At 53.1% G+C, this 67,706-nt stretch overlaps 6 protein-coding genes across 6 annotated transcripts in view; all 6 read right to left on the reverse strand.

The window, feature by feature from the left end:
• Positions 1-462: 462 nt before the first annotated feature.
• On the reverse strand, positions 463-4,539 carry HOXC4 (homeobox C4). The gene is made up of 2 exons (XM_064284123.1): positions 2,876-4,539; positions 463-2,400 (listed from the first exon to the last, which is right to left on the reverse strand). The coding sequence occupies exons 1-2, from the start codon at positions 3,312-3,314 to the stop codon at positions 2,045-2,047; spliced, it is 795 nt and encodes a 264-aa protein (XP_064140193.1). The 5' UTR covers positions 3,315-4,539; the 3' UTR covers positions 463-2,044.
• A 17,773-nt stretch (positions 4,540-22,312) lies between these two features.
• Positions 22,313-23,777, reverse strand: HOXC5 (homeobox C5). Its single transcript, XM_003405064.3, has 2 exons — positions 23,324-23,777; positions 22,313-22,612 (listed from the first exon to the last, which is right to left on the reverse strand). Exons 1-2 carry the CDS (start codon positions 23,775-23,777, stop codon positions 22,398-22,400), a joined length of 669 nt encoding a protein of 222 aa, XP_003405112.1. The 3' UTR covers positions 22,313-22,397.
• A 2,843-nt stretch (positions 23,778-26,620) lies between these two features.
• HOXC6 (homeobox C6) lies at positions 26,621-38,318 on the reverse strand. The gene is made up of 2 exons (XM_003405063.4): positions 28,005-38,318; positions 26,621-27,271 (listed from the first exon to the last, which is right to left on the reverse strand). Exons 1-2 carry the CDS (start codon positions 28,402-28,404, stop codon positions 26,964-26,966), a joined length of 708 nt encoding a protein of 235 aa, XP_003405111.1. The 5' UTR covers positions 28,405-38,318; the 3' UTR covers positions 26,621-26,963.
• Positions 38,319-42,082: 3,764 nt separating this feature from the next.
• On the reverse strand, positions 42,083-47,276 carry HOXC8 (homeobox C8). Its single transcript, XM_003405062.3, has 2 exons — positions 46,841-47,276; positions 42,083-45,490 (listed from the first exon to the last, which is right to left on the reverse strand). Exons 1-2 carry the CDS (start codon positions 47,274-47,276, stop codon positions 45,198-45,200), a joined length of 729 nt encoding a protein of 242 aa, XP_003405110.1. The 3' UTR covers positions 42,083-45,197.
• A 6,257-nt stretch (positions 47,277-53,533) lies between these two features.
• HOXC9 (homeobox C9) lies at positions 53,534-56,480 on the reverse strand. The gene is made up of 2 exons (XM_003405061.4): positions 55,823-56,480; positions 53,534-54,094 (listed from the first exon to the last, which is right to left on the reverse strand). The coding sequence occupies exons 1-2, from the start codon at positions 56,358-56,360 to the stop codon at positions 53,850-53,852; spliced, it is 783 nt and encodes a 260-aa protein (XP_003405109.1). The 5' UTR covers positions 56,361-56,480; the 3' UTR covers positions 53,534-53,849.
• Positions 56,481-66,454: 9,974 nt separating this feature from the next.
• The window catches only part of HOXC10 (homeobox C10), a 4,960-nt gene continuing 3,708 nt past the window's right edge, over positions 66,455-67,706 (reverse strand). The window contains exon 2 of the mRNA XM_003405060.4: positions 66,455-67,348. Coding sequence (XP_003405108.1) covers positions 67,071-67,348 — 278 coding nt within the window. The 3' untranslated portion in view covers positions 66,455-67,070. The remainder of the gene's footprint in view (positions 67,349-67,706) is intronic.

A 67,706-nucleotide genomic window follows, 5' to 3' on the forward strand; every position in this document is an offset into this window, starting at 1 on the left:
CTCTCTCTCTCTCTCTCTCTCCACTCCAAGTATCAGCCAGCAAGTGGTTTCAAGAGGAAACAAACACAAAGCACACTAAAGAGATTTTCACAACTTGGTCTTGCTCTTTGTTGCCTTAGCTTCCAGAATTTGGGGATGAGCAAAGGGGTATTCCTGGCTCCCCTACACATCTCAGATCTCCTCTCCCTCTCTCTTCTATTTCTGATATTCCTCTATCCTGAAATTTGATAAATTGCCTGAAAGGAAGTTCACTGGACTTCCCTCCCTTTTCCCCACAAGCAAAATTTTGGGCAGGCCTTCCTTCGGGCCTGGTCTTCAGGACCAGAATGATTTGGGAGTATTTGGCTTGAATTAATTATTTAGGTACTCCAGGTCAGTTTTTTTTAGCCCCAAGGAAACAATATATATATATATTTTTACAGCCAAAGGGCCTTGTTCAGGCTATCTGCAAACCCCGTTGGGACCTGTGAGGTCAGGGGACGAAGGGATAGTCCCAGGCTCTCTTCTAGTTTCTTCTCAACACCTGGCAGATTACGATAAAAGTTAGGGGTGAAAATAAAAGTGCTACATTATCTCCCAGCACCAGGCTTTGAGGCCTTCCCATGCAAGGGGGCCTCCCAGGCCTCTGGCCTCCACTTCACCCTTCTCTCCAAGTCTAAACAAACAGAGAAGCCATCCTGACAGGTCACTTTGCTGCCTCAGAATCACCAGCTCAAAACCTTTTTCTTCTTTTAAGGAGAACTTGCATGTTGAGGGGCCATCTCCCTTCATTCTTCACCCCCAAAGACCCCCCAAAAGGTGAAAGCTTTTCTCCCTCCCACTCTCTAAACTTGCCTTCTTGTCTGGAAATTAGGCAGGCCTGCTCAGCAGAAGGAAGGGAGATGGAAGGGGAGGGAAATAGACAAAAAGAAGGGATTGTGCCTAACTACAGAAAATATGACACCCCCTCACCCCAGCTTTACTATAAGTACCCCAGGAGGGTCTTTGCAGACCCAGAAGGAAGAGGACAGGAGAAATCAGTCCTAATCTTCCATGTCCCTCTTCTGAGGGTCCCCTACGCTAACCCCCTTGCTGGTTCTTCTAAAGACATTGGCAAACCGGAGTTGCGAGCTAAGATTTGTGTGTTTGCTTGGAGTAAACTTAGGCAACTAGAGAGAAGGTGGGATGTTAAGCCAGGCCAGAAGGAGGAGGGGGATAAAAAGAAACCATCAGACATTGACGTAAAACTAATTCACATCCACTGGTTTATTATTGATCACGGGGCATTTCACATTGACACTAAAATTCTTTATTGCAAGTTTTACAATAATCAAGTAAATTCAGTCCAAAAACACAATAACCACGATGGTGGGGGGGGGGGCAGGGGAACTCTACCTATAGACTGCCTCTCTGAACTGAAAGTTCATTTTGATTTTCTTTTGGCTCCTCAAACTGAACAGCTCTGAGAGGCTCTCCAGATGCATTTAGCTTTGTCTGTTGTCTTTCCCCCCTCTCCTCCCACCCCCCCCCAACAATGATACAAAAGAACTTCATAGCTTTGTTCTCCTTAAAATGACTTCCCCCTCACTAACCTCCTCTGGTGCATTTTCAATGCAAAAGGCCTAAGGAAAGAGGGGGAAAGGAGGAGGAGGAGGAGAAGAAGAAGGATGAGAATTGGCTTAAAAATCTCTCTCTTTCCTTTTTTCTTTTCCTCTCTTCCCCTGAAATTCACCCAAACCAGACCATCGCACCTTGCAATATATAATTTTTGCAGTTTTTCTTAAAAAATAAATAACCCCCCAAACGGCCTTGAAAAAAAAAAAAAACCAGTAAGTACCATGCTAAGACAACATCACATGCTTAAAAGGGCCCTTAACAGTGGAAGGGAGAGAAGGGCAGGGGGCTTGTTTGTTTATCTGTTTGGAATTGACAAGGGACAAGGTGGGAGGAAGAGAGAAAAGAACCAAAATATATATATATATATTAAATTCTATAAATAAGAGTCAATTTGTGTGCGAGGGAAGGGTTGGGGCGCGGGGTGGGGGCAGGGGGTGTGAGTTATGTTTTATAACCTGGTAATGTCCTCTGCCCGGTGCTGCTCCGGCGGCGTGGCGCTCTGGGAGTGGTCTTCAGAAGTGCCCGCGGTGGCTGCCGAGAGGGTGCTGGGCGCAGCGCCGGCCGGGGGCGCTGACCTGACTTTGGTGTTGGGGAGTCGGTGGTCCTTCTTCCATTTCATGCGACGGTTTTGGAACCAGATTTTGATCTGCCTCTCAGAGAGGCACAGCGAGTGGGCGATCTCGATCCTTCTCCTCCGGGTCAGGTAGCGGTTGTAATGAAACTCTTTCTCTAATTCCAGGACTTGCTGGCGAGTGTAGGCTGTCCTCGAACGCTTGGGTTCCCCTCCGTTATAATTGGGGTTCACTGGGGAGGAGGGGGAGGGGAAAAGCAAATAGTGGGGTTCAGAGGCAGCAGCCCCCCGTCCTCAGCTCTGAGGAGCAGGAGGAGGGGGTGGTGGAAATAAAGTCATCAAGCTAAATGGGTTATAAAGAAGTTGAAGGAAGCTAGAGACTTTGTAGTGTAATAAGAGGGGAATCCTCATTGTAACGACACTGAATTATTTATGCGCCCTTAGAAAGCGAGCATAGTTTTCACACATACATAACAGATCGTAGCACATGGCTTGGACTGCCCAGAGTAGCTAAGCCATAAAATTTATGGGGGATGTAATTACCCATTCTCGCTCGTAAATCCAGTTCAATTGTGCTAACCCAGAGTCGCTCCTGGATAAAGAGGGGGAAGGAGAGAAAGGAGGACAGGGGCCAGAGGGGGCCGGGAAGGGTGGGGAGCGCTGGGGAACAGGAAAGGGAGGGGGAGAGCAAAAAGCAAAGTTGCCTACCCGTGCTAACGTGGATTTTTTTCATCCATGGGTAGACTATGGGTTGCTTGCTGGCGGCGCTGGAGGGATGGTCGGGGGCTGGCTGGCTGCAGGCTGGCGGGGCTGGGGACGGGGAGGCGGAGGCGCCTGAGAGAGGCGCCGGCTCGCAGAGCGGCTGCGATTTCTCGGGGTGGTGGTGGCCCGCTTGGGCCGGCCCGTGGCCTCGCGAATTGCCTGGCCCCTGGAGACTGGTGCAGCTATACTGGCGCTCAGGGTAGCTAGGGCGCGGAGGCGGTGGTGGGTACAGCTCCTGGTGGTGATGCTGGAATCCCGATTCCCTGGTCCGGCCGTAATATTCCGGACTGTGTTCAGGGATGTAGCTATTTTGCGAATATTCTTCGCATGGAGGAAATTTCGGATCGATGTAGTTAGAGTCCATCAAATACGAGCTCATGATCATTAATTTCTGGAGTGGAAAATAATTTTTCTCGCTTTGTCGTTTTTCTGCTCCATAAAGCCCTCCTACTAGCTAGCGACCCTGTAAAGTTACTTTCACCATGTGACTCCGCCGGCCAATCACACGGAGCAACCCAGTCCCCGGATAAGGAACCGAATCGCTTTATTCAAAATGTATCCAATTTTTTTGTGTGTGTGGTGGTGGTGGTGTTGGGTGGGGGGTGATGTGGGGTTAGCTGGCAGGGGCTGGGGTGTCCCCAGTACACACCTTGCCAGACTGACAACCCTTCCCTGCAGACGGGGTGGGAAGTCCCCAGATCCCCTTCAAAGCCTAGGCACTGGGAGGCTGTCGGGAGGCCGTGATTCAGCCCCCGCCCAGGGTCTCCCTTCGGGGCTCCAGTGGGCCCCGTGGGCCTCGGCTTCTGAGCTTTTCCAGAGGTCTCCATTCATGGCGATCTTGTCTCAGTCTGTGTAGGTCACCGGGCAGCGCCCCTCTTTTGCAGGAAGAGGAAGTTGTGTGAGGACTGGAGTGGAGGTTGGATGGGGAGGGGCCCAGGCTGAGCCAAGAGGCTGGAGAGCCTGGGGTGCCACCCATCCAAGGATACCAGAGTCCAGCCCTCCTCTCCCATACACACTCACCCAACCCTCTGGCCTTGGGGATGGTGAGGCAGGGTCCCAGCTGGACCGAACAGGTAGAGGCAGCCGATGCAAATGATTCTGACGTCATGTCTGGAGGTCTGGGGCTTGAGCCCCCGCTGAAGAGAGACAGGAAGTGGTTGGCAAAAGCAGAGCTCAGAAGCCTTGCCCTCCCGTATTACCCACTGACCCTCCCTGCCCCAGCCCAGAGCAGAGGATCTCTTCTGACCTGGCTCAGGTCTCCTCTCTCCAATCCCACCCTCCTGCTGCTTTCTGACAACTACCTCCAAGGCTGGCTCCTTAGGAGCTGAGAGGAGGAGAGTTCCCTGCCAGGAGTCAGTGCCCTTTGATAGTGTCCAGCCAAGGCCCTGAGAGCTCTTCTCTTTCCATCCCTACAGAGTGCAGATCTGGCTAGGAGGGAGGCCTGAGTGTGCAGAGGCTGCTTCCAGCCAGGAAGTGTATCCATGTAACACGTGTGTTTACATGTAAACAGGCATCCCCAAGGGCCAGCTCCAGGCTGCCTTCCAAAAGCTGAGGGGTGAGCTGAGCAAGATGGGGAGGACAGCAGGACTTGTGGGTGTCCAGTTCATTCTCACCCCCCCCCCACATCCACAGGAATACCTGATTGGGGGTGGGGGTGGCAGGGTGGTGGGGGTGGCAGGGCGGTAGAGGTGGGTGGGGGCAAAGGAAGGGCTGCTCCCCAAACTCTCTCTGGCTAGGGGTGGCCAGTCACGCCGCCAATTCCAATTAACTGGTCGTCCATAACTCAGAGTTGGGGGGGGAGAGGAGGGGAAAGCCCAGGGAGGGAGCCGAGTCCCCTTGTTGTACTTGATAACAATTATAGTTTAAAATCATAGCTTGCCGGGGCTCAGCTATATTTTACTTGATAACAATAAAAGTGACACATAAAGTTAACTGTTTATGTTTTATTTATTAGACTAAATCTGCCAGCGGTGGTAGGAGCGCTTGCCTCGTCGCTACAGCTTTTATAGGGCTGTAAAACGTCATAAATCAGTCTCGCGGAATCGCCGGCACTCTTTGTGTCGGCGGCGGCGCAGGACTGGCGGCCGCTGGCTGCCTGCTCCCTCCTTTCCACGAAAAGTCGTAATGTGATTTTTTTCCCCTCTGATTTTATTATTATGATCGCAGCCGTGATTAGTCAATCTACCTTTAATTCGCCGCCCTACGCTGCCTCCTCCCAGCCTAGCCTGGTTGACACTTGAATAAGTACCTTTTAAAACAGCATAACAACTATTTGAGGGTTTAATTAGAACATCTGCAATTAAGGGAATGAGGAGGGGAAAGGGAAAAAATAATAATAAAGCCCTTGTGAGCGGAAAAGACTGAAGGCGAGAGACTCCCAGCCCTTCTCTCACCAGCTTTGGCATGTGGGAAAGGGTCCTCACTTCCAAATTAGGGTTCGCCCTGTGGACTGAATGGGAGGGAAGCTGGAAGCTGGGCCACAGGCAACGCCGAAAGGGGTCGATTCTTCGCGTGGGCCCCTCGCCACCTTCCCGCCTCCTAAGCTTCAGACCCCCACCACCACTGCAGGCTCACCGGCGGGTGCTCAGTTTGGGAGGAGTCGGTGCTTGGGGGGTCACTGGATACCCTCTTCCCGAGAGGACAGCGCCCCGCCCCCACTGCCACAGGCTGGGTGAGGGAAGTGGAGTTCACTGGAGACCTCTTTTAGGGGAGACTCGTAAATTTCCCAAGTTAGTTGAGACCCCCGTCCGCTCCTGTCAGGCCCCTCTGCGTGTGAGGACCGGCTGGGTTTTGGATGGAAGAGGAAATTGAGACTGTGAGTGAATAGGGGGAGGCTGCTGGTTTGGTAGTGGGCTGGAGTTGTGTGAGGATTGTTTCTGTTTGTTTTATATTTTTTAGTAAATGTTGGTCGGAGGGTGGGTTAATTATAGCTTTCTGGAAGAGGGCAAAGGAAAACCAATGCTGAGTCCTGAACTGAACTACATAGAAAGTCTGATTAGCAGCTCCATGGAGAGGGCCGAAACTCCAGTAGAGCTCAGGTAGGGTAGGGGGAGGGTTGAGGAAGGGGGAGAAGCCTCCCCACCCCACCCCACCCTCAATCTCCCTTCTGGGGCCTGCACCCGGATGCTGGCTGCCCCGCCCGATCCCAGCTGGGAACATTCTTTTTCCCATCTGGACAGGTGAGCTTTCAGCCCGACTTCCCTCCTCCCAGCCCTCATGCCTACCTCTGCCGGCCCTGCCACTGCCTCAACCCCATTTTCTTCAATTTCCTCACCCTCTCCGGCTTGTTAGGGAGTCTATCCCAAGGCATTGCCCATTGTATACTCCCTCCCCTAGGCTTCTGAGCTCCTGCAGGTGGGTTGAAGGCTCCGGAGCAGAAAACCTACTTCCTACCAGTATATGTGAGCAGACACAGAGGGAGACTCCAACTGAACGTCAAGTCTGTCTCTGGTTATTATGGTTAACACACATATATATGCATATATACTATTAATATTTATTAATATATTAAATGCCTCCTTATGCAGCCATAAACATGTGGAGTTCTCATTCCAGGTTTGCACAGCTGATTCAACACGCATATCTAGAAAGTGAGATCTAGGAGATTACCCCAAATGTGCCCTGATTTATTTACAACATTACAAAAGACTCTTTGGGGATCCTATACAGCTTAATAGCAAAGAGGTCACCCATCACAAGGATAAAATAGCAAGCAATACCCTGCCATGCACATATATGTAAACATTTTTACCTGAACATTATTACAAGCACAGAAACAAAACCTTTTCAGAGGGCATCTGCACTTCATGTTAGCTTAACTGGGATGGGGGTTTCCAAAGCAACCCTTGCCTGTGATGAATCCTCATATCTGGTCCTGTCTTCTTTTGTGCTTTGCTCTCTTGCCTCCCGCCTTGCCAGCCCATGGACCTCCACCACCTCTGCTCTGCCTCTACCTAGCTCTGCCCCAATTTTATTTTTATTTTTTCTGACCACCTTTTGCCAGCATCCAAACATTCTCCACACTGGCCTCCCCCTCCCCAGCCCCCACTGCCCCACTCAATCTCCTTTCTGAATCTCTATCTAGTTTCTCTTTCGCAAACATGTTTCAGTACAAAGCGCTTCCCTTCTGACACCGCTGAAGAAAAATATGTGTCCATTGTGTGCAAGGCCTTATTGTGCCTGGATTACCATACTGACCGTTGGATAACCCATATTCCTCCCCTCCCCAGTAACAAGCTGCCGGCTGAGAGATCTCAGCAACTCCACAGATTCTGAGCCCTGCTAAAACCTCACCTCTTAGACTCCCTGGATTTTCCTAGGGAGAAAAAGGAATGGGAGAACCAATTTAGGACTCGTAGGGCAAGGAGAAGGAAAATGAGGGTCATTCTTTTCCCCGTCTCCGAAGCGCAGGGGTTTTTATAGTTGTTGTTGTTGGTTTTTTTGTTTTGTTTGCTTTTTTAGGAATTAAAAATTGCAACATTTCTCTTCCCTCTTCCTCAAGTAATTCACTTTTACATGGTATGCTACCAAGCAATTAATTTCATTTTTATCTTTTTCTGTTACCAACTTGAAAATCTCAACTAAAACAAGACTTTTAACCATTTTTTTTCTGTGCATTTGTGTGTGTGTGTGTGTGTTATTTGTCCCTTTCTAATGCCAGCAGGCAGGGCTAATGTATGCAAAAGAATATGCAAATGCTTAATTGATTTTTTCTTAAATCTCTTGTCAGTAAAAGTAATGAATTGGTCTAAAATGATTTTAATAACCCAGACTGTCACCAGAAAATACTCAACCTTTTTTTCTCCTGGAATTGCTTATAGTCTCAAAAAAAGCAATCATAGAATGTTAATTTGCCCCCCTTAAAATATTAAAGATGAATTTCTCTTGTTTGTTCAGAGACCATAGGCAAGGTCCTCTTGTGAATTTCCCCCGCCTTGCCTTGCCTTCTTTGGAATTCAATTTTTCTCAAATCTCGTTTAAAGTGGCTTTTAAAAAAGTGGCCACATTTTAATATTGGTTAGACAGAGTGACCTGCATTTCACCTCGGGTGTTTGACTTGTTCCAATAGGTCACTGCCATGGGGTTATTGATGGGGAAACTCCATTGAAATTTGTCTCTTCGCAAATGGCCTTTAGATCTTCCAGAGAGTTCAATAACTAGTTATAATGTGGAAGGGGAAAAATGAAGGCCCTGGGCTAACAAATTTGATGTTTCATTTTTATGCTGGAGAAATTGTTAGTTAGAGGTTGGGTTCCTCCATCCCCTTTCTTGCTCATCCCGGCCTCACTTAACCCCACCCCTATCCAAGGCTGCTGGATTATACCCCCTTTAAAACTTGGGCTGAGTTGTCCCTTTCTCCCTTTGATGCAAGCTTTAATTCTTATTAGGAATATTGTTGTTGAAAAATGTGACTTTTGGATGTAGGAGCTTGCGTCACTGGAGGTTTGCAAAATGATCTTTCCTGTTAGAGGGCAAAGGACTTTTACTTTTAAGGGAGACTAAATGGTTTTGGAAGATCTAGGAATTAGGCTGACCTTAGGGCAGTTTATGGAGGGCTCCGTGGGCTGGTGCCCCAGAGTTAAGGAGACGGATGAGGTGATAGGAAGCTGGCAACCCTTTCCAGTTTGATGAGGGCATCTCAAAGTGCCCTAACCTCTTCCCAGCCTCTGGGTGTCCAGGACCAAGGAAGGCAGAGGGGAAAGGCAGAGGATAGATGGAGAATTCCACAGAGCAGGTAAGGAAGTCTTGAGTCCCTTCCAGGGTCTGAGATAGACTTCATAGGGATTTGAAGGGTGACGGCTTGTGGAACTTTGCTCCTTTATAAGAAGTGCTCTCTGGGAAAGCCGAATGCCCCCAGAAAAGTGTATTTTAGTGAACTGGAGAAAGCAGAGGAAAATGATGGGGGTAATGGAGATTTTATAAGGTTGTCCTTTTTCTGGAGTTCTCAAGGAGTGGGAGAAGAAAGGGCCTGGAAAGGGAGGGAGTTCTTTAGTTTATTCTTCCCAACCACAGCCAAGCTGGGGAGCAGCTGGCTTCTCCAGAGAAACCATTTTTATACAGAGTGCCTCTTGGTCTCTCTCTGAGCTGACCCAGCCATACCAGATCATTGCCATTATTAACCTCAATAATAACAAGAACAACTTCCCCTTGCAAAACAGAGCTCCTTGTGTGCCTTACTTTCTCTTCTTCCAGGAACTGTTCATTCCCTTCCCTGCCCAAAGAGGTCCAGATCGCTCTGCCCAAGATCCCCCTTTAATAACCTCCCAAAAGTCTCGGGCCCACCCATCACAGCCATTCCAAAGACATGCCTTAAATCCGGGGTTGGAGAAATCAAGACCAACGGAAATATGTAAATGTCTGAAATTGGGGTGCCATTTCCCTTCATCCCCTGAAACCTGGGGAGGCAGCATCTTGGAGCCACCTGGACTATCAAACAAACTTGCCTGGCAAATCCGTGGCACCATTAGGATCTGGGGAGCAGTACTCAATTGCGCGCCACAACCCCATAAAAAGGCAAGAGCCCCCAAAAGGGGCTATCAGAGGCTTGAGGACCAGGCCTGGGAGAGGGCACATAGCCTGCTCTTCCCAGCCAAGCGGGAATCAGTAGCGATCTGTTATAAACTTCCCCGCAGCCCTTACTCGCGCTCCCGGCCGCGGTGAGCGAGCCCCATGCCCGGGCCGCTCGCCCGCTTCGCCCCGCACCTTGGCCGCCAGCTCTGAACCTGGGACCCCGAGTCTTGGGCCTCACCCCCTCCTCGTTTTAATTACGTGATTGATTTTCATTTTGGCTGCGTCTGGACACCTCTGTCTCCGACTGTTTAAATCTTTCGGCTCCCTTTTTGCATTTCCGAGTCCTCCTGACGGGCTGCAACTTAGAGGCCGCCCTTTGGGCGGCCAGAGCGCATTGTGCGGCTTCGGTCTGGGGTCTCGGGCTGCTGCCTCACCCTACACTCCAACAAAATGGTCCTTCCACGGTATTCTGCGCGGCCAGGTCTGCAGCCGCCTCACCACGCGGGGCTAGGATACTGTGGTCCTGCCCATTCGCCTTTCTAAATTAAGTCGTGCTCCATTATTCTCTGATAGAAAAATGCTCCGTGTTTGGGTTATCACTCCTTGCCTGGGCTTGGAGGTGGGCTCTCTGCGTTTTTGCGTTTTTCTCTTCCCCGAATGAGGTGTGCGTAAGAAGGTCTGGATTGAGACCCGGAAGCAAGACGCCTGGCCCCTGGCTCGGCGGGAAACTCAAGTCCCTTCCCCCAAAAGACACGGGCTCCGTGCAGGCGGGTGAGAAACGCCTGGAAGAGCAGATTCGGTCACAATTTTCCCGGCTAAGCGCGGATGGGACCTAAGAGGTAGCGGTCCTGACCGAGGCCCCCAATCCGCAGTGGACAGTCGGATCTGATTTTCTGTCGACAGCTGCAGACAGAGGCTCCCTGACGGCCCCAGCCGGCACGGGGAGAGTTTCCTGGGGCAGCTGCGGACACCTACGTCCAGGAACACGCTGTTTAGCCCCTACATCGGAGGGACTGAAGGTGAGGTGAAGGAAAGGAAAGAGGGGAGGAATTTTTTTTTATGAGAGGAGTTGATTTGGGGTGGGGAGAGGAAGGGGAAAACATGAAATAAAGAAAAGAAGCCCTTTCTCCCACCTTAGCTGACCTCTTTCCCTTATATCTCTTCCTGAAGAAGAAACTCTTTTTCATCCCCAAGCCGCTGGTTTTCCACTGAATCTCTCATCTACTTACAACTAATAAACACTTCTCTGCTCTTTCTCCCAAGTCCTGTTCCGTTCTTTGATGCTTTCCAACAAGGCAGCGGTGAGTTGCTATTAGTAGTATTTTATGATTATATTGTTTTCCTCACGGAGTGGAGGGGCTTGGGGAATGTCTTTCCCACTGGGAAAGAAGTTCAGCAAAACTTGAGTTGGTTAAACCTTCCTGTCCCCCGACCTACAACACCCCAACTCCTGTCACCCCCCCTTCCCCAGACAGCAATGTTGTGGGGTAAATAAGAGTCCGCTTGCCTGGCTGGCTATTACGATTCTGAAGACGTTGGCATCTGTAACAATCATTAGTCAAAGCTGTGGAAGCCAAAGGAGCCGAGGAGTTGGACAGAAAAAATCTTGGAAATGATATACAGGAGCCACGGAGGCATCAATCCCGGCTGATAAGAGCTCGGGAGTGAGGCGGCCAGCTTAATTGGGCCCTGGGCACCATGACCAATTGGAGCAGGGGCACCTTCGGTTCATGTAATGACCCTGGCTCAATTTGGGCACCCTACAAAAAACAGTTGGGGACTTCAGTGCCCCTTTCCCTAAATTTCAAAGGCCCAATTTTGGCAGAGGGAGGCCTACATGCCCCTCCACCCTGGGAGCCAAGAGGAGCTGGCTGGAGGACTCTCGCCTTTCTTTGCTCCGTTTTCTTTTTGAAATAGGTGGCTAGCTTGGAAAATGCCACTGTTTAGGGAGCCTGGCCTGGGGCTTCAGGTTACAGTGACAGCCTGGAGGGAGGCTGTGGTCCCTAGAGTGGGTTGTTGGGGGGGGCGGATAACTCAGTTGGACTACACTTGGAAATAGCCTTGGAGATAGCAATGGAACCATTTGCTTTAATAAGCAAAACGTCTAAAAGATATTTGTTCCCCATCCCCATTCACCTGATATCTTTATAGATCATTGAGACAGAGATGGAGAGGGAGACAGAGAGATGCAGTGTTTAAGTCCTTCTAGAGGAGATCTATGCTCCTACACACAGATACATGCATTATGGAACCATCTCTAAACATATGTTCAAATACCTAAGTTTGCAGCAAAACTGCAAAGACTATAAAGATCTCCAAATATGTAGCTTCAATATGTAGCTATCTTATCGGTTAGTACCCTAAAATAAATCTAGATAAAATTTTTGAAATAGAGATTGAGCAACCCATGCATAGTTCTTTGCAACAGAGAAAAAATCTAAATATTCATTTAGATGTTTAGAGAGAGCTGTACCAATATATCCCAGCATATACATCCAACCACTATAGAAAGATTAGTAATGTGCACACAGGAATTCTGACAGATAACTGTTTTATTCACTATGGATCTATAAATCTAAAGACCTATAAATCTGCATTTAAATGTGGAGTAGAGAGGAGTGTAAAACATACATTCTGTTATATAGACATAGAATGACCTATAAATATATTTTCACATATACTGCTCAGAGGAGTGCTCATCTCTCTATAAAGACACGTGTATATTCGCACAGAGTTCTAGAAATGGGGAGTTCTCTGACTCTTGTGGGTATGGGGCGTTCCAGCCCACACTTCTCTGGGAAATTGATGAGGGCAAACTAAAAGGGTCCAGGAACTCTTATAATCTATGGCCTCATTTCCAGCACATGGGACCTTTTCTCTGGAGATGGATATGAGACCTGAAGTCTGGGCCCCAAAAGCATCCTGGCCTGATGAAGCCCAAACTGAGGTGGGGGTGGAAGCCTCTTCACTTCTTTTTCCTTCTACTCCCCAGCCCAAGGCTGGGGTTGGGGGAAGGCCCTTGAGGGGCTGGGGTATCTTTTAGAGGGGAGGGCTTATTAACATTATAAAATGGAACCATTTAGATAAAATATGATTTTATTTGGAGAGAGCTGCATAGAAAGATGTGAGAAGGCTGCAGGCTTTCACACACACCCCTGCACCTAGCTTAAAATAAAATCCAGTTACAGATATCAGAGAGCTTCCTCCACTCACAGGGCTCTAGACGGTGTTTTCTCTGTGCCTTGCTCCATCCCCTCTCTCCCATGGCTCCTGTGAGCTCTCCCTTACATACCTGGAGTCCCATCTCTGCAAGAAGGGACTTTGAGTTGGAGAAAGGGGTCACAGGAGAACCCCAGGACTCAAGGCATCTACCCCCAGGCTGAGGAACTCAGTCAGCCTTCCATGTTAGTTCTAAGCATAGAAGCGGTTGGGAGACCAGGGTCTGAGCCAACAAAAGGAAATGAAAGGTTGTATGGCTTTTTCATCTGGGACCTTGAGGGGGAAAATCACCAAGAAGTCCTTTTCTTACACTACCTAGAAGGGTGAGAGTATGACCCTAATTGCTACAGAATGCCTCAGCTATCTCCTGTCAGCGAGTGCAGACTTTCAGACCAACAGATCTCTGGTTGTGGAGGCAGAGCAGGATATTGGGGCTCTGAACTCCCTTTTATTTTTCTTCTTTGGTTTACTGGGGAAGGCAGGCAAGAAGGGGCCCCAGGTGGGCTCCCGGAAATGCAATCCAACCTAGCTGGCCTGCTTGGAGGCTTGGGGGAGAGTGATTTACAAAGCAAAACCTTAGATGCTACTTCCTGAGAAGTCACCAGATCAAAACAGCCTCCTCTGGGCGTTTATGACCGTCTCTACTCCCAACAGGAAAAGCACCCTCAATAAAACCTCAGCCCACACCCTCATCCTCTACAGGGGGAGGGGAAGACACAATCTAAAATGAGGGGAATGACCCTTACTTCCTCCACACACACACACAAACACACACACATACGCACACACGTGCCCACTGTGTTTTCCAGCCAGAAAGTTGGCTATTTAAAGAAGTATTTACTAGACAAGATCTTTCTCCACTGTCTAAGCAAAGAAGAAGCCCTGAGGGGTTTGGAGTTCCAGCTCAGAACATCCAGCAAAGGGGGATTCAATCAGATAAGAGTCTGGCCCCAAACTGCCCTCCCATACCCATAACCCAATTCAGGCCAACAGGACACTAAAGGTCACTGAGATCTGGGTAGTCACCACCCGTGGGGGCTATTTCATGGTTTGGGTTTCCCAGGGAGGCGGAAGGGAGGAAACTGGACAGTTGCGTAGGGCTGGAGGGGTAGGGATGGGGTGAAGAGGACAGTCTCCAGGCTAGACTAATGGAAAGGACAGGGGTGGGAGGGAAAAAGTGGGAAGATGGTGCAGCAAAAGTTTGAGGCAGGTTATCTTTATACTGGGACTCTAGCCTCTTTCATACCATAGTTGGGCACAGACATATGATTCTACATGTACAATGGTGGCCAGGGGCTAGGGATTTCTAGAGGGCAGAACCCAGCCTATCCTACCTCTCTGAGACCTGAGACACTTGCAACACCAAAGGGATCCCAGGTAAGTGTGCCCACACACTCTCCCTGCCTATGTGGGGCTGCAGATCATGGTAGAACTTTCTCTGTGCATGTGTCCAGGTGGCAGAGAAGTAGCTTCTGCCCTGCACCAGCTCTCCAGCATGCCCAGAGCCTCCTATTCCACCTCCCATTGTAGATGCTAAGGCCTGGTTATCAGAGATTGAACAAGGTCCTGGATAACCTAGCCCAACTTTCCCAAGTCCCAAATTACATTTCCCCTGCTTCCCCCTCACAGTGCTAGGCTTGGTATCTTTCTGGGTATCTCTGTTCCCCTTTTGCCCCTCAGTGACCCGTAAGGATGGAAGAGGGAGATGGATTCCAGAGTAGGGCTCAAGGCCAAGGAGATTTCTATCATCCCTGGTTCCTTAGCCCAGGTCTTGCTTGGTGACTCCTTGGGGTCCTGGGATCCCGTCAAAGAAGCCAAGAGAGTTATTACAGAACAAACAGAACTACTCCTGGTTAAACCAAAAACCCACTGCCATCGAGTTGATTCCGACTCATAGCAACCCTATAGGACAGAGTAGAACTGCCCCATAGAGTTTCCAAAGAGCACCTGGCGGATGTGAACTGCCGACCTCTTGGTTAGCCAGCCGTAGCACTTAACCACTACACCACCAGGGCTTCCCCCACTCCTGGTTACATGGACCTAATATAAAGGGAGAGGGGTGAGGAAGGGTGTGACTTTCTTGGCCCTCTAGCAGCCTAGTCTCCTCCTTAAATTGAAATCCCTAACCCAGAAAGCCCTAGCTTGGGAACCTGAGTCCAGATTGTCCCCCTCTCTGGCTCAAAGGGCTCCAGGGGCGCCAGTCCCACCAAGGAGGAGGCTCAGAGTGGGTGCTTATTTCCCTAACAGAAGAGAACACAGAATTAAAGCTCTGAATGACAATGTTTCAGCATTCTTCCTCCCAAAAAGTCAGCCCAAAGCAACTACAGTCAGAAGAGTCCAAAAGACCAAGAAAATCTACTTGGATATTAGGATGGGTTGAGGCACTCCAATAAAATTCCAGTGCCTCATCAACAGAACCAACCTCCCCTCTCCTTTCTTTCCCTGCCCTTCACGGGACCTGGTGACCCCATGAAAAGAGGTCCCCATTGGAGGAGAGGGTTGGTCTCGGACAACACTACCACACCATCCACCAGGGAAAAAAGTAAGTGTGTGTGTGCTTTAATTCTAACTCATAAAGAGGCAAAGTAGAGCAGTGTGGTTAAAGGTGGCTTTGAAAGTGGGGGCTTGATGGTTTCTGAGAAAAGCTTCCCTCCCAGGTGCTCATGCTAATCCTTCCCACCTGAACTCCAGCATTGTCCCAAAAGGAGCCCCACCCAGAAGATAAACAAGCAGAGGGGTGCTGACAGGCCCAGCTCAGACCTGAAGTCCCCCCTACCCCTGTACCCCTCTGCCACTAGAGAAAGGCTTGGAGATCTGGATGGCACAGCCCATCAGAACTCCCACCCTTCAGTCATCTCACAAAGGGCGGAAGACCAGGAGGAGAGGGGGAGGGGAGGGGAACCCAACCAGAAAATTAACCCCAGAACAAAGATCTGGAGACTGGGGGAGGGGAATAAATGCTTGGATATGCACCCAGAGAGGGTTTGCTTAGGGCCCGGCCCAGGTGTTTCAGAAAAATGGCACTTCTGCAATACACACATACTCTGTGCCATCAGATATTCTCACCCAGAAATAGGTTCTCATCTTTCTGACCTGACCCACAGAAACACAAACACCAAGAGCTACACTTTCAATGGCTATGTCCTTTGATAGCTATTGACCATGATACCGGATCATCATTTCGTCTATTATTATCATCATCTTATTAAACAGATCCATCGACTGTTTAATAGGGGAGGGGGTCATGGTTCTTTGTGCTCACTCCCTTTCCCAGAACTCATCTCTTAACTGGCTGAAAGTTATCGAATAAACTAGAGGTGCAAAACTCAACTTTCTAAAAGTCTCCACAGCTTTATTTCCTTTCTCAATCATGCCTGAGGCAGTTTGATAAAGCTACTGTTTCCTGGGGCATTTCCAGAAAGATAAACCAAAAGGGGTTTCTTCTAATCGTCCCACCTGCTCCCATGAGGATCAGAAGAGAATGAAAACTTGTAAAAGGTAAGTGTATAGGGAGTAATCACAGTCAGAATTTGAATTCAGGACTGGAATGCATATCCACACCTGAGTTCACACCTGTAAATCCCAGAGAATTGGATAGGATCACGCTGTCCAACATGGGAATAATCCAGAGGACACCCCTACAACTTCATATCTCTGTACAATTGAGATTCACCTAAAGACACAACTTTGTCAGAACCAGAGGGCACACGTGGAAGACTCCTCAGAACTAGTTCAGGGACAGAGGGAGGGGTGCCAGGGTATTCTCAGCATCACTCCTACCTTCTGCACCTGAGATAGGGAGCTAGCCCGGTGGTGGGGAGGGAGGGAAGAAAGGACAAGAATGGAAGGGAAGAGCGAGACAGACACCCAAGTACTTGTTTGCTGATTGGTTGGTGGGGGCCCTGTGACCATGCTTAGCGCATGCCTGATTGGTTGCTTGACCTTTTCTCGGGTTAAAGAACTAGGAACAAAATTGAACGCTTTCCGGGTTTGCTGGGGCACCTTGGCACCTGGTTGACACCCCATCCCCCGCTCCAGAGAGATTTCAAAATCTAATGCAGGGAAGGCGGGGGGGGGGGGAGTGAGAAAACCAAGAACCTCAGGCTCCGTTTGCATTTGTTCTGCTTCCAGGTGGAACTGACAAAACAGTAAAAAACTGACCGTTGCAAATTATTTTAGGGGAAGGAGGATCTATTACCGAGCGGTGAGGGGGGTATTTAAATGGAAAGTTTGAGCCTAAGGAACAAAAAGGGGGTAAGGGAGTCATTGAACCTCCAACAAACTCTGTAAATCTATAAATCATACACAAACTCATACACTTCTCTACACAGAGAGGAAGGGACTGGTACCGAGATTTGACAAGGAGCCTGGGACAGTGGCAGACTCTCGCCTGGGTGTGGGACTTTGGCGCTGGCCAAATTCTTAAAGACAACTGCGCTTGCTCCCTAGGGCCCTGAAGGGGCCGGAGGGAGGGGAAGGGTCAAGTTATAGCCCCAACGGAAACTCCCTTCACCCTGCCGCTCAGATCAGAAAGTTTCTAGAAATCTTTAAAAATCACAGGCTGGGGGAGAGGGAGTCGAGGAAGGCAGGTAATGAAGAAGGGAGGGCCTGAGTTAACTTTTCTAATGAGCTACAGGGAGGGATCATCTGGAGTCCTAACGCTTTCCGGGGAAATAGAGGTGCCAGGGAGTGGGAGGAGGGATCCCAAGTAGTGGTGCAGGACTGAGGCCCTGAGGGAGGCGCTGGGCACCTGCGCTCCTCTCACAGGTAAAGCGACCGCTAGAGCGAGGAATGGGGCTCCCCCAGACACCTCATGTCTTTGCGCCTCTGTCCGTTTTTCTCTCTCCCAGAGTCTCTGCCTCCACTCTGTAATTGCTGGATTTTTCCTCCATCCCTTGGGCAGCAGGGGCGGTGCCAACAACGTCTTCTCCCACCCCTCAGCCGCACCGCTCCAAAAAGCCGGTGCCCAGACCCCTTCGCGCCCCAGGCGGCCCCTGTCCCTCCGGGAAGGCCGCAGACCTGGCTCGCCTGATCTGCTTCCCTTGCCCTTCTGGTAGCCTAGCCGAATCTCCCTCCACTGGCCCGCCTGCCTTCTGCACTGCTGCGGAAAGCCATTCACTGGGTGTCCAGTAACCTGAGTTCACCTGTGGCCGCTTTCCTGGCGTAGCTCTCGCTGACTCACGGGGAGGGGTGCGCACTCGCAGGTGTGGAGGACACGTGCCTCCCATACCCGACGCCTCTGCTCCTTCTGCCCAGAAACACGAAGAGAGCCCCAGCCTGAGGACTGACCCCAAGACACGATGCCCAGATTGAGTTGAGTCCTGTCGGCTCCACCCTACCTTCCTCAGGGCCACTCTGCCCTCTGGGCCCGGGTTTCTCAGGCCAGCTTAGCAAAGATGTCCCCCATCCAACGCACATTTGCACATCACTCACAGCACGAACCTCTAGGCCTCAGGGACCTAGACTTACCCAGGCAAGGAAGCCAGGAAAGACTCCCTCAGCTGGCGGAGGTGGTGGGGGGGGGAGCGGAGACGGGGAACAAACCGCACTGACCCTAGACAAACCAAGACCACAGGCTACTAAGGAAGCTGGGACAGCTGCCCACCCAGGGCTGGTGGGGGGGAGGGGCTGCTTTAGGATCCCTGGGCTCAATCAGCCACCTCCAAGATGTTTTTACCAGTCCAGGCTTTGGACTCAGAGGCCCCAGAGCCCTTCTTCTCTGCCTCTCTCCCCAGCTACCCACCATGCCTGGACTCTGGGGCACTGGCCAAGGCCTGAACTCGCCCCTCCCCAGACCAGAGGGGCCCAGAGGCACTTTTCACTTTCACCTAGCGTTTACACACTCCTACAAACACCAAACACCCACCGGCCTCGGCCATCTGATTTTGTCCCAACTGGGAAGGGGGAGGAGGCCAGGAAGCCCTGGCGAACCTTAAAGAACCAAAGCCAGTTGACCCATACCAGGAGGAAATAAGGCGTGTGGGAGGAGGACTGGTCTGGGGACACAAACCCTCATTCCCCTTTTATCACCCAGCCGAGTCTTCTCTTCTTCCCACACCCTAGCCTTTATTCCTTTCCTCCTTTACCCTCAACCTGCACCCCAGTTGAGGATGCCTGGGGAGGCCTTCTTTCCCTCCCTTTAATGAGTGGGAACTACCTTGGATTATGGAAGGGGGGAGCACTTTGGTAAACGAGAGAGAGGGTCAGAGAGAGAGAGAGAAAAATTAACTTACAGCATTCGCCTGGGATTCATTCGCGAAGATGTAACCTCTCTCGCCACCATCCCCAGCGCCGTAATCCCCTCTAACTGCCAGGCCCTCCGTCCTAGCATTAAACCTCACCAGCAGCTGCGTGGCTGGACAGTTAAGATTATATATGATGTAAATATATTGTGGGTTTGTCAGCTCTCCCTACACCATAAAACTTGGTTTAATGATATCACGTGGTCCCCCAAGAGCCACTCACGGGCTTGCCTTCAGGCCATTCACATAAATAACCTCCAAAAGTTTCAAACTCCTAAATTCACATAGAAGCCTTTAGTATTTCTCTAATGCTCAGTTACACTAAAAAGCCCGGGTGCTGCTCCTTTGCCCCCCTCCCTGCACCCTTCTTGCAGGGTGGGAAGGGGGGAGAGGGTAGATCCTTATTTATTTACTTACTTATTTCCATAAGGACCTGTCGCCATCGAGGTCGTGTTGAAATTTTTTTCTTCCTATTTTTTTCCTCCTCTCTCCTCTAATTGCTCAGAGTGGGCCGTGTCCCTCTCTTCCCACTCCCCCGGGAAGGTAAGTCATGCTTCTTCCCCTCTTTCTCGCTGCCAGAGGGGGTGGGTTCCAGGGTGAAGTGGAGGGGCAGTCTCCATGGTCTGGGTTTGGGACCCAAATGCCCCTCCACAAATTCCCCCAGAGCGATGCCAAGCCCTGGTACTTGGAGATTGTGCCAGGAGGCTTGCTAGTGGGGGGGCACCGCCCCAAACCCTGAAGCAGAAGCCTCTGCTCAGGAAAGAAGCAAGGGTCTGGGAAGTACCCACTCCCAGTGCAGTGCGGGGGAGTAGGTCCGAGGCCTCTGGCTTCCTTGCCGATGTTGACGCTGCTGAAGCAGAAGCTGGGGCCTGAGTGCAGGCCTGCAGACTGTGGGGGTGGGTGGAGGATAGCAGACAGGCACAGCTGCACCTACTGAAGCCTGCCCAAAGTTGAGGCAGCAGTCCTTGGCTGGCTCCTCCAGGGAGGAGAGGCCTAAGCCCTGCTGGGAAGAGGCAGTAAGTGCATGGTGGGGCCAGTGCACCCTGCCCGTCTGGTCGGGTCTGACCACCATTACCCCTACCCCTGGCAAAGCCATTGATTCCCCTGATGGGGCAGTGCGTCCCTCCCTTGGGGAGGAACGGAGGGCCTCTGCAGGCTGAGAGGCTGGGAGGGTGAGCATGGGCGCCTCAGCCTCTTCCTTAGTTAACTGTTACCCATTGGAGATGTCAGTGCTTCGCCACGCTTCATCGCTCGCCCAATAGTTTTACTCAGCATGGAGAAAAAATTAAAATAACTCCCTGAAGAAAATTACACATTTTATTTCAGAGAGAGAGAGAAGGAGTTGGTGCTGGGCTGGGCTGGCTACTGTGTGCAAGTTGAGGAGAGATTACCAGGGCCTAACCTGGCCTGAGTGCAACGTGTAGGAGAAGGGTGGTAGCAGTGGGTACAGCTCAATAAACACTTGTGGAGACTCCCTACGTGCCAGGAATGGGGTGGAGAAAGGCTCTTGAGTCTTTTAAAAAGTGACAGACTGGTAGCTTAGGGAGTGAGACCCCGAGAAATCAGTCTTTATAATAAACCCAAGGAGCATCAGCCTTAATAATCATAAATATTCTCCCTGGTCTTCTCCGCTCCCTTGCCCTCTTAGCTTCTGGGGAAGCCTCCTAGCCTAACTCCTGAATGCTCCCCCATCTGTGTGGGGGTCCTAGGCTCCACTCCAGGAAATCACCCTGTTGTGGGAGGCACAAGAGGAAATGCAGTAAAGTTTTATGGGCCCTTCCCACATTTGTTTCTCCTGTAAAGTGCTTCCTCCCCTACCCTATCCCAGGAGCCTAGAGCAGAACAGAGCAAAGGCCCAGCTGGGGCTGAGGCCAGCCTCACCACCCATATTATCTGCCTTTTTCCCCTCCTTTGAGCCTACCCTCCTCCTCCACACAAAATCCCAGAGATGGACTGAGATAAATGATGGCAAACTGATGTGACTTGAGCACAGGTCTATGCAGTCTCTACTCCAGTTAATTGTCCTATATAGCCTTGGGCCCTAGAAGGTGGGGAGACAGTGGGAACATTCCTGCCAGACAAGTACACCCTGCGGGCTGCCTTGTGCTCTCCCCTTCCCCAGCACCATAGAAAGCCGAGACACATCTCATCCAGCTCCCCTCCAGCATCACTTAACCAAGCATTACCAGCTCCCTCTGGGGTCCTTCTGGGACCAAATGGACCCCTAGGCTGAGGAATCAGCCATCCCTCTGTGTCCAGCAAGGCCCCTTCAGGACCACCCAGCCTGAAGAGATCTTTAGAGGCCCAGGAGTGTCAATGTCTGAGCACGGCTGAAGCCACTGATCCCTGCATATTAGCTCTGGCATGGGGTGGGGGCTGCTGCCAGTCTAGAGGCTTCAGATACATCCAGCCAAGTTGGGAATGGGGTGCAGAGGCCTCAGTGACTTGGACAGCTACAGCATGGGCAAAGCTAGCACAGGAGGCCCTTCTTGAAGACAAGGATTGGAACAGGAGCTCACTTTCACCTCCTCTTCTCGCTGCCCCTAGAAGTGCCTAGATTTTTTTTGTTTTTTAAAGAAGATTAAAGGCTGTGGGGCTCCCCCCCACACTCACTAAAGTGATTTAGACACTTTTACCCAATACATGCCCCAAAGAGAGGAGCCACTGCATCTTTACTCCTGTTCTCTATTCATCTTTATTTGATATGACAAAATATAGTTTCAGGAAGGACCCGGAATCAATAAATAGTTGGGCAACAGCAATGGGGCAGGAGGGCACAGAAAGTCGTGGCAGGGACTATAGGGCAACCAAAAGCCTCTGGGACTGCTTACTGAGGTCCAGTGGCAGGTGACCCCAACAGTGGAGCTAGCGGGCTGGGGCTGCGGGCCTGAGCGGGCATGCAGCTTGGCGAGGGCTGGGGAGGTTCCTAGGTTCTCCCGGAGGAAAGAAGGTTTGAAGAGCATAGGGCAACAGAGGGGGGCCTAGGCTGACGTTCAGACATCTCCCCCCTTTCATATGCAAATCATTAAAAATGAAGTTCGAGTTTAGACGCGACAAGAAAGCACCCCGAGTCTGGCGCCGGGTTCAGGCACAACCACTCTCTCGCCAGCCGGCGGCTGCCTGGCCAGTCCGGCCAGGAACAAAGGACAGGGCGAGGCCGGAGGGTCGGGGCAAAGGGCCTTCAGCGCGGGGCCCACCTTTACTCGGGCAGGCCGCGCCGGGGCTGGGAGCCAGCCAGCACGCCGCAGCCGTCTGGAGCCCCTGCGGAGCTCGCCCTGGGACCCGGGTGCTGAGCAGAGCTGGGGAGAGATAGAACAGCTCCGTGGGAACTCGGGGGCGAGGGAGATGCGGAATGCCAAGGGAAAGCGCTTTGTCTGTGAGGCGGGGGAGCCGGTGCTCCAGCCCTAGCCCCAGCCCCGAAATCTAGAGAGAGGAAAACAGAAAAGGAAAGGAGCGGGAGCTGGAGCGGGCGCGCTCTGCGGGCCTCCGCACAGCTTCTAAAGAGCCTCTTTGCTTTTCATTTTGGAATCTTTCTTCCACTTCATCCTGCGGTTCTGGAACCAGATCTTGATCTGTCTCTCGTTGAGACACAAGTTGTTGGCGATCTCTATGCGCCTGCGGCGAGTTAGGTAGCGGTTAAAGTGGAATTCTTTCTCGAGTTCCAGAGTCTGGTAGCGCGTGTAACTGGTTCGGGACCGCTTGCCGTCCGTCTCTGGAACATAAGCCCCCCAAGCCAGGAAGGGGTGAATAGCGTGCACCGTCCCAGCGCCCCCACCCCAGCTCCAGGCCTCCCACCCGCGGCCGGAGGGAGAAGAGGCGAGCCGGCAAGCCAGGCCCGGCGGGCCGCAGGCGGGCCCGGCCCGGCCCAGCCTAGTCCAGTATAGCCGCGGGAGATACGCCTCCGCCCTGGCAGGAAACTTTGCGCCGCAGCCTTCACTCAGCAGCCGGAGGGGCTGAAGGGGTGGGGGGAGAGGGAGACCCAGGCTCGGACCGAACAATAAGCACCCTCGAGATCCGAGCACCGGGGACCCCCCTCCCGCCCCTCCCGAGTCGCAGGAATCCTCCGGATCCGCTAGCGCCCGCCGAGCCGGCTCCACAGGGGAGGGAGGGAGGGAGCCGCGGGGGGAACCCCGCTCTGGAGCCCCGCATTCCTCACCCTTCAGATCCCTCTATTTTTTTAACTCCCTCCCTCTCCCCCAAAAATTGAATATTGCCTTTTATACACGTTTTGTTCCTATGATCCAATTATGTCGTCGTAAATTTGGGCGCACACAGCCTCTAAGCCTTTTAGTGGACAGTTTTACGAGCCATTGATGCCTGGATCGTAAAATTTATGGCCGCAGGTTTTTTTTCTTTATTTGCCCCGCATGGCCTATAAAACCCAGGCGGACCCGAGCGCGCAAAATGAAGTCCTAAAGTTTACCGTGGCTCATGTGCAGTTTGGTCATCCACGGGTAAATCTGTGGCGGGGCCGGTGGCTGGCTCAGTCCGGCGGGCTGCCCTGTCTGCGCCTGCTCCTCTTTGATTTCCCCACTGCTCTTAGCTCGGTCCTCCAGCGCCGGGCGAGCCGCCTTCTGACTGTACATCCCGGGGTTCAGAGGAGCCGCTTCATCTCTGCCCAAAGCGTGTCCCGGAGCGGCAGCGGCGCTGCAGGCGGGGCGGTCGGGGTGAGCCCGGGGGTTGGCAGCCATGTCTACCCCGTGGAGAGAGTTGGAAGGCGCAGGCGGTGGGAAAGTGATGCTTAAGTCCAATCCGCCGTAGCAGTACCTGGATGCCTGCACCTCTGAGGCCGATCCATAGTTCCCACAAGTTTGCATGTTATAGGCAGGGATATTGGGGCTCTGCTTATAGAATGAATTGGCTACGTAGGAGCTCATGGCGGGGAGGGCCCAAAAAAAATTTCTGCACCCTTTTTGATTAAGGGTGATTTGTGACTCTTTGAAGTTGAGGGGGTTTTTTGTTCTCCAAAGTGCACAATTTATAGGTGGAGATATCTCTTTCTTTATCCTGTGCGCTCTTCCCAAATAAGGGAGCCTTAAATAGAGTCACGTGACTGGAGCGGCCACTCATAAATTTGGCTTGATGACCTCCGGGAGGTTAGTGATGGAAGCCGGCGAAACGCATCTTGATATGTTGGCAAAGCCCAACCAAGGGGGAGAGGGAGTCAGAGAAAAGAGTGAAGGGGGAGAAAAAAAAAATGGTTCTTGGAATTGGGGGGTAGCCGGGACAACGAGCCCACAGCGACACCTGGTGCCGACATGGAGGAATTGCAGCCTGGAGAGCTGGCGGCTGAATTTTCTACCATGTGGAGACACTAGCTGTTGCTGTAAACCCTCCCACCCCTCCCAGCTGGCCTTTTAGATTGTATTTAGTTTTAAGAAAAGATGGGGTTTCATTTACGGTGCGCAAAGCGACTTTTGTAATGGATAGTTCCCCCCCACCCCTCCACTTCCAGGGTCTTCCCGTACTCAAAAATGGCTGAGGGAAGAGGATTTAGGTAGGGTGGCCCCTACCCAGGCTGCAGATCTGAGGGAGCTTCTCTCATGTTCCCAAAATCAAGGGTTGAGGTCCCTCACTACCTTTGAGGCCCTAAGACTTGGCTACAGCTGAGAAGGTGCGGTCAGCATGGGAAAGTAAACCTAGCCTCTGAGGAAGTAAATGGGATGACCAGGAGAAAGGGTCCTGAGTGGGCAGAACTAGACAGTGGGGGCAGGGGGGCGTCACGAGGCTGGGAGTGCTGAGGACTCTCTGGGATGAGCCTGGAGGTGAAGTGAGAAACCAGGTGGAGTCAGTAGACGTCATCACACCAGGGACCCCGGAGGAATGGGAACAGGGCAATTTTCAGTGTCTCTGTGTGTATAAACAGCCAGACACAATGGGCTGGAGGACTGCTCTGCGTCCCTGTGTCTGACCTTCATGTGATACCTATATCAGATATTTCGGATAGAAAATAGATATATGAGGGCATGGAGAAGCAAGAGTCAAGGCTCTACAACTAACATATGAGCAGGGTAGAGGAAAAGGCCTGCTGTGGGCCCTTTGAGAGAAAGGCCTCTGGCCCAGGTTTTCCAGGCACCTGGACTCAGAAGGTCCGCAGGAGAGTAATTTCTGAGCTACTTGGAGGCCTGAAGAGGACTAAGATGGGGGTGGGCAGGGCAGGAGCGTGGACGCCCTTCTCAGTTAGTGTCCAGGGTCTCCTAGGCCATTGTGCCCCTTCCTCCTCTTCCCAAGCCCCAAGTCTTAATCTTTCCTGCCTGCCTCTCCCCAGGAAATCTCCGCCCCTGCTAGGAGAAGCCCCCCTCCCCCCTCCCGCCTCGCTGGCGGTGGCGCTGGAGGGGGCGCTGGCGGGGATCTGGAGGGTCCAGAAAACTCTGGCACATTTTTTCCCTCCAGGAGACACTCATCACTACCTCTCTCCCTAGGCCCACTCAGGTTTCCCTGGCCGGGCTTGGGGAGAGAAGGCCGGAGCTGGGAAAGGTTTAGGGGCCGGCTGCGTTCCTCTTCCGCCTGGTTTAAGGGAAGAAGAAAGAGTGAGGAACCGGGCTGGGACTAGGCGGTAAGGAAGGAGGAATTTTGTCCCGGCCACGTCAGGAGTCCCAGAGCAGGCGAAAGCTCAGTTTCCAGGCTTTCTTTTTCAGTGTCCTTGAATCGCTCAGTCCCTTCCCAAAGGCTCCAATCGCATGGTCTTCTTTCCCCTCGGCTCTCCGCCTCCGCCACGTTTCGCAACAGCAGGCTGGAGCCGGCCGGGGGCTGCTCACGCGGCGCTCCCCTCCGGGGCGTGAGCGGGGGCGACCCTACTGCCTGGATCATCTTCTCTGGCCTTTTTGGGGCTCGGAGTTCAGAAGCCGAAGCCCCCGGGCTACCGCAGGCAGGAAGAAAGGCCTGTGTAGGGCTAGAGCCCAGCCTGACTAACCCGGGCTTTTTTTCCCCCTACGAGGAAAGCCTGTGCGACCTTTTTTTTTTTTTCGCGGGGTGAGTCTGTTGCTCCGCGTAGGGAGCCCAGAGAGGCCTCCCAGCCCCCTCAACGCGGTCACAAGGAGACTGGGGAAGCCGGGGCTCGGCGCTGGGCTCCCAGGGAAGGCGAGCGTAGGGGGCTGGGAGCTTGCAGGCGGCGAGCAGACGAGTGAGCGCTCGGAGCCTGCTCCAACTTTCACCCTGAGTCCGGCGGGCGAGCGAATTAACAGAAATCCATATATAAACTTTTAAAAATAATATCAGTTTTATTAAATATTCGAGAACGGATCCACAGATCGGATTTATACAGGAGGGTAACACGAGGGGATTATTTATTTATTTATTTATTTATTTTCTCCTACTGGCTAAACAAACGTCATTCACCTTTTTCTCTCTTTTTGTAATTTTCCCTTTTTTTTTCTTTTTAAGATGAGATTGGAACACTGACGATGCTAAACATAAATATAAATACAGAGACCACAAATACAGCTAAAAATATTCACACAGAAACGGTCACAGTTTGTAATATGCCATAATGACCCCCAGGATTCTTTAAATACAATTCGCCTGGGCTGGGCATTTGCTGGGGCAGAGGGGCTGGGCGAGGGCTGTGGGGAGGCCCTGGGGGTTGCTGTGGGGCCCAGGCGCACCCTCCTTGCGCCTCCTGCCCTCCGGAGCTGCCAGACCAGGCCCCGAGGCCGCGGAGCAAAGGCCCCGGTCCCGGAGCCGGCTCTCTGCGCGGGGGCGGGGGCGAGGGCTGGGGGGAGCCAAGAGGGTGGGGGACAAGTCCTCTTTTGGAGGGAGATGTGTGGAGTCTGAAGCGAGGTTCAGGGACCAAGCCCCCAAGACCTGGGCGGGGTACGGGTCCTGCAGACAAGCCGAGAACGAGCGAGCGAGGGAGTGGGGAGGAGGCGGGTGGCAAAAGGGAGTTTGTGCGGTAAGGGAGGGGGTCCAGAGCTGATTTTCAGGTCCACGTTTAACTCCTTAATTTTGTTTTAGGGAGTCAAAACACATCAATTGTGCCAGTGATAAATACAGAGTGTGTGATAAGGAGGGAGTTGGGGGGAGCGAGGGAAGAAGACAGAGAGGGGTGGCAGGGACAGTCCTGGTCACTCTTTCTGCTTCTCCTCTTCTGTCTCTTCCCGCTTTTCCTCTTTTCCGCCCAGGCTGTCTGCCGCGGTCCCTCCGCCGCCCCCAGAGAGCGTGGACGTGAGATTAGATTCCTTTTTCCACTTCATCCGGCGGTTTTGGAACCAGATTTTGATCTGTCGCTCGGTCAGGCAGAGCGCATTAGCGATCTCGATGCGCCGGCGCCGCGTTAGGTAGCGGTTGAAGTGAAATTCCTTCTCCAGTTCCAGGGTCTGGTACCTCGAGTAGATCTGGCGGCCGCGCCTCCGGTCCGCTCCGTAGCCGACCCCTAGAGATCCGGGCACAAAACACACTAAAAACAATCAGCAAGGCATCTTCTGCAGACGCTTTTGCTTAGCAAAGTCCTGACCCTCCCAACTTGGCCAGCAGCTGACGGGCCCCCTCGGGCTCAAGCCTTCTCCCCTTTGCCCTGCCCCACCCCCCACTGAGGGTACAGCCAGGACCCCAACTTCATTCAGTTCCCCCATAGGTTGGGAGGCCTGGGTCCCAAAGAAAGGTGTGTGGGGGGGGGGGAGGCAAGAACTAGGCAAAAAACTGCAAATCTCAAAGCTGGATTTTGAAAAATTCCCAGTACTGGAGAGGAGGGCCTTATTTCTCAAGAGGTGGGCTTCACCACCTCTCCAAGCACCCTAGCTCCTTGGAAACTTCTCTCCACTTCTCTCCCATCTCCTCTCCCCCTCCCTTCTCCTCAACCTGACTCGACTTTTGGGGGCTCCCCCATTCTCTGCCTCCTCCCCTGCCCTGTTCCTGCCCCCCTCACTCGCCTTCGTGCCCTCCAATCTGTCAGGGGCCGAGGGGGCCAGGCCCCTGCGAGGGAGCGAGCAAGCGGGGAGGCGAGTAGAGGGGGCAGAAGAGGGGGCCCTGTCTCGGCGTCAGCGAGGAGACGAGCGTGATTGTTTTTATGAGGCCATAAAAAACTCTCTCCGCCCGTTCTTCTAGGGAAGCCGGTCATAAAGCCAGTTCAGTTTATTTAATTTATATCTCGGAGCTGTAAAACTCACCACTGTGCGAATTCATTCGCTGCATCCAGGGGTAAATCTGGATACTGGCTTTCTGGTCCTGGGGCGCAGTCCTGCCCTGCTCAGAACTAAAATCCTGAGCGATTGAGGTCTGTGTGTTATGTCCTAAGGTGTTTTGTCTGCAGTTTGAAAGCATGTCTTTCTCCTGGTAAAAGGAATTAGATCCATAGTCATACGGCCCCCGGCTGGAACTGAACACGACATTCTCCTGTGGCGAATAAAAGGGAGTCGAGTAGATCCGGTTCTGGGCAACGGCCGCTCCATAGGTCGAGAAATGCCTCACTGGATCATAGGCGGTGGAATTGAGGGCGACGTTGGGGAGGACGTCCTGGCCCCCGGCGAGGTGGCAGGATAAGGAAGGGTTAGTGAAGTAGGAATTCATCCCTTTGCCTTTACCTGGTCGGGCTATGATTTCTTTAATATTTATTTCTGTCTCCAGTTTGTACTCGGAACTAGATGGTTATAGGGACGGCTCCAATCCAGGACAGACAAAATGACAAAGTCAGCTGACCCCCTTCCAGCCAATCGCGAACCAGATGTCAAGAAGGGGGAAAAAAATCGCTTCTGCTTCTGTTGATTCCCTAGTTGAGACTAAGTGTGTGCTTTGAAAGTAAGACTTGAATTTCTTTAAAAAATATATATGTACGGGAACTGATTTGGGGGTGAAGGGGGGGTAAATGTCCCAGCGTAGGGCCTTGGGGCTCAGGGAAGGAGAGCCGCACTCCCAGGAAATCTCTCAGCCACTGCTAACTTTGCTGTGTTGTGGACAGGGCCAGAGAAATCCCTGTGATTTCGATCTGATTTTATCCTTTATATCTGCCCCCTTCTAAAATTACATCCTGATTTCCCCATGGGAGAACCTCCCTCAGCTTAGGGGATCCCCAGGAATTCTACAGGAATGACACTCATGGAATGAGTCCCCATCACTAAAGCAATATTTTTTCCTAATAATTAAAAAAATCCAAGTGGAAAGAAATTAAATAAAGCAGGGTGCCCATAGGTAAGAGAGTGTGGCTGAGAGCCTTGGGTGTATAGGCGTCTGTGAGGTGCAAATAGGTTTAAAGAGGTGAAGGTGAGACTTCAGAGGTACAGTGGTAGAGCTGTGGGCAAAGGGGCCAGGCATCTGCTTGCCTCTGACTCCTAGCCCTCCTCTGCCTCCTCCTCCAGACCCCTTTGGGAGAAACCCTTGCAGCAATTTTGCCTAAAAGGTAAAATGCATAAAATACAATAGAAAAGGGAGAGGAAGAAGTAAAAGGTGGGAGAGAGAGAAAGGAAGGAAGGAAGAAAACTCTGAGAGGCTTTCTAGACACATCAGCTCCTGTTTATGTTGGTGAGAATTTATGATTTGGAGCCAGCGAGGGCTGGTAGGGTAATTCACATAGAATCCTGCCAGAAAGAGAAGGTTGGTGGGGCTCTGATGGACAGTTAGGGTCTTGCAGGCTCAAGGCCCCGCTCACGTTGGAAGCCCCCTGACCCCTCCGGTCTCACTGCCCTGCCAAGGGAGCCACCCTCGACCTGAGCTCTGGAGCTTGGAAAGGACAGCAAAGGGCTCCTGGGGAGATCTCGCCCAAGTGCCAACCGCCCTCGGTGGGACCAGGCCTCTTAGCAGTCCCTACCCTCATTTTATTTCCACCTGAGGAAAAGGAAGACAAGGCCAGCAAAAGGCAGCTGAGTCCAAGGCTTCTGAGGGAGCGGCAGTGGGCGAACTGAAACAGCGAAAGGTGTGCAGATGGGGTTTTTCTCCTGATTAATCCAAACTTAATTTGATTTCGGGACATAAGCTGGAAATGTTTTCAGTTGACAAAGAAGGGGTGGTGGGGGTGCGCAGGGAGCAGTGAAAGATCATATTTTCCCCTTGCCATTTTTTGGGGGACTGGCTATTACAAGAACCCGGATGTCGCCGGATTTTATGATCTTTTCCTTCTGTGTAACAAAGCGGAGTAATCAATGGGTAGCAATAAAGCCATAAACGGGACTACGCTGGGAAAAAACTCGTTTATTCATCTTCTGTAACGTTAAGGTTTCCCTGGAGTGTCGCTAGGGGGGAAAAATAAAGTTTTGAACCCAAAAGCAGACAGTGTGCAGGAGCTGAAGAAGACAACATGTTAGTTAATACATGAACCTCGTTATGAGGTTGAAGAGTCTTTCTGCCAGAAAATTTGCATTGGCTTTTTAAAATACAGCCCTAGTCCTTCAGGAAGGAGGGACATTTGTTGGTATTTAGAAGGGTAGGGGAAAGATCTCTATAATGATAAAAGTTCCCTCCTTGAACCAGGCTTTCTTCTCCCCATGGAGATAAAGGTGAAAGAGTACCGGAGCATTCTTAAACGAAGAAATTTGGAGATGAGTTATCTCATTTTGGGGTGACATGGCAGGTACACACACACACACACACACACACACACACCAGTATGAGTTGCTTTTCACTCTAGAATCCAGCTGTCCTTGAATTCATGGCGTGCCTGGGCAGAGGTTTCCAACAGCTGGCTGGGGCTCCAGGCCCCCCCAGAGGCAAGAGGTAGGGAGGGAGAGAGACAACAAGGAAGGGAGGACCCTGGGGGCTGATCTGGGGGACAAGCCAGTGCACCCTTGGATGCAAGCAGCTGCTTTCAGAGTCCCCAGCCTTTCTGAAGCTGGAGGGTAGAAGTATAACAAGTAGAAGTGGCCGGAAGAGAGAGTAACCCCCCACCCCATTTCAGAGAGAGATTGCTAGAGGGGTAAATCATGTCAGTGATATTTCCTTCAAGATATTAAATTGTTGCAATGTACAACAAATTGAATGATGGAAGATAGGATGTCTTAATGAGGTTTCATTTTCAATGAGTGTTGATTTTCTCTGTATTTTAAAATGTCTTTCATGCACGAGGAGAGGAAAGAGGGAATTCTCAGACCTGGGAAAGTGGTCCCCTTCTGGGGAGGGTGTGTTACAGTGCCCAGCAAAGATGCCTGGGTTTCCTCCAGCCCCTCCTCAACCAAGCCTGAAGGGGGCAGGGGCCCCAAAGTTAGGGAGAGTCTCTTTTGGGGCCTAAAGGCTGTGGGCGCGAGGGTGGGCGACCTGAAGAGCAGAATGTAAGTCTCAGCCCCGGAAAGTTAAGTGTTTTATTACGTCCCTAAACAGAGGGCAGAGACTGAAAGGTCTCGCCGATTTATAATGAACAGAAACCAGCTGCTGGGGAAAAAAGGCAGAAATGCTGGTAGGAGAGAGAAGGGGAAGCAGAAATACAAATAAAGTCCCCCACTAGTAAAGATGTTCAGCAAAATTAATTTCCAACCCACTCTCCCCATCATCTTCCATTCCCGGGGAAAGAAGCCTCCCCCTTTCAGTTAGATCTGTGCCTTATGCAGCTGAAATTTGCTGGGAAGATTCGCTCCAAGGCGGGGAGAACTGGCCAGATAATCCCCGAGCTTCTCTCCTTTGGATTATATTTTCCTTTCCCCATTTCACATTAATATTATTTTTTGATGAAAGAATGCCTGTCTGTAAGGCGAAAGCTGGGACTTGGATTTTTCTAAACATACTTATATTTGCCTGTTAAATTTGTCTGAAAACAATTATGGAAACTCATCAGCAGAAGCAAGAACAGATGTTTTATTAAAACTGCAGTTGAACTCGGTAAATATGCACAAGTCCTGGGAGGGGGGAAGAACTTGGTCTTTGTTTCTATAAAACAAGCCTGGCGAAATCAGCGAACACCCCCCATCAGGCCCGCAGGTCTCGGCTGCTCTGCCCCCTCCGCCGGCCTCGGGACTCAGGCATTCCGAGGGACTTTGCAGGCAAGAGCGGGTTTTCCCGATCAGAGTTGTAATGAGTGGATCCGAAAACAGAGTTCAAAGCACCCCCCCCCAAAAAGGAATAAAGGGGAATAGTTGCCAAGTTTGCCGCTTGCCGCTTCCGCCCCCACCCACCGAATCCAAAACACATGCTTTCCATGAGCGCTAATTATAGCAATGGAACTTACTACAGGCACCTTGGCCCCCGAGTGGGGGGTAGTCACTGGCCTGGAGTCCCAAAGGCTAAGAGCTGCATTGGAGGCTGAGCAATTGGGGGTTCCCAGGCGGGGAGTCAAGTGCCCCTATTCCAGGTTTGCCAGGCCAGGGAAAGGCTGGGGATGCCTATGGCTGCACTGGTAGAGGGTGGGTGGGACTGAACTCCAACCCTAAAGAGATTCCTGGGCAGGCCTCACCTTGCCTGCCTTTGCTTCCCACAGCATTCTGAGTCATGTATTCATTTCTTACCAGAGAGGTATCCAAAGAGAGGGGGATGAGATCTGGCATTTTTATTTGGGGACCATCTTTTCCAGAGGTCGTCCCCAGTTTCTGTTCTGGTGGTCTCTTCTGTTTCCCTAAATCTGCATGGATGTTTGCAACTCACCCACCCTTGACACAAATGCACTCCCCTCCTAGCTGCCATTAGGAGCTGCTGACTATAGCTGGTGCCTCCCGAATCTGCCCAGGGACCCAAACACTGGAGCAGCAGGACCCAGCACCGGGCCTGGGCATTTGGCTGCCTGGAAGCCACTGCAGCTGCCTCTCCCCCTCCACCCCATTCTTGCTTTGGAGAGCTGGAGAGGAGCTGCCACACCAACCCCTTTTGTGCCATTGGGTGAGGGCTGGAATCCCTCTTGCAAAGAAAGCTGAGTTTCAATAATTGTTCAGCTCGCCTCACAATCACACTATTTGGTTAAGGCTTTGCTGTTCTAGGGTGACTGCCCAGTTGGCCCTGCTGGATTATGATCAGATATATATTTTTTCATTTAAAAATTAAAAACAAAAATCCAACTCCAAATTCTCTGTGTTTTGTATACTAGTTCCTTTGATCTCTGTGGAACAGGGAGTAAAAAGATTGCAAAGGGTCTCCCAGTCCACCAGAGAATCTGAATGCAGGGAACTGAGTCTGCCTGGGGACACTAAAACATAGCTCACCCAAGGGGACCCCAGTTTCTCATAAATATGGTGGAGGAAGTTATCTGAGCACACCCCCACCCTCCATATACGCACTACATTCCAAAAAAACCGCTCCTTCTCCTTTCAAAGTTCAGACAAGGAGACACTTGGAGAAAAGTGAAATTTGACACACCCAGCCTGGAAATGGATCCCATCCTGGGTGCTAATATTCTGGGAACAGGGCCCAGGCTGGCCACCTGAATGGAGTTGGGGGTCAGCACAGAGGGGGAAGGAGAAGAGGCCGGATGGGGCATGTCAAGCTGCTGAGAACTACACCAAACACCTCGGAGGCCTGCACTGGCAACTTCTTTTTTGAGCTAAGAAGAGGTCCAGAGACTCCCTGAGCTGCTTTTGCTTTATTTGCAATTAAGCAGAGAAGAAATATATATGGAGCGGCTCTGCTAATTTATGTCATATTTTCTCTCCTCCCTCCCTCTTTCCTGATTTCTGCCTGACCTTCCCTTACAGCCACTCCACTTACTGCTGCTACCATCAGCAGACACAAACTCCACACTGGCATTTGTTTGGCTTCTCAATTCACTTCTCTGGCTTAAGGTTAAAAAGTAAAATAGGTCCCAGGCATCTCTGTCTCGTTGCACTCAGCACTGAGCCCCCTTCCGGCTCCATCTGGAAGAAATCATTTCTAGTTTTTTGGGTCCTGGCCCCCAAGTTTTCCACCTCTATCTGGAGCAGCTGAATATCAGATGAAGAAGGAGTGCATGGAGAACCTAAGGATACAGCTTTTCATCCCCACTGGGAATGTGGAGGGACATTTCAGGGGGTCAAGGCAAGTAAGTAGCCCTACTTGGCCAAGGGGGAAAAAGAAAAATCCAGAGTATTTTCTTGGCCCCCCGAAGGGGGCCTCAAGACAGTGTTAGATGAGAAAGGAGGGGCAATGGGGGTGAGCTACTCTGCACTGGGCCAAAGGATCGCCAGCCTTCCTGACTTCTGTTAGACCCTTCTACACCAAGAATTGCCTGAGCCCATTTTGGAGGTTTTTGAGAACTGTAAAATTCTCCGAAGGCAGCAGGCCTTTGTGATGTCATAGTGCGTTGTCATGAGGAAATTGTGTCACAGAAGTTACATACAGCAGGAGTTTCGTGTGTGCGGGTGCCCTGCACTTCCTCACTTTTGTTTTCCTCCTCACCCCCCTTCTTCCCCTGGTCTAACTTCTACCGCTTGAAAATAAAATGTTATTATGCTCTGGGACAATAAGCCAACAGTGAAACATCCTCTTCATTTCCCTATAAATAATTTTATCCTTTATTGTTTGCAGATATGAAAGAACCATTTAATCTGTTCTGGGAAAAAGAGGGAGAGAGATGGGGAGGGGGAATTCATTTCGGAAACCAGAATATTACTTACTTCGATGATACCCTTTTAGATTTGATAGCCAGAAACAAAATTAAAGGTGAACAGTGGCCTCTCTGACTCTACACCTGGTAGGGTTGGAGATTTATAGGATCTTTAGCGAAGGGGCAATTTAATGTCCTAGGATTTGCTTAAATTCACTGCTATTTTGGGGAGCTGAAGAAAGGGAAGTGTGTGGGGGGGAGAGGGACATGCTTTATCTAGGTTTATGATTCCGCCAACATTATCCTGATTTAAAATGCAACAACCTGTGAATCAGAAAAACTGCAGAAAGGAGTTGGGGAGTGGGGCGAGGGGGGCTCAACTTTCTCAATGACTGTGAGGGAAGGAAGAAAAGCCAGGGGAAGGGGAGGGTTGCTTCAAGTCTTTCCACTACCCGCCCCGGAGGTTTATGGTGTCCCCATGATTCCCCTGACCCTATAAACAGCTGCCCTATTTTAGGACAATTTCTGCTTCCTCCCCTCGGAAAGGGAAAATGAGGGAGGGGCAAAGGCGGGAAGGGGGTGCCCTGAAAGGACAGGGAATTCGGGATCGAGCCTTACTTTGTTCTCCCTGGCGAGTTTGCTGGTTTGGCGGGTTTCTGACGCAGGGTGGCAGCAGACAAAACAAGTAAACAATTCACAGACACAATAAACAGGGACGGCTGGGGCGCGTGGCAGAGGACGTGGGCTAGGGTGAGGGGCACTGTTCTGGGGTAACGTTGCCCCAACTTCCCGGTTGGCGGAGGCCCGAAAGCCGAGGCTGCTCCCGGTGCCGGGCTGCCGGGAGAGGGAAGGTGGAAGGAAGCTGCGCGCCTCGGCGCGGCTGCGTGCCTGAACAAGCAGTCCCAGGAGGAACGTGATCTCCCCGGGAGCTGCGGAAAACCCCTCCAGCCCCGCTCCTGTCCTTACTTTCTTTTATGGGGGTTTCCACTGACATTTATATTTCCCCTCTGCTTTGTCTTTTCTTAACTCCGGAAGGGAGAAAGGTTGGAAAAGGAGGCCGGTTCATTCCCGACCTTCGTCCCTGCATAGCTCTCCAGGCCTGCAGCGGCCAGGCCTAGCTTAGTCTCAGACACTGTTATGGCCAGCCTTCTCCACCCTGCCTGGCCCTGGCTCAGGTAGTGGAGAGGATTAAAATGCAGTCCCATCAGTAGCCAGATCTGGGCATCTAGGGAACCTTAGCCAGTCTCTAACCTGCCCCACCAATGTTGGCAAATCTGGGGCCCAGCGAGCAGCCAGAGAGAGCAGGGACAGGGATGCACTCCTACTTCTTCTGGCTCACCTTCTCCAACAGCCTTCCTAAGGCCCCCTGGTCAGCATTCTCCCCAAACCGCTGCCCAGAGGCCATCTTAAGAACCACTGTAGTCCCCTTCACTGTCCCAGTGAGGCTTCCAGCACCAGGGACCAGCCTGACTGCTCTGAGCTGCTCGCTGGTCCACCGCTCCCATGAGTTAGTTTCCCGCAGAATTCCCATTCAACACTACTGTTTCCCTGGTAAAAACCGTTTCTGAGATGGCGAGTTTGTGCGGAGGTGTGAAGAGAAAGCAGAAGGGACTTAATATTTCCCCCACCCAGCTGCTTGGACAGCAAAGGCAATAAGGTCCGAGAAAGCCTTTGTGGCATCCGTTGGTTATGGAACCCGCATCGTTCGATCCCAGCACACACACATATTTCCAGCAAAGCCACAGAAGGGCCTCCTTGGTGGACCCAGGGCCACCAGAAGCCCACTCCCATCTATCAAGGGCTAAACAAAATTTTGCATGCACATAAAACGGTGTTTGAATGAATATAGGCATGGTAATATACAATTAACCGCCAGAGGAAATATGAGTCTGCATAGGTTCGTTCGTAAGTTCGAGTCTACATTTGAGCCTGTATATAAAAAATATAAAAAGCTACAGAGCATGGTTTCTGAACACAACAGCCAACCTAACAAGTTCGCCTTCTCCAAACACGGTGGCGTTCTCTGTGGGGATCACAACTGTCAGACCAGGGAGGGAAAGGGTTTGTTCTGCACACTTCTTAGTTAGGAACCACCAGCACATGAAATATAGCGATAGCAGGGCTGACAAAGCCCCTAAGAAGCAGGCCCCAGGCAGGCGTGAGGTGCCCAAAGAGAGGGCTCACAGGGGGATACTGGGGCTCTGGGCTCCAGAAGCTTTGCCAGGCCTTGACCAGCAAACTGGATGTTCCTGCCCAGCCACAGCCCCACTTGTGCAGAGTCTTTGAGCCAGATTCTATTTTCAGCCACCCTGGCTATTATTAGGTAACCACAGCAGCCTTTTCTGCACTAAGGACTATGTCTATAGGGGAGGGGGCCTGGGAGGAGGCTGGGGGTTGCCACTGGCAGCTCCTCTTGGGTTCTAAAGAAAAGCGAAAGTAAGGGAAAGCAGAGGGCTGGTCTTTGGGCCCAGTGTATCCTTTTGCCAGACTGGAAACCTGGAAAACCAGGACCAATCATTATTGAATCTAGGGGTGAGGGTGCAGGGTAAGGTGGGGGCCTGCAGACCTTAGCCAGGAAAGGACAGAGAATCAATCAATGAAAAATATTTTATGACGCCTCGGTAGGATGCTGTTAACCCGTTAACCTCGAACCCTAGCACCCCGAAATCTCGCCGTCAGCACATTCAGTTTGATCCCTGCACACGAAGAAATACCCCAGCCTCGCCCAGGCCCGCCCCTCCAAAGGGAGGGGGGCTCTCTAATATCCCAGGTGAATCCCCACTAGCCTGAGTGGCCCTCTCCTCCGGAAACTGTTTTCCAACCGGGGCGAACAAAGGAGATTTGTTCCCCCCCCTCCTTCAGCGTGGCCATCCGCGGGGGTGGGGGCGGACAAAATACAGGCAAAAGAGAGAAATAGAGGCCTCACCGGTCAGCGGTTCCCACATTACTCCAGGAGAAACGCTCCCATTTTCGGGCCTCTCGGGGCCCATCCACTGTCCCACCGTACTCCCCTCGCCCTTCTTAGGTCCCACAGACTCGGGGTCCTGGCCGGCCGCGGCCTGGCTCCTCCAGCATCAGCCCCTGGGCCGCGCAGGAACGGCGAGAGAGCTCGCGGCAGCCGGAGCAGACGGCGTACTGGGCCCATTTGGGGAGAGCCAAGCTCTTTTCTCGATCGTAAACAAGGAAAGCGAAATTAGCCCCTCGGCAGACGCCTCTGCCGACACACAAGTCCTATTGGGGGTGGGGGTGGGAAGGGGGAGCGAAAATGCCATTTTTTCCCCCGGGAGAATACCTCAGAGGCCTTTATGTCGGCTGCAAAAGGGGAATTTTGGGGGGGCAAGAGGGGAAGGGAAGAGGATTGTGGGGGGAAGGGAGGGAAGATTCACCGTCAGCTTGGGCCCAAGGGGTTTGATTTGAATGAAGTCGAACTGTATTTTTAAGAATTTGATAAAAATGGGTTTTCTGCCCCCAGCCCCCTTCTAGGCGACAGGTCGAGGTTTAAACAGGAAACCAAGAAGTGATCTCCTCCCCCATTGGGGCTTGGTGCAGAAGCCCCAGTCGCTCCTCTGGGAAAGGATGGTGTGGGGGGGGGTTGGATTGGATTGAGGTGAGTCCGACCCCCAGAGTCTCCGACCTCCTTGGAATATGCGCCCGCCCCCGCCTCCCCAGCTCCGGGGTATGCCTGCCTGGGTGTGTAAGCGTTTGCTTGTGCATCGTCCTTTATAAACAGAAGCTCACACATACAGGGACCGCCTCGAACCCAGGCCGGGAGCAGGGCGGGGTCATATATCAAACCGCAACACATTCAGGGCCACGTACATTTGGAAGAAATTAAGGCACTGTGTTATGAAACCATATGTGTCAGGTTAAGGCTATACAACACGCCATTAGCACCAATTATTAAGAGGATCCTGAGCGCCCAGGACCTTCCAAACCGCCCAATTCTGGTGCCCCTACTCCTTGAGCCAGGCGCCCCTTGAATCCTCACGGCCACCACACACCCAGGAGGCCCCACCAGCGAGGCCTGGGCCTGTCCCCGCCCAGCTTGGGGCCTCCCCAACTCCCACCTCCGAGCCAGACAGGGCAGGCCCTAGCCCAGAGCAGCCCGGCGAGGCGGGTGAGGCAGTCCGGTGGCCATCTGGGCGGGGTGGCCGCGGTTAGAGATGGGGGGCGCCGGGTCGGGGGTGGGAAGCCGATATGCCCCTTTTCTCCAAGCACAAGACGGCTTTTGAGTACCGCATCCCCCACCCCCACTCCTCAACCCGCAGTGCAGGGCACCTCCCCCCTTTCCATCCGCCGGGGTAGGGGCGGGCGCAGGGGGTGGGCAGACGCTCTCCTCTCCGCTGACGCGCACCAGCCACCAGCCTCCCCCCTAATTGCCAATTAACAGGCCCTGCCGCCCGCCTAGCTGCGCTCGCTTCCTGCTAGTCGGCCCGGCCCTGAGCCCACACTGCGCATGTGTGAGCTCTCATAGTCGCGCTCTCGGGGAGGGAGGGGGCTGCAGTGCTGGGAGGGGGCATTGGAAAGTTTGTTTGCGCATTGGGGGGCTGAATTTGCTCAAGGAGCAATGGACGCAGACTACAGGTTCTCTCTCCTGCCCTGGAGTTTAAGCTGCTGGGCCCTCTCCGACCCAATCCCATTAGCCAAGAGGTCGCAGATCTATAATAAACAGGTACGAAGGACACCGTGGGCATCAGGCAGAGGGCCGGCGCCCTAGACTCAGGCCTTGCGCCCCAGAGGCGCAATCCTCCTGTCTCCGACCCCTAACTTCGGCGCACAGTGACACCAGGACAACGCATTCCCCCCGCCCGGTATTCCAGTTTAACCGCATTTCTTTTCCCTCTCCCCTCCCCCCCCCGCAATTGCCCACGCGCCCACCCTCTCTCCAGCCCCCTCTCCTCCCTAACCAAGACAAGCCGCTGCTGTCCTTATCGTGAAACCGCCACCCAAGCTACGCACCATTAGTTACATATTTGAGCCAATAAGGAAACACTTACCCGGCGCTGCTGTCATTTTCCCTCTCCCTCTCTCTGCCTCTCTCTCTCCCACTCTCTCTTTCTCCTCGTCTTCCCTCATTCTGTGCCGCTGCCGAGCCTGTCTCAGCTCCACACACACATACGCTTTATATAAATTTAAAAATAAACAAGAATAGTCCCAAACATCAAAAAACCAAATAAAATTAGGAAGAGTTGCAAAAAGGGAGCAGGAGGGAGAGCCTGGGAGAGGGGAGGGGCGGAGGCATTGCAGCTCCCTGTCTCAGCTCCTGCTCCCGCATTCCTCCTGCCCCTTGGGGGGCTAGAGGGTCGGGAAGGGAGAGAGATGCCCTCAACTCCTGCCTCTCCCTCCACCCCGACCCTCCCCAGGTGCCCCCAGCTTCTGGCAACTCCACCTGAGTGGAAAAAAATTAAATGGGGGAAGAAAATAATTATTAATCCGATTAATTAAAAAAAAATACTGGTAATGAAAGGAGCGCCCAGCGCAGGTTTCCCTGGCAATGGTTAGGCTCTTACAGGGAGGACTGTTCTGCGGAGCGCTCCGAACGGACAAACCACAATAAAAAGTTCACGTTCATGGATGGAATCCACATGACTTCTTGTGGCCAATCCAACTTGTGAGTCGATCGTAAACTTTTATTACTCAGCTGTAAATTTTCTGCAAACAACCGGGAATGCGATGCATTTGTGTAGCGTGTGCAAATGGGCGCCGCGGTCGCCATGTTTACCCAATTCTCTCCGAGAGGGAGCATCCCCGGCCCCCACCCCCCCCCCACGCACAGCCCACTCCCCACGGGCGGTGCTGCTCCAAACGAGGGCGCAAAGGGCGCGGGGAGGGGCGCGGGAGGAGGAAAGGAAGAATTCTGCCTCTGGGGGTGGGCTGCTACCCCTCGTTGTGCTGAATTTGAAATATTTTCGTTAATAAATAGGGGATTTAGGTTGGATCTGGGGTAACCTAAGCTTTGCAAAGGTTTATGGCATTGGGGCAGTGTGATAGCTGCCGGGGTGAAGAAGGAATGCCCTCTCTACGCCTATCTTTTTGCTAGGAAGAGAGCAACACCCTTAGGACCAGGGTGCCCCTGAGACCCCCACCCCACCCCAGACAGCAAGGGGAGGTTCAGGCCACTTGCAACCTCTCAACCAAGCCTGACCTGACCGTAGTCTGAAGAGCAGAGAAGGCTGGAGTGACCCTGGGTAGTCCTGCAGAGGCAGCGGAGGGGTGAGAATTGGGGACAGCCTCCAGTGCCCCCAAGACACCCCTCATACCCAGGTCCTTTTCTCAGACAGCATGGAATTTCCCCCCAAGACCATCCCTAGTGTTAGGTCTCCTCATTTCCTAAGTTTGGTTGGCAGCTTATTCCCAATCACTTTAGAATTAAAAATAAAGGCCTAAGACCTTGGTCCCCATTTCCTTTTCCTTTGGGGTTCACAGGTAGTTTGAAACCTTTTCAGTGTTACCAGGTTGCCCACAACCGCCTGCCTTTTTCAGAAAGAAAGAGCTGGGACCAGCCTCTCCCAGGCCCTGAAAAAAGAACCTTTTCCTGCCTTGAACTGCACCTTCCATGCTAAAGTTCCCAGCACCCTGCTCCTCCAGACCCGTAATTTTGGCGATGGGTCCAAAGTTAGGGAGCCCAGAATAAATTCCTCATAGGGACTCTTTGCTAAGGGGTCAAGCCTGGCCACTCAGCCCACCAGCTGGAGATTTGATGGCCAGCCGCTCTCCCCTTGGTTCCCCATCATCTGGGTACTGGACTTCCATGGCTAGGTGCTCCCACCCCAACCAACAGGGGGTCAGTCCCTCACCCCCTCGCCAAACTTCCTCCAGAGTTATCGAAGCTGTTCCCTCAGCCGCCGGATGCAGGGACCTCGTTCCTTTTACAAACCCACCCATAAATTTTATAACAGGTAGTTAAAAATTACGAGGAGGAAGCGCTGGCCCGGCTTTTCACAATGGGCAGCCGGGAGAATGGGACAGCTCTGAGGGCAGCTCACCGGAAATTTTACTTCTAGTCTGTGGCACAACCTAATTGGCACAGCTCTAAATGGGGCCGCAGTACCTTTCCCCAGCCCATGGGCAGTCACTGGGGGCACCTCATTTAGGGAAGGTGAGGCTGGGGAGGCCAACCCACTCTCCCACCCAAAAGTCCCTCCTAGGAACCCTTCAGGATGCTATCTCACTGGGCCCCACAGATCCTCACAGGCCTGCGCCTCCCGTGGCCTCTGCAGTGAAGGAGCAGGGAGGGAGTGAAAATGCCAAGGATTAAAAAAAAAAAAAAAAAACCCAGAGAAACGAATTTACCCCCCAACTTAATAGCTCCATTATCCCGTCTCTACTGGTGAGATTAGAATAATAAATTCTAGGCGAAATGGTCGAGATGGTTCAACTCAGCATTTTGAAAGATACTATTTTTCACAAATCACAAATAGCTTTCGGAAGCCACTTCGATTGGCTAATAAAAAAGTAAAGAATGGGAGAAAGTCCTATCTGCTGCAGCCGAATGGTCCCATTCCGGTAATAGGACGGCGGGAGCATTTGGAAGGACGCGTTTCTAAAGAGAGCGCATCCCCGCTCGCAATTACGTTCCCTCATAAAACCGTTTTTTTACCTCCTTTTCTTTCCAAACGAGAAAAGAGGGGCGGTGAGCAGGAGGGGCGGGGGAGCGGGTGCTTCAAGAGGGGGCGGCTGGGGCTGGCTTGGCCTGGCCCCCCTGATGCCCGCATCTGGAGCGATGCCGGGCACCAGACGCACCCCGCCTTCTGACGCGCCGAGCTTGGGGCCACGGGCACTGCTAAGCAGGGGCAGGGATGAATGGGACAGTCGGTGTGAGAAAAAAGCGGCGAGGCCCATTGGAGCCACTTAATGCAGGGTTCACTCCTCTAGGCTACTAGAGCAGAGATTTTTATTAACAGCAATCATAATTCCACATTTAAAAAATGAAACAACCCTCAGCGGGCCCCCGGAGTCTGGAGGCGACGCCCGTGGAAAGGCCTGGGACCAGAGCAAAATGCTCTCTATTCGGGCCTCTCCGGCGGATAGCTGGTGTCTCCCACAGCAAGCGGGTGTCTCCCATAGCAAGCGGTGGGGCGGGGGGTGGGGGGTTACCTGACTGGTGACGCGCTCGCAACAGGGACCCCAGGTTCGGAAAGATTGCCCGGGAGCTCCTGCTCAAAGCTGTCCCTGGCTGCCCGCAGACTGTGCTTCCAATCCGCAGCCTCCCGGGGATGGCAGGAGTCCCCCTATCAACGGCGCCTGACCCAATCGTGCTCAGGACCACTTATGCGTGGGAGCCTGCAACCGGTCCCGGGTGAAATTACACAAAACAAGAGTCCGTCTGGGCCTTGGTCTGGGAAAATCACCGACCAGGGGAGAGAAAAAGGGAAAGAAAAAAATCTGGCCTCAAAAATATTTCAGTCTTTGGGAGTCTGGTTTTTAAGACCAGAAGATCGCCTACGCTCTTCTTACCCTTGGCTGAGTCACACGACTTGTATCTCTGGAATTTGGGATTATTTGACCAGAATCTTACTGGCATAAACAGAGTTCTCTGTCTGGGACTCTCCAGAGAGAAGTGAGAGACCTCTTTGCCCCTGGGTTCCTGAGCCTTCAACCATTTATTTTGGGGAATGAGGAGTCGAATGGAGACTCCCCCTACTCTGCTGTGGTTGGGGGATTGTCCACTCAGCAGGCCCATCCCCCCCCCCAGGCCAATGGCCAGAACTATGGGGGCAGGGCAGGCTACTCAATTGCCAAGGCAAAGCCAGGAGCAGGCTTAAAACAGCAGGAATAGGGGCCGCAGTGGACATTCTGGCTAGGTGACAGTGATGGCTCCATGCCAGTCAAGTTTCAGGATGTGAACCCAGGCTAGCTAGTTCACCAACTCATTCACTTTCCCATTCTCTCTTCTCCCCCAGTCATAAGGTCTCCTCATTCCCACCCTTAGGATCTCCCACCCCACCTTTAGGCATCTTCCTGCCAAACCCTCCAGTTGGGGCAGCTGCCTCAAGCCTCACACTTCCCCCCACACTGCTCACTGTTCTAGTGCTAGGTGCTGCGTGCCAAGAGGCTGACCATGGGGGCCTTGGAGATCATAAAGGCCTCACCCTCAGCCCCTGGAAGAAAAAGGCCTAGCTTTTGGGAGGGCATGGGGCAGATTCTTTGTCTGGGCCCAGCCCAAGGTTGAGGAGGAGGGGAGTAAATGTGTGTCTTCTCATTGGGGTCCTGCCATTGGGAAACCCAGTTTGTTTGGAGCTGAGGTTCCCCCAAGAATATATTGAAATACCCCTCCTCTCCCCAGCACTGGAGGAAATCTCCTTTTCCTCCTCTTCCTCCCCCTCCCCCTCCTTTTCACCTGCCCTCCCAGTCCAACCTGCCATCCCAACCCTCAAGCCCCTCTCCATGTGAGTTCCCCCCACCTCAATGTCAGACCAGTGGAGGGGGCCTTTTCCAGATTGGAAAAGGGGGATACAGAGCAAGGGCAAGGGGTAGAGACAGGTGGGTGATGGAGAGAAGGCAAGTCATTTCAGCTTCAAATATTTTTTCTCACTCTCTTTTTTTTTTTTTATTATGACTCACATATACAATACAAAGTACTTGGACCAGGAACAGAGCTGTTGGGACACAAAATCTACATTCATAGCTGGACATAGAGACAAATGACCAAAAATTATTATTATAGATATATTTTTAACGTTTTTTTTTCTTTCGAGCACATTGCATAAACAGAGAATTCAAGACAGAGTTAACTATACATTCAGTGCAATTTAGTTCTACTCTACTGGGGTTAGAAGCACAATAAAATCGCACAGGATCGGCGGGCTAGGCAGTCTCAGTTGTTGGGTTTTTCTTAGCGAAATAAGCAGCAACAAACGACAACAAAACTGCATTACGAATACTTTCAAAGCAGGATTTTTTCTATAGGTACTGATAAAATACGTTGCAGGTTTCTTTCTTTTTTTTTAATTTTTATTTTTTCTCTTTTTTTTTTTCCTCCTGTATCAGGATTTTTTTTCTCTCTCATTTTTTTTTCTTTTCAAGATTATTGCAGGTTCCCTTTAGGTAGTACGTTAAAGATTTATTATCAGTATTATTATTACCATTACTATTTTCATGATTATGGCGATTTCTGAGCACTAGCACTAATGCAGCTCAGAGGAAGCCGGGCCCAACAGAACAGAAATCAGACAGCGAAAAAGAGGAAGGCTTGGGCCCCAGTGACCAAGGGATGGCTAGGTAGATTTTGATAGGCGACTGCAGGCGGGCTCTTATCTACCCCCTTAGAAAGGGGGAAGGGGAGACCCACATCTTCAGGTTTCCACCAGGTTCCTAGAAAAAGCCAAAGAGGTCATTCTAAGTGGGGAGCCCCGTGGAGGTGGGTGTATTTCTTGCTATCATTTAATTTCTCTGTAATATTTCCTTTCTTCTTTCTTTTTCTTTCCTTTTCAAAAAAGTAAATTTAATAAGCTAGTCCTAGCATGGATACTCGGGCTCAGCATAGATACAAAGCCACGAGTGCTCTTCCGCATTTTGAGGGGGTTCCCCTCTAAAACAAATACCAGAGAAAGAGGGAGGTGGGAGTGTGGCAAGAAGGGGATGAGAGAGGGGGAGAGAAGGCCAGATCTCAGACCTTAAAATCCAGAAAGGACGAGCAAGGGTGGGGGTAGGGGCAAGTGTGTGTTGGGGGCAAGGACTGAGACAGAGTCCAAACTTTTCCTTTTTGCTGTGTCTCCGTCTCCCCCCTCCAGCCCCCAGACAAATAAAGAGCAGGGGGAAGTCCAAAGGTGATAAAACCAGAGCTGCAAGTATCTGACAGGTAGTTAGAGTTGTGAGTGTCATTCTATTCTCTATAAAAGCAAATGACAGTCGTAAACTTCTCAATTTATCTGCTACCATAAAACCAAACTTCAAGGGAGTTGCTAAAAGGGGGGGGGAATCTCTCTTTTTTTGCTTAGTCCTTGTTTTCTTCCTTTTCCTCCTCTTCTTTCTCCTCTTCCTCATTCCCTTCTTCCTCTGCTTTCTCCTCATCTCGGGCTCCGGGAAGTTTATCCTTGTTGTTCTCCTTTTTCCACTTCATCCTTCGATTCTGAAACCAGATCTTCACTTGTCTCTCAGTCAGTCCCAGGGCGTGAGAGACCTCAATCCGGCGCTTCCGTGTCAAATAAGGATTAAAGAGAAACTCCTTTTCTAGTTCCAAGGTCTGATACCGGCTGTAAGTTTGCCGTCCGCTGCGCCGCCCGGGAGCTGGACAGAACAGAACCCCAGTCTGGTTACATTTGGGTGGCGGGCTTGGTTCTCCCCTACCACACTTCTTCCTCTAAAGTTCTCCCTCTGAGCCCCCCAGTTTCCCTCCCTTCTGTGGAAAAGACAAGGGCCAAAAGCAGGCAAGGGCAGGAAAGTTTGGGGGACGGTTTTGGTTTGACTTCACCTGGGGAGGTGCAATGAGGGTGGAGGCAGAGGCTGGGGTCTGTCTGGAAACTGGGGGGCTAGCAGAGACCAGAGGAAACCAAAGAATCCTCCAGGCCTGCAGTCCCAGGAAACTGGCCCTTGCAGCTTTGTTTACAAGTGCAGGGTGGCATTTGGAGAGAAGGGCTGGGAACAGAGTCTGCTTCCAAAAGAAAGAAAAAAAGGCTGAGGCTGACGATAAAGAAGAGGGGGCACTGCTGACTGCCCCCTTCTCACCTCTCTCTGCCTAATGCTTTTCCAATAAGAAAAATAATTGATCTCCTGGAATGTATCACTGCTCGCCTGATTGCTAACTGGAGACCAGCAAATAAATCACGGGCCATCCCTGCTGGAACTTGTCACTTTCTCGTTTCCCTTTTACTTCAAAATTGGGCCATGAAGGGCTGCCCTTGGAAGGGCTCATGACCTGAGCCCCCTTTGAGGGTCTCAGGGAGACCCTACAACCCCTTGATTGGAGGAAGCCTTGCCAGGGTCCTCTGAACCTCAGAGCCCTCTAATCTGTATGGCCTCTCTCCTTCCAAGCACTCTCTTTTCTTCCTCTCCTGTTCCATGTCTTTTCTCCAGCTGGGGGAAGTAGAGCAAAGTCGGGGTAGTGGCCCTCAGGCTAGTCTCTGAGAGGGGGCAGTGGGTACCCCAGAGAGCTAGAGAGGCTGTCCTTGGGGTCTTGTCACTCTCTAACTCAGCTAGGGGAGGGAAACAGGGGTCTCTCTTCACCCCAAGACAGCCTGGCCACTGCCCTGGACTCAGGCTCTCTGCCTTGTGGGGAACTGATTTTCTCCGAAGGTTGATAACCTCAGGGTACTGGGGCCCCTTGCCAGCCACCTCCCGACTTTGACTTTAGAGATGGGGAAAGGGAGAGAGAGAGAGAGAGAGATGGAGAAAACGGTTTTTAACCCTTTGCCCCCAGACACCACCTTTTCCCTACCTTCACCCCAGTCCCCCAAATGTCCCAGGAGCCCGGCACTCCATCCCCAACCTGCAGAAACCCACCGAGGCACGGGAGTGGGGGGAGGCGGGAGAGACCCCAAAGCCAGGAGGGAAACCGAAGGCAGACAAAAAGGAGTGGAGGGAGGGGGGGAAGATCCCGGAGCGCGGGAGACCAAGGGGGAAAGAGAAAAGGCTTCTCACCGTGGGGTCTCATCCATGGAAACATGAGGCTGGGAGACGAGTTTTGATTTAAGTGGCCTTGTCCTTCGCTACTGTTAGTGTTGGCGGAGGATTTACAGTCGGGATATTGCACCACGCTCGCCTCTTGCTGAGCCCCATAAAGGGACTGTCTGGGGAGCGCCTCGTAGCCATAGAATTTGGAGGCGTCTCCGTGGCAGCTCAGCGAGCACGGGTTCTGCTGGTAGCCCGAGTTGGAGATGCCCGAGGTGCCGTGGTGGAAGAAGTCTTGGACGTGGTGCGAGGCGTGCTGGAAGCCGGGCGCCGAGCCGCCGGGCCCGTACACCAGCGCATGGCTCCTGCCCACGCTCTGAGGGAACCGGCAGTCGTAATAGGCCGGTTCCAGGGACTCGCCGCCTTTGTATTTGGAGAACAGGGGGTTGACGAAGTAGGAGCTCATGCTGGGCACATGAAAACCCGCGGCCCCCTCCCCTCTGGCTCACGGCTCCCCCGCCCGGTACCCCGAAACTCCCCTCCCCCCGGGACCGAACCCCAGGCCGGCTGGCTCCCCTGGACTGGGCTGGGCTGGTGGGCTGGGGCTGGGCGGGTGGCGGGCGCCTCGGTGCTGAGCTCGGTGGGCTCGGCCCGGCTCCCGGGGCTGGGGCGCGGGCGGCGGCGGCGGGCGGCGAGCGGGCGGCGGCGGCGGCGGCGGCGGCGGCGGCGGCGGCTCTCTTCACTGTCGGTAGGTAGAGCTCGCGCTCTCTCACTTAGCTCTTTCCTTTAACAGCCCAGGCGAATTCCTCAGACTCCCGGCGGTGGCGGCGCTTACACGCGATTCGCGTTCATCAATCCACGACATGAAGACAGGCGAGAGAGAGAGAGAGAGAGAGAGAGAGGGAGAGGGGAGAGAGAGAGAGAGATGACGGGGGGTTGAGGGGTTCGGGGCTGAGGGGGACCGGGAGGGAGGAGGGGGCAGAGATGGGGGTGGTGTGTGTGGAGGGGTGGCGAGCCAGCCCTAGCTAATGGCTGGGGCGGCTTTTCCAAGGTGCGCATTCACATTTGAAGGATCTTCCCCGCACCCCCCTTCTCTTTTCCTTCCTCTCTGGAAGAGAGAGAGAGAGAGGTACCTGAGCCAGCAGGTCAACTCAGGTTACCTCAACAGGTATAAGGCTCCTGAGGGGGCTGGATGCCAGCAAGTGAGAGCAAGTCCTCTAACCCAAAAGATGGACTCCCAAGGGGGTCCTTAAGTCAGAGGACTTTGGGGAGGAACAAACACACCATTTCCTCCACATACTTCAGGCATCAAACTCTTCACATCCCCTGTCCCTTCTCAGGCATGGGAAGCTGCCACATCTTTCCTCTCTTGCCTGTCTGATATGGGTAGAGAAAAAGCCCAGAGGGTGGGGAGCTGTCTATATCCCCAGTCAGGGCTGCACTGCTACTTCAGATGCTAGCGCCTGCCTAGGGCAGGAGGCTCAGCAGATAGTCACAAGCTTGGCAGGGGGCTCTCACAGCAAAGTTGCTTGTGGGCTCTAGAAAGGAGGGGAGCAGCATGTGGGTCCCTGGGCTTCTGGCTGAGCTGGTTCAGGGTGTGTCTTCCTTGTATTTGGGCTGAAGGGGAGTGGAACAGACCTCTTACTTGTCCCCACATACCCTCATCCCATAGGAAATGCCAGCTTGGCCTGGAGGGGCTCCCTGGCCTCCTTGCACCCGCTCTTCCCCAGGCAGACTGCCCAGGCCAAGATGTGGATGAGAACTACCAACAGACACTCTTTAAATATTTACCCACATTCTCTCTGGGGAATTGCCCCCAGCCCCAGGACTGGACAAATTCAAGTTAATGCTAGTGGATGAAAGAACCTTAGTCCATCAGCATCCTTCCTGGGCCATATGTATGTACAGTTATGTGGGCTGAACATAAGCAGAGAGAAAAAAGGAGACAGCAAGAGAGCCATGTATGTGTGTGCTGTATGCATACGAATGAACAAGAAGAATAAGAATGACTTTTCCGGTCCTCCCCCTCCTCAGTGTGCTAGGTGGTTACACACACTGCAGCACGGGTACACTCCAGATACACACGCACTGTATGTGCTACCTTCTCACCCCAAGACTCTTCAAATGCACGCTCACAGTAAGCCAGCATGCATCCTGGAAGCACCCGCTACCTCACGGACACTGTACACACATACGTGCACACACAGGCTGCATTCACACACAGGTACATAATGCCCAACAGAACAGAGTCATTTTTAGGTCTTTGCACCACGAAGAAATTTGCTAATTGTTCTCCTTTCCACATCCTGGGGTTTCAAGGTTGGATGTGGAAGGAGGTGGTTAGAAAACCAGCTCTGGAGGTGGGGGAATGTGTGGCAGTGCAGAGTGGGATGGTGTAGAAAGAGTGAGGCCCCTAGAGTCACCCTATTATCTAAATTCCTGGAGAAACAGCTCCTCTCAGCCAAATTCCCGAAGGAGATGCCCTAGTACCCCAGCAAGAGACCCTTCCAGTATCCCTTGCATTTAGGGGAAATCAGCCCCATGGAGTTAGGGACTGTCCAAACTCTGTGATACCCAGAACCCCAGCCCTAGAGCCCAACGAGGGGAGGGTCAGAGAAGGGTTATGCCAAGGCTCATGCCTTCCCAGGATTCAGGACAGCGGGAGGGGCGCACAACAGGGGATCTTGTCTACTGCAAGAGCACACTCCTGCCTTGGTTCCAGGCCTATCTACATGTGCGCCGCGGAACAGGGTGGACTCTGGGCTCCCAGCATCTGGCCCACCGGGGGACTGTCATAAATACTTTCCCTTCCCCGCCTGGAAAGAGGAGACCCAGCGGACCGGATCCGCTCCCAGCTTGCACCTTATCTTTTAGAGGATGGGGGGAATAGCTCAACATTTTACGGTCCAGCGAAAACCCTGCCACAGAGCTACTCTTCCGGGCCTTTGTGTCTTGGAATGCAACTGTCCCGAGTATGCCGCCACCACTACTCGCCCAGAGAGACCACCAGTCCCTCAACCCGTGGCTGGACTTGGTTTTCCCTCTTAGGGGTGGGGTGCCACGTCTTCTCCTTCTCTCACTTGAATTTTAATTTTTTTTCCTTTTAGACTTATCTGATTTATTTCGCTCCCCCCAGCCTGGAAGTAAAGGAACCACAAGCAGCCATCCCCGCCGGGGCCAACTCTGCCCCTCGTCCCGAGGCACGCACTGCCCTCCTAGGTACCACGGATTTATGTTCGTTTGTCCGGGTCATTCTGCCTTTTTGTGTTAATTACGCGCTGGCTGCTTCGCGTTTATCTCCTCCGCAAAGCGATTATTTTCGAAGCCCGTCCTCCTGCCTCTCCAGAGCCCTCTGCCAGAGCGAGCGAAGGCCCATCTCCTGCCCCCACTCTCGATTTATTTACACCTCGCAGGTGAGAGGATTGATTTGCTCAGAGTCAGTGGGGCCGGGCCGGGCCGGGGCGCTGATCCTTCTGCCATCTCTCCGGGCCGGGCCTCAAACGTCAGTGCTGCCGGGCGGGCCGGGGACACCGGCGCCTCTAACATTGAGCAACAGCGCCACCTCGCGTCTACTTGCTCCAATGCAACCCGTCTTCAAAAAAGCCAACAGAGCAGGTCTGAGGCTTGGCCCAAAGGTGGGAAGTGGGAGGAAGAAGCCTCCAAATGGGTGCGGAGAGAGGGATTCCCCGGAAGGAGGTTCCCCGAGACCTCTGTTCTTTTGTTTTCTAAGTTTTCCAAATAAGCCTTGTCAAAGGTTCCACTCTGCTTTCTTTTTGTTACCCTTCCTTGCCGCGTTAAGACACTGCGCAAAGGACCTACCCGCGATCTGCCCCCCCGCCCCCATTCCGGTGCATTTCTGACTTCGTACACCTCCGCGCAAACAAATGCACTCTCCGGAGCGTCCACGACCTCAGGCCCACGGCACGCGCTCTAAGCTCCTCGCTCCTCTTACCCTGACGCTGGCCCCGCATCGCCTATTCCGCCGCCGCCTGCCGGACTTTGGGGTGGGACTCTGACTTCTACCGGCTGTTTCCTCCCTGGTTTGTAGCCCATCCCTCTCTCGCGCGCGCTCTCCCACCTCTCCCTCCCAGCCAGAGAGGTCCTGTTCTCCGTGGGCCATAGACAAAACATTCCTATAATCCGATTTCAAAGGAAAGAGTGTCCACCTTATTTAAACCATAAAACAATTAAGCCCAGACGTCTAGCCAGCTCCGCGCTGCTGTTTTGTTCGGCCCCATTCAGAATCTAGCGCAGGGAGACAAACAGCACCATAAAAATGGCATTTCGGAGCTGCGGAAATGTACCTATCCGCTGCCTTCCCAAGTGGAACAATCTTTAGGGTTTTGTGATTCTGACAAAGGAGCAGAGGAGAGGTGGGAGGGGAAGATGAGGGGAGGAGGGTGTTTGCTAGCCCCTCTCGTTCCCAGCTTTCATTTCTTTCCCCATATGTGTATTGTTGTGGTGGTAGTGATGGTATTTTAATTCATAAATGATAATGAATAAAAATTGAATCCAATCGCGACCTGCAGGCTGAAGGCTGAGTTGGGATTGAATAGTGGGCTGGGCGGGCTGTTCTGGGATCCATACTCTGGCCAGGGCCCTCCGAGCCCTGCGTCCCTCCTTCCTGCCGGTAGAAAGGCCAGCTCCGGCGGGCTGGAGGAAGCAGGCCGCGCTGAAGGACAGAGGCGACAGGGCCTGGAGCAGGGCCGGGTGGAAGCCTGGAAACAAGGCCGAGCTCTGGCGGGAGAGAAGCCCCGGGTCCCGCTGACCCGGACGCAGGGAGTAGTTTGCCTTGGCCTCCGCCGGGTGCAGAACTGAGGCCAGGGTCCCAGAACAGGAAAATGGCCAAGAGGAAGAGTGAGGACACAGAAAAGACAGAAGGCTACAGGCAACACACTTCTCAAAAGGTCCAAGAAAACAATCGCTTCTGCAGTTGGGGAAGAGGACGACTAAGCCGGGAAGGCCAGGGAGTGCCTCTCATCTGCGAAGTACGTTCTTTGCGACGTCTGATTGCCCCCTCAAAATATTACCAAAACAATATTTTTGCCCATTCTCACCTTCCTCCAGCCCCAGAATTGGACCGTTTAATGGAAGGAGGAGTTAGGAGGTTCAAAGGACAGGGAAGGGCCTGGTCCCCACAAGTGCCTCACCCATCCTGTAAACTGATTCTGTGGGGGAAGCTGCAAATGAACTGGGGCCCCCCAATTATTTTCTTTTACGGTGGTATTCCCCAAGTATTCAGAGCGACACCCTGCACCCTTGCCAGAATGGGCAGCCTGAGATATTAAAGGGCTATATTTCAAGCAGTTTGAGTTTAATAGTTTCCAGATTGGGGGATTTCCGAGAAAGGGGGCGCCGGCCTAGGCATACCCTGCAGTTTATGTCTGCTTCTTATTAGCAGATGAAAACTGCCGGCTCTGGGGAAGGTGCTCTGGGGTGCAGTGCAGCCGATCATCCCCACCGGACAGTTACACACATCTCCCCACACCCTCACGCCTGGGGTCCCGCAGCCACCAGGGAGCACCTCAACCCTGGTTAATCCCTGACCATGCTTCCTTGGGTCCTGGCTGTACCATTCCCCTAGAAATGCTGCAGTTGGCTCAGCAAGACCCTGGTCACCCCCAGACCAACATTCAACATAATACCAAAGGAGAGAGATTGAGAGAAAAAGAAGTAGGACATGCAGAGAGCGGAGCCGAGAATGCACTGAGAAGTAGAAACTGAATCTAATTCTCATTGTATTGACTTTGCCATCTTTCTCCATTACTTCCTTCCTTGCTTGCCTTCCTTCTGTCTATCTCGAGAGTGGCCTCTCTTTCTCACTGCATTTTCCTTTCTTTTTCTCTCACAGCAGTCCCCCAGCTCCTGTCCTGCTCCCTGTGGCCTGCCAGGCCTTTCTCCTCACCGCACCCCCACCCCAGCCTTCTTTCCTAGCCATCCTTCAATGCAGCCAGGCAAGAATCCAGCCTGGGCCCTCACCCAGCACCCAACTTTCATCTTCACCTATCTCTTCCCTCCGATCTCGTGTACTCATAAATTATTACAATTAATTACACTCAGGGAAAACCATTCTTGCCATGCCCCCCCCCCCCCCTTGGCTCCATCTAGCCACCAGGAAGCTCGCAGGCAGCCAGCCAGCCGGGGCAGGCACAAGCTGGGCCCGGGCCTCCACAGACTCCACCCCACCCCGCCAAGTCCCCTGCCCTGCTTGGAGAGAAGCGTCAGGCACTTGCCCTTCCGAGGTAGAAGGAGCCCCTTCTCTGGCTCCAGCCGCCCCCAGAGGATCTCAGCACTTGCTTCCTCCACAACAGCAGCCTGGAAGCCACAGGGAGGAGAAATAACGAGAACTGGATGCAGTTGGGTTTCTGGGTTTTTAAGTGACTTCGATATATTAACACAGAGCTGTTATACCACAACAAACAGAAGCACGTTACAGAACCGATGCTGGGGACCGACGTTGAGGATGAGAGCAAACACTGCTATGTACATGCTCGAGGCACTGGCCTGCGCCGCCTGACCCGGCCCGCGGCGGGCGCGGTCCCCTGCCCTCGCCCCTTAGCTCCTGGGCTGGCAACCATTGTTGTGTATGTGTGTGTCTTTTTTTTTTTTTTGTACAAAGTCTGCACACAGAGCGCCCCAGGCCTGGAGAAGGATGACCCGGACCAAATACGATACAGGAAAGAAAAAAAAAAAAAAAAAGAAATATAGCGATTCAAGTACTGGCTTCTCTGAAAAAAGGAGAAAAAAAAAACACATTTGTGTGTGTCATTTATTTCAGTTGCGCTGGGGGAAGAGAATGTGGTTTCTCTCCCTGCCTCCTCCTCGCTGGGTAGAACTAACTCTAAAACACCAATTTCTCAATACTGAACCCTCCCAAATCGCAAGAGTTTTCCTTTTTTTTTTTTTTTAAGCTGATTAGCTTTTCTCTATCTTGCTCTTTCCTTTTCTTTTTCGTGCTCTCTCCCGCTTGGGTTGGGGTATTTTTTGGGGGGTTTTGTTTTTCCCTTGGCTGTGCCGAGGCAGCAGGCCCGGGCAGGGTTTAGGATTGCTCCTTGTCGGTTTTCTCCTTATTCATCTTTTTCATCTTCATCCTCCGGTTCTGAAACCAGATTTTGACCTGCCGCTCGGTGAGGTTGAGAACCCGGGCCACCTCGTACCGACGGTCCCTGGTTAAATACATATTGAAGAGAAACTCTTTCTCCAGTTCCAGCGTCTGGTACTTGGTGTAGGGGCAGCGCTTCTTCCTCGTGGAGCGGGCGTGGATCCAGTTGGCCACGGGGTTGCCTGGAGGGCCAAACACAGGCAGGGGTCAGTGGAGCCCCCTTGCAGCCCAGGATCCCTGTCACCCTTCCCCCAGGCTTAGCCAGGCTCCCCAAACCCAATAATTGAACCTGAATTTGGACACGTTTTGGTTTAGGAATTTTCTCCCTTCCTCCTTTTGCGTTCTGCCCCCTCCCTATCTCCCCCCCCTTTTCAGTTTCCAGCACCTAAAACTGTAGGAAATCTGAAGCTATCAAAGCCCCTACGATCTGGTCCTCAGCTTCAAGAGTAGTAATTCGAGAATATCCTCATAAAAAGTCCAAATTCCCAACCGTTTCATAGGCCCATAAACGCTTCTCTCTCTTGTTTTTTATTTTTATAGCGAGGTCTCTCTCCTCCCCACCTCCCTCCTCCTCTGCCCCCTCCCATCTTCCCAGCCCACGACCAAGTCCTGAAATTTCAGCAGTTCTGTTTCCTGACCCTGAGAGTCCCCAAGCCCATCGCCACCCTCTGCAGTGCTTGTTTCTGCTCAGAGCTCTACCCTGCTGAGGCGAATTCTCAGGGTGACGCTGGGACAAGCAAAGCCTTGCTCCCCTCCCCAGAGAGCTGCTGGCTTTGGGGACAAGCTCCCCTATATCTTAGCTTCCCTGCGTGGCTTCCAGTGTCCCTCTTCTATCAGCCCCAGGACAGGCTCCTCAGGAGCCAAGCCTCCAATTTCAGGTTTATGGGAGTAGCTGAGGGCAGGGAGGGAAGCCTTCAGAGGGATATAATTAGGCCCTGGCCCCTTATGGGGCTGGAGGGAAGATTTCCTGCAGCCTCCTCCTGGGACACCCCCAGACACTTCCTCACACCCAGGGGGCTGCATCCCTCCCCTGTTCTTTCCCCTTCTTTCCGCTGTTCTAGCCCTGCAGCTCCCACATGCCCTCCACCTCCCCCAGCCCTTCTTTTGCAATATTCAGAAGGCCCCTGTCTCCCTGACTGGAGTATGTGTGTGTGTGTGTGTGTGTGTGTGTGTGTGTGTGTGCGCGCAGAATTCTCTAATCTGGGGAGGTGCCTCCCTGCTCCTCATCCCTAACCCCTATTCTCAACCATCCCTTCTGCAGATCGTCAGAAGAGGTTCTCAAGTTTAAGGAGACTCGGGATCCCACTGCTCTCCCCCAACTCTGGAAGTCCTCATCTCTTCAAGTTCCCAGACTGCAAAATCCCCCAGACCCCTCACCCCAGTGCTCCTGGGGCAGGAAAAGTCCATGGACCTCCTGTTTTATGAGTCTCTAGTGGGGTGGTGAGGACCCCCACGCTGGCTGGGAGGTTGGAGTGATTTTTCTCCCTAGGGTATATCCTCTCTGTCCCCAGTGTCCTCTCCACCTCTCCCCCCGTCCCATCTCAAACTATAAAATGAACCTCGCCTCTGCCCTACTCCCTGGCCCTGTCTGCATTTCTTCGAAAGTGGTCACTGAGCCAAAAAGCTTGGGGTAGGGGTTGGGGGGCAGAGGTCTCTCATCAAAGTCAGTTCCTGGGAAAGGAGCCCCCCTCGGCCCTCTCCCAACCTGGCTCCCTGGGCCCCCTTCTCAGACCTTCCTGTCCCTGAAAGCTCCTCAAGGTAATTCTCTTTTATTGAGTCCTCTCGTCCCCTCGCCCTCGCCCCTCTCCCGCTCTCCCTGAGCGGCTCCGAGGGGCTGTAATCCAGCTCCCCCCGCCCGTCCTCCCCTCCCCTCCCGCGCCGGTTGTAAAGGAAAATTGCTCCCAACTTACTGGGGTCCAGGTCGGCCTTCTCCTCTTTGTGCTTGCTGCCGGCGAGGGCGTCCGCCTCGGGCGAGGGCAGTGTCTGCGGGGCGCGGTCGCGCAGCTCCCCGGGCGAGCCGTACATGTAGTCCGGGTAGCTGCGGCCATCGCCCGGGCCGCAGTCGGCGCGGCGTCCGGGGTAGGCGTCGGGCTTGAGGGCGTAGTGACGGCCCCCGGCCGGGAAGCTGGGGAAGGAGACGGCGCCGGACAGCGGCTCGAGCCAAGTCCGCATGTAGCGCGTGTCGGCGCCGAGGTGGGGCTGGGGGCCGTACGGGTGGTATACCACGGACGACTGCGAGGGCACGGGCGCCCACGACGTGCTGAACACTGCCGGCTTGGGCGCGAAGCTACAGGACGGAAAATCGCTACAGTCCGGCACCAAACCGCTGGGTCTGGCGGCAGCGGGGTGAGCCCCCGTGGCCGGAAACCTGGACGCTAGGAGGTCTTCATTGTCGTGAGAGATGAGCGAGTCCACGTAATAGTTACTGATGGGCCCCGTCGCCGACATCGTAACAGGGTTTTACATACATAAGATTATTGTATGAACTGTATATGTACTTTTTATCTGCTCACAGAACAATCAAGGCAGGTAATTATTTTTCCAGCCTTTTCCCCGCAGCTCATTGGCTCCCCGGCCCCCACGTGATCGTATTTACCCAAAAATACGGCGCGGATCAATGCGCAGGGGCTTTTTTTTTCCTTGCTTTTTTTTTTTTTCCTTCTCCCACCCCCTTCTCTCTGCTGATCCCCGCGACCTGCGTTTTCCTGGGGTCCGGAACTCTGGGCCCAAGGCGCCGGCCACCCCCTCGGGAAGGCTCCTATAGCATCAGAAAACCCCTTGCCCATGCCCACCCACAAGTAGATGGCCTCCCCGCCCCCCCATGAGGATTTTCTAATGGGGTGAAAATGCCAGTCCCCGAAGCCACGGTCCCCGGACCCCCAGGGCCGAGCAGACGCGGGAGCCCCACAGGGGCGGGGAGGCCGGCCGAGGTAGGTGGAGGAACTATTTCTTGACGTAATCTGTCTCTGTCGGGCCCGACGCTCCCGCAGTCTCTGCGCGAGCCCAGATCAGCGATTGTCAATTCCTAACGTGGCTTTTTTAAATGCGTTTTTAAATAGTGTGTATGTATGTATTTCTTCCAGGAGCAGCAGCAGCGAGGGAGGGAGGGAGTGTGGGAGGGGACTGGGGAAGCTGGGGTGGAGGGAGGGAAGGAGAGAAAGGGGAGAGTCCTTCTGCCACTGGCCAACTCAGCCCCCCAAATCTGGGGTAGGGGAAGCTTGGGGAAAGTGGTCCGCGGTAGGAGGGGTGGGGGTTTGGGACCCCAAACACCTTTATCATCAGCCTCAGAAGTCCTCTCTTCGCCTTGGCACAGATATGCAAGAACCTTTATTTTAAATTTATTGTCTAATCTTTCTTTGCCAGCTTGAAGAAGTAGAGGAGAGACTTACACAACTTAAGTGGGGCATCGCCATCCAGTCTTCCTGCTTACCCTCTTTTGCCCCCAACTCCATCGCTGAGACACCCTCCCCTCCCCAAAAAAGAAGTCAGCTCCCAGGCTCTGTCTGCAGAGAGCCAGGGTGAGCGCGGGGAAGGCGAAAGGGAGACCTCGGTCGTGGGCAAGTAGCTTGTTTTTACGTCCTTCAATAAAAATTTTATGAGGATCATTTGATTGTTCATAAATGTGTCTTTCATTAAATAAAATTGTAGGCTGTTTTTGGAACGGAGAAAAAGGCAATGGAAGGCTGGTAGAAAGCAATTTCTTTGGGGTCGGATGCAGGAATTCCGGAGGGGGCAGTATGATTAAAAGGGGAAGAGCAAGCAACTTGAAGTCCTACCCCCAGTAAGTTGGTTGCTACCCTCCTCCTTGAATTGGGGTTCATTGCCTAGCCTCCTGCTTTTCATCAGGTTGTCCAGGGATGGCTGAGGAAAAGGAGGCTTTAGACATGCAGGAAACTCTCAGTGTGGAGCAGGAGAGGGGGCAGGGAGGTTGGCTGGAGGAGAGGGACAGGTGAGATGGAGAATTGATCCCCAGAGACACAGTGCACCCTAGGCAGAGCAGAGCAAGTTTGAAGGAGGGGTGCAATTTCAGGGTCAGAGGGGAGGAGACCCAGTCTGTGCTCAGGGAAATGGGCTGGAGCTGAGGCAGAGACACAGGCTCTGAGGCGGCAGGGAAGGAGGAGGCTTCCCAGACCCCAGGCGCCTGCCCTTCTTTTCCTCTCTTGTCCCCAGGAGGGGACCAAACACCAGGGGTGGGGGCGGGGGCTGGTAGTCTCCTGCTTCTCTGTCGACCTGTGTCTCCTGGGGTAGAGATAGGTGTCCCAGAGTACCTGTGTGTGTTGGGGGGGGATTTTGGGGGGTTGGTAGAGCTGTAGCCTGCAGCATCAACCCCAGCCCACCAGGCCCCCACCCCACTCCCTGCTCCTCCCCCTCTCGGTTCTTTCCTTTTCGGTCTATCCGGGCTGGGATTTCCAGGCATGGGGAGGATGAGGGAAGCGCCTGGCTGGGGAGAGGCAACCTGGGGCCTCAGCCTGGTAGTCCTCAGCTTGACTGTCTCCACCCCCTGGCACCAGGCTTGACAGGACTAGGAAATCCAAATTGCAGCAAGATACAGAGTATCTCTTTGGCCTTGATGGGGTAGGGTTAGCTGTCAATCAAAAAATAACCCTCACTAGTTCAAGGAAAAGACTGGAGGTTCCTGTCCCCCTGCCGAGGCTTTCTCCAAATCTCCAGGACCCACAGCACCTCCCCCAGCCCTCGGCAGCTGGGGACTCTGCCCGGCTCTTGGGCGGCTGCTGGAAGCAATGAGCAGGGACATTTAGTCTTTGGCGGGGCCCGGGGCCAGACTGCGACCAAGAGGACGTCAGGGGACAGAGGCTGGGAAAGACTGAGCCGGAGACAGACCAACTGAAACGCGGCGCCAGGCCCGCAGAGAGGAAGGGAGGAAGGAAACAAGGAAACGGAGGGGTTAGGAAAGAAAGAGAGACAGACGAATTAAGGGAAAGAAGAAAGGCAAGAGAAAAGAGCGAGCGGGGAAGGGAAGGCATGCAGAGAGAGAGGCTGGGGAAAGGCGGCGTTAGCAGGCAAGAGGCAGGCAGGACCGGGCAGGGCGCGAGCTGGCGGAGCAGCCATGGCATTGTGCAGTCCGCTTGCCGGGCCTTTGCCGCCGGACCGGCTCCGGGCGCGGCGGCCACTTCTGTCCGGACACAAAGGAGGAAGAGGCCTCCTCTCCTGCCCCTCCCGACGACCTGCTTGGGTGGGCACACTAGGCCTCCGGGATATAGAACCCCATTTCTGGGCAGGCAGTCGCTTAGGCGGCTGGGGGCTGAGCCGCATTCTAGTCAAGGAGCTGAAGAAGGTTTCACGTTCCGCTCCTCTTTAGCGTCTTCTCCAGGAGGCAGGGCCCCTCTGCCCCGAGCCTCAGCTTTCCTGGGGGGAAGACGCCCCTAGTCACCCTCTTCTATGGGGTTCGGCTATTTGGAGAAGCCCCTCAAATAGACATAGTCTTCCTAAACAGACTCCCTTTTCTCTCCTACCCCCTTTGGCCACCGCCTTCTTTTCAACTCTTAAGCTGCCTGCACACCCTGCCTGCCCACCCGGTGGAAGCGGCAGCAGTGAGGCAGCCTGATCCCCGGCCTGCGCTCCCTGCTGCCTTCAAATCCTCCGTGAAACCGAGGGGAGATTGTCGCCTTCCTTTCAGAGCCTGAACTCGGACCCTCCCCACTCAGGCGCAGGCACAGCTGTGGATCAGGAAGCAGGCCTCGCCCACACCCTCCTCCTGCCAATGCCCCATTCCGCCTATGCCTTGTCAAGAGAGGCAGCCTTGGGGAGGGGGGTGGAAGAGCCTGGGAGTCCCCTGCCCACCAGGCCTGAAGCTTCCACAATTGCATGTAGGTTGTAGTTCCCATTCTCCTCATTTGGAGGTGGGGGTGGCAGGTCAGAGATCTTAAACAGGCCCCCACGGTCCCCCCAAATCCAGGCTTGTGGGTGTGTAGGCACAAAGGATGTGGGGGGCACCCGGAAAGAGGGGCTCATCTTCCTGGATTCAGTTACTCCCTCTAAATTTCCTGCCAGATTCCACAGCTCCCTCTTACCGCCACTACTCTCTTCAATTTCCTCAGCACCGCTGAGGCAAACCCAGAGGGACTGGAGGCCGCTGGGAGTCCCTGTTGGGGAGGGGGAAAACCCCAGCTTTAGCTTGGAGCTCTGCATTCACTCTGGTTTTAAGAGCTCCCTTCCCACCCCAAAAGATGTCTCACTGGGCACAAGAGAGTCCCCTAAGGGGGTGGGGCATCCTTACTCCATCACCTCAAGCCAGAGCCAGCATCGCGGGAAGGACAGACAGACAGTAAGACAGGCTAGAGTCGTTCCTCCTCCTGCCCCTCGCCTCCCTTTTAGTGATTTAAATTCCCTCCGGTTCAATCCGCACTGTCAAGTTCGGATTAAATTTAAAACAGGCTTTTCCCGGGGCCCCCAGCGGGCCATCCCCAGCCGCCGCAGGCAGGGAGCCCTCTCTCCAGCTCGTCAGCACCCGCCCTGTGCGGAGGAGGCCGTGCTCCGTTTGCTTTCATTTTCCTTCTCCCCCTGAAATGGGCTCATTTCACCTCCTCTCCGCTGCCCTCTTCCCCTCCCCGCCCCCTCCCCGGTTCCCCTCTACTTTCCCCCCTTCTCTCTCCTGATCCCTCTTTGTTGGGAAAAAACACACCCACACACAACTCCTCCTAGCTCAGGCCTGCGCTGGAAGAAGAAACTGAGTTCTCCTGGCCTGCCGCGAGGAGACCCGCGTCCTGCCCCACCCCAGGTGGGTATCTGGGATCCCTTCACACCAGGAGTTAGGCTCTCGAGCCCAGCAGGAGTGAAACCCTCAGGGACTGTGAACGTGGCCCTCTCAACGCCACGGCCTGCAGGGCTTGCCTTCCCGCCCGCCGGCGCCCCCGCCCTGCTGCCCCGCAGCAAAAGGGGCTATTTCCGGCTCCCCCAACTGGTTCTAGTTTCCCAGCGCAGGGAGTGACTGGAGGGCGAGTAGCCCCAGGGCTAAGGGTGCTCTCTGCTCAGTGCCTCCATGGCCCTGAGCGGTTGTTACCTGATCTTTTGTGTAACGTGCGTGTCGCAAGGAAATTTGCAGTGACTTTGGAGCCTAGACAGAGAAAGCGGAGGTGGCGAAAGGAGAGACAATACTAGGCCGAAGTACAATCAAGGAGCCAGATTCGCTAGTCTCTCACCCGCCTGCCTGCCTGACCGGGAGCTGTCTGGACTCAAACCTCAGGGCGACCCGAGAATCGGGAGCCAGAAGCACTGCCCGTGGCGGAGGGGGCCAGAGGACCCCGCACCCAGAAAGCGGGAGGAAAGCTCCCTTCCACCTTAGGGGCTCAGCAACCGCACCGCTGAGTTGCAGAGAATCCAATGAATGAAAGTACACATTCCGACGAATTTTCTCAATTTTTTTCAGCGTTTTGAATGAGAGCCCAGGGTTTGGGATCTCTCAGACAGACAGACAGGCAGACTGACAGGCAAACCGCATCTACCGAGACAGACGGACTCACAACATGAGTGTGAGCCTAAAATCAAATACAGGTTCAACATTCCCCGAGGCCCGTCGGCCAGGCCCGGAGGGAGCCGATCTCCCTACCTTCAGTCCCTCCAGGGCCTCTGACTGAGACCCGGAAGACTCGGTTCCTCTGGCTTGGTCCAATCCTGCCTCGGGAAGCGCCTTCGTTACCTGCTTCTTGGCTCCCCACGGCCACAGATGCTGGGCTGCCGCCTCCCGCCGGGGGAGGGAAGCCTCGGCCACCGCAGCCACCGCCGCCCGCCCTCCTTCCCTCCCTCCCTCTTTCTCGCCCTCCCTCCCTCTCTCCCTCCCTCGCGCGCCGCCGCTCTCAGGGCCCTCCCGCGGGCAACCTGCTCTGGACCAAATCCAGGTATCTCCGAAAGAGAGAAAAAAGAAAGGACCTCTTACGTGGAAAAGAAAAAAAGAAAGATCCTTGGCTGCATTTATTTTTCACGCTGTGACCATTGATCGATCTCAATTCCAACGTCCTGGCCACCGTCTCCAGAAGCAGAGGTGTGCGGGGCCTGCAGCCTCGCCCACGCTGACCGGCCGGCCCGGCGCACTGAGTGCTCCACACTCTTGGCCGCCGCCCCCCGGCAGCCAAAACACCAAACAAACCTCAAGGTCCTTCCAACAGACTCAACATCCGGTTGCCCGCCTTGCCGCGGGCCTCCGCCCGAGAGCCCTCTCCGCTCCGTCTGCGGCCAAAGTCCACATCCAATCCACCTTGTCCGTGCTCTCGCGCCCTGCCGGGATGCCCCTCCTAGCCAAGCCGCCCGCCGGGCCACACTCGGGCTGCTGCCCTGCCCGGACTTCAAACCTCCTCCCCTGCACAGGACACACACAAAGCCCCGTGCCCTGGCGTTCCCACCCGCAGCTCCCGGTCCCAGGCAGCCGCCGCCCTTCACCTGTTCTCAAGAAGGGCTGTGTCTCCGAACCGAAGCAAGGCCATGGGCCGGAGCAGAGGATGCTGGGGAGCTGAGGTCCCAGGGAAGCCACAGCGGATCGGCCTGGGCAGAGCAGGAGTTCCCGCAGCCAGAGAGATATCTCAGAGAACAAGATTCTCCTTGGCGAGCTCTTGCCTTTTTCTACTTCTCCCGCAAGTCTGAAACACTCACACGCCGAGAGTTCAGCTCTATAAATCCTGCTCCTCTTTCCCATATCATAATTAAAAAAAACCAGTAGGGGAGGTTTTAACTTTTATTGCGATTTCTGGAGTTGGGCTGCGGAGCATATATTAAGTTTACGCTTATGCGCTCTCGGCGGGGAGGGTCCTTTAAGAAATAAAATCCATCTTAATATCCTCAGACGAGAGAGATAATTTTTTCTCTCCTCTTCACGCTGTTCCTTCGGAAGACTCCCTTGCAGCGAAGCGAATAAATAATCACCATTGCCTTAGCCATGATCCACAGCCCCAAGGCCCAGGAGTGAACTCTGGCCATCCCACTGGCCCTCACCTTGGCCCTATGAGACCTTGCCCTATTCCCTGGAATTTGGGGAGGGGGACACCCCAGCCTCAGACTCTGCTGCCTCCCCCCTCTCCATAGCCCACTGGCTCTAAAGTGGAAATGGGGGCAGAGGGACCCAAAACTCAGAAGTCGTTCATTGGCAAATTTCGGCCCATCGGGGACACTGTTTCAAGCCAGGCACTCCTGAGCGCTCCGCCCCTGCCTGGGACTCCCTTCACCCCAGCTGGCTCCGAACCTGGGCAGTCTGAAGATACAGAGGCTGCTAGGGGCTCCCCTGATTTGGGAGCTCCCTTGCCTGCCTCAAACCAGCTGGCCTGCCTCTCTGGAAGCCTCCCTGTTTTCCCAGAAGCCATGGAAAGGGAAGCAGAGATTTTTTTCCCCCCCAGAAGGGGTTGGGGGACAGAGAGAAAGACAACTGACAAATTCAACTGGGGAGAAAAAAGGTTTGATTCCTATTTTTCTCCTCCTACTTCCTTAGGGTGGAAAGAGGTCCCTTTGTATGAGACAGAGAAATAAGTAGTATGTGTGTAAACACATACACCGGGTTTGAGAGAGCCTGGAGGAGACAGAGATATAAAAACAGAGACCTATACTAGTACAAGGTCACATCTATCTCCCAGCAGAGCACTGCAAGAATATAGAACTCACTGTATATATTTTGATACTGGGACATGATTTTGTTGCCCTGTTTGAAAGTTTATACTGTTTTAATAATCATAATTCCAAAATAAGAGAACTAAGAACCTTTCCTCCATCTTTTGGCTTTCTCTTTCCCAGTCTCTCTCAGAACAGGGGTGTATCTCCCCATTCTCTCTGACTCCCCCACTTTTTTTTTGGCAGGCAGAGAAACCTCTTTTGAGGGCCTCCCCCCTAGTAACCAGGGCCAGAACTGAGAAACCAGAGATGAAAAGGAGGGGAGGAAGCTTTGCAAAGTTTTCACATTGGTCAGATCACCCCCACCCCATTATCCTCCCCTCCTCCCCCTGGCATCAACCAATCTTTCCAACAACTTGGTAATGGTGGGCGCCAGCCGCCTCCATTCACCCAGACATTCCCACACAGAGCAAAGGCAGGCAGCCGCCTGGTAGTCATAGACCCACAGACACACAGACCAAGGCCTACGGGGCCACAACCAGCTAGACAGAGACCAGAGCCAGGTTCTTGCCCTGATGTTTCCCAGTAGGGTATGTCTGTTTGGCGGGGGCGGGGGGGGGTCTACTTGGACTTGATGGCTTTCCTCTAACCTCCCAACATCCTGAAGATACCCTTTCCCCTGGAGACAGAATTATAGAAGGGGAATGGAAGGTGGCTGTGTGCACTCAGAGCTCCCCAACTCTTGAGACTTCAGGCACCCCGCTTTTTGAAGGGGAAGCTCCAGTCCCAGCTGACTGGAGACAGATTCTTTCTTGGAGATGGCAGATGAGAAAAACTAACCCCTCCAGAGACTCCCTTTTCTTTCTGTGCCCCTCTCTCTCCTGATGATCCCACCCCACCCTGCTGCTCAACTGAGCTGGTCCGTCAGGCCATCTCTAACTCAAACTCCTGAATTTCCTAGGAATTGGTTGCACCTTCTTTGTCTCCATCAGCTGGGCCCAGGAGACAATAGCTGCAAGGAAAAACTCTCCCTCAGTCACAGGGGTTGGGACAGGCTGAGGAGGGAACAGTGTAAAGCCGGTTCCTCAGACTTGTCCCAAAGCTCCACTCATAGCTGGCCTTCCTTAGTGTACACCCGCTTTGTCCTATGTGGGAGGGGGCTGTGGGGCAGCCCCGCTGGAGAGAAAGGGAGCAGGTCTGGTGGATTGGGGCCCTCGACGAAAACCGACTGATGTAACTCAGGCAGTTTCTTGTTGCCGAGTTCAAAACTCAATCCCAACAACATGAAACTACCTAAGCCACAGATCAGCTGAGCAAGCAGGGCGGGAGACTCGGCTTTGCATCTATCCGGAGAAGGGAAGGGGGTTGGGGAAGGAAGAAATTCAGCCCCGTCCCCCTTTCCGCCCCCACAACCTCCCTAAGGACTAAAGAGTAGACTCTGGGTGGCTAGGTGGGTAGGGGGGTCTGACTGCCTCATCAGGTTCTGTTCTAAGAAAATTGCTCAGGGACAATCTGGTGAAATGGGACTGCTAGCCAACAAATCCCCATCCCGTTCCTAGAACCACAGTGGAGATAGTCCCCTGCCTCTGGCCCTGGCCCTGGGAGAAGCTGGACCTTCCTTCCACCCTCTAGCTGGGTGTTGTTCATCTGTTTCTCCTTCCAGGCTCCCTCTCCCAGCTCCTTGCCTCCCCCAGCTCAGCGCCTGCTTCTGGCATCTACGTGTGGCTGAACGGAGGCGCCTGTGCTCCAGAGCCACTTCCAATCAGGCCACTTGCCTGGCAAAGCCCTGTAGCCAAGGAGCGTGGGGATGGGAAGTCTACACAAGGCTCACACCCAAATCAGCAAAAAGCAGGAAAACCTAAGCTTCAAACCCCAAAGCTCTCACAGGAACCCGTACCCCTTTTCCCCCAGCAGACAACCAGACAGAGCAACACCTAGACCCCTGTGTCGACCTCAAGGCGACCCTAAGTGCCTGAGAGGAGAAAGAAGCCAAAAATCACCAATTCACCCCTTTACCGTCGGCAAACCCTACTGCAACGGGCCGGGGCTGGGAGGAGAGGGAGCTCGCTGCCACTGCCCTCTGTCTCCTGTGGCCGCCAGGTGAGCCTGGGCTTTCAGCAAGCCCAGTGCCTCAGAAACACCTTCCTCTCTGCTCTGCCCCCTGTGCGCTGGGCACCTGGGGATGCCGCCAGTCCCTACTCTGCCGCCAAGAGAAGAAAAAGAAACCGCTTCTCTTACCTTGTCGCTGCCTCCGCCTCCTGCCTCTGCTGGCGCTTCTGCTGCTGCTGTCGAGGAGGGGGGCTGAGCTCCTTGTCCCCCTCCGGCGGTTAAGTTTATTCCTCTCCTTGGATGGGTGGGGGGTTCTTGGGGTCCCCCCCAAGCAGCAGTGGGGTACGCCTAGCCCAGCACCCTGGGCAATCAGATCCGTCTGCTCCTCAAGATTGCAGTTTGCTCTCTGCCTCTTTCCCTCCTCCAGTCACCTTTAAATGCATCTTTTACTGCAGCACCACATTATATTTGCAGATCATAAAATCCACCTCTCGCGCGCACCAAGACCGTCCTGACATTACTGTTTTATGACCTTGACTTATTGTGGTCACCTGGATAATATTTAAATCAACGTTATGGTCTCTCACTTACATTAAACCCGCCAAGAGACATTCTAGAAAGGCTCTAGGAGATGAGTCAAATACAAAACACACACATGCACACACTCAGCCTCTTTGGGGGTGGGGGTGTCGCTAAAAACACTAAAAACAAAAACCACCCATTTGAGGATTAGGATTCTGAAAATTTATTAGGATTTTTTTTCTCCATTAAGGAAGCCACATGCAAAAGGTACAACATACAGAATATCTTTAAATAACACAACTCCCAGGCAGGGAAGGGGTGATATGGGGGGGGGTCTTTGCTTTGCTGTTATTTTTTTTTTAATTTTTTTTTTTGTTGTTGTTCCTCTGGATGGAATTTCTGAGATGTCAGTGGATGGGGGATTCGGGGGTGTTGGAAGGGGTGGGAGAAAAGCAGTACAAATACGAGACTTCAAGCAGATTCTCAGAGCGACTGGGAGATAAAGACACTGAGAGGGTTTCGGTGGAGGCGCTGGGCGCTACGACAAACACACAAACACTAGCCGAACTTTCCAAAATGTCTATTATTCTAAGGAGGAAATGCAGCAAGGAAGGAGCAATTCTGACTGTGCTCTGTGAGATTACAGACCCTCTCTGGTTGATTTTTTTCCCTCTTTTTCCCCCTACAACCCAGTGGTTTCCACCTCAACTTTGCATGGATAACAGGATGCTGTGTGTGAGTGTGTGGGTGAGTGAGGGCTTGACACACACACCAGCCACACTCCCACCCCTTCTATGCAGACACACACCACACCCCTCGCCCCCTGGCGCCCCATTTCTCATGCTTTAGGTGGAAGCATCTTCTCGCAGCACAAACCATAGGTCCCTTGGAAGGAAAGTCTGAGGTCTTTGCCTTTTTGCAGGCATGTTGCATTTATACTCAGGGAGGAAAAAATATATATATACCACCAGGCACAAAGGGAGGAGAGGTGGGGAAAGGAAGGAGGGGGAGAAGAGAGGGGGAGGGGAGACCCAGAGCTCAGGTGAAATTAAAATTGGAGGTCAGTTCCCGGATCCGATTCTCTCGGTTCATTTTCTTGAGTTTCATTCTGCGATTTTGAAACCAGATTTTGACTTGTCTGTCTGTAAGGTTAATGGTCTTGCTAATCTCCAGGCGGCGCTCTCGCGTCAAATACATATTGAACAGAAATTCTTTCTCCAATTCCAGCGTCTGGTGTTTAGTATAGGGGCACCTCTTCTTCCTTCCGCTCTTTGCTGTCAGCCAATTTCCTGTGGTGTTTTCTGCCTTTATCTCCTCTGTTAAAAATAACATTATTTACATAAGTATCTCTTGAAGATGCAAACCCTCTCAGTGCTCTGCAGCCTTTGCCAGCCTGCTGTGGGGGCAGTGGAGGGAGCACAGGGGAGATGCTCTTGCCCCACAGGCCTGGCTGGTGGGGTCCTCTCTGGCGCAAGGCTCTTAGAATGTCTTTGGAGGCTAGACTGACAGGGCCGAAAAGGAGGAGTTTCTTTCCTCTAAAGCATTTATTAAATTTAAATTACCCAAGTCCACCTTGACCTAGGAGAGCTGAGTACTCTTGCTTTCCCCTAGCTCGCTGACCCTGGTGGGTGCCCTAAACCTCACCAGGCCCTTCCTCCTCTCTGCTCCACTCTA

Source organism: Loxodonta africana, chromosome 4, assembly GCF_030014295.1.
Source record: "Loxodonta africana isolate mLoxAfr1 chromosome 4, mLoxAfr1.hap2, whole genome shotgun sequence".
Lineage (NCBI taxonomy): Eukaryota > Metazoa > Chordata > Mammalia > Proboscidea > Elephantidae > Loxodonta > Loxodonta africana.

Excerpts from the sequence above, each read along its gene's own strand:
- HOXC4 (XM_064284123.1), bottom strand. The coding sequence starts at position 3,314 with ATGATCATGAGCTCGTATTTGATGGACTCTAACTACATCGATCCGAAA. Across the intron at positions 2,401-2,875 it reads AAAAATCCACGTTAGCACGG|TGAACCCCAATTATAACGGA; the intron begins GTAGGCAACTTT and ends CCTCCTCCCCAG.
- HOXC5 (XM_003405064.3), bottom strand. The coding sequence starts at position 23,777 with ATGAGCTCCTACGTAGCCAATTCATTCTATAAGCAGAGCCCCAATATC. Across the intron at positions 22,613-23,323 it reads CAAACTGCACATGAGCCACG|AGACGGACGGCAAGCGGTCC; the intron begins GTAAACTTTAGG and ends CTTATGTTCCAG.
- HOXC6 (XM_003405063.4), bottom strand. The coding sequence starts at position 28,404 with ATGAATTCCTACTTCACTAACCCTTCCTTATCCTGCCACCTCGCCGGG. Across the intron at positions 27,272-28,004 it reads GCGAATGAATTCGCACAGTG|GGGTCGGCTACGGAGCGGAC; the intron begins GTGAGTTTTACA and ends CCGGATCTCTAG.
- HOXC8 (XM_003405062.3), bottom strand. The coding sequence starts at position 47,276 with ATGAGCTCCTACTTCGTCAACCCCCTGTTCTCCAAATACAAAGGCGGC. Across the intron at positions 45,491-46,840 it reads TCCATGGATGAGACCCCACG|CTCCCGGGCGGCGCAGCGGA; the intron begins GTGAGAAGCCTT and ends TGTTCTGTCCAG.
- HOXC9 (XM_003405061.4), bottom strand. The coding sequence starts at position 56,360 with ATGTCGGCGACGGGGCCCATCAGTAACTATTACGTGGACTCGCTCATC. Across the intron at positions 54,095-55,822 it reads GAAGGCCGACCTGGACCCCA|GCAACCCCGTGGCCAACTGG; the intron begins GTAAGTTGGGAG and ends TTGGCCCTCCAG.